We start from the raw sequence: 60,948 nt of genomic DNA on the forward strand, positions 1-60,948 counted from the left end.
ACATATGAAAAGACCGGTTTTTTTCCTTGAAGAGCGAGACAGAGACGGATATGGATACGGAGAGGCCAAGTTGTAGACGGAGAGAGAGAGAATGATAGAATGCTTTTAGACTCTATGATGGAGTCCTCACACAACTCAACAACATCTATAGCTTCTTTTTAACCGCCCAACCTTTTTTATTATTATAGCCTTCCACTTGGTCACTTATCCGGAACCATGAACTCTCTCTTCTCTTTTAATTTGTCCTTGTTTGTTGCTTTTCCTCTCCTTTCCTTTTCTCCGCTTTTTCCATGGCATCCATTAGGGGAGAAACCCGTGCAAGCTTTTTGTTTTTAGCTCATCCGAGTTCTTTTATAATTTGCATCTTTTAAGTGGCATCTTATCAATAAATCTAGGATTGGGCCCCCGAAAGGCCATCATTTGTTTCTATGAAAAGCCTAAGTATTCAGACATTTGTTCTCTTACATGACCCATTGCTCATGGATGTAATAACCAATACAACGCACATGGGCCCCGAGTTCCTCTAATGGCATCTTATAAATGAATCTAGGATTGGCCCCTTAAAAAAGTTGATGATTTTTGCTTTGTTTTTAGTAAAAGACCTAGCAAATGCAAGCAAGTTTGATTCCCCCCACATGGTGCAGCCCCAATGTTGGTGATGCTTGAGGATGTCATATGTTATAAGAATGCACATGCGGCCCCCAAAGTCATTCGATGTAATAAATATATCGTTAGGTCACTCTTGCTCATGATGGGAGCAACTTGTTATGATGACGTTTCCAATGCATATTCAATGCCTTTAGCAAGTGTAAGTCCTTTCATACTCTGCTCGTAAGACTTAACACATCAGATCTCATCACAAGATAAAAGGTCATGATCCACTTGCCATGGATTATTGAGTAGTGCACATGTTAAATTTTGGCTTTGTAATCTTATGCGATGTTCTCAAGCATCCTCGACGAATGTTACAATATAATATTATGTCGCCTTTTTACATACATATGCCTCCCATCTCTTTATTTGTGAAGAGATCCAATTTTGGTTTAAGAGTAATCCAAGAATGGTTATATCACCACACATGTAGCTTGAAGAAACCAAAAAAGTTACCGAGATTAAAATAGCTCCAACCTTGCAAAACGATCAAAAATCACCCACTATGAATAATATAGCACAAATCACTAAGCATTGAGCTCACTTTAAAAACGCAATCACGATATAATTTGTTTACCATCCATGCGTGTACATGTTGAAGTCTTCCTAGTTTCAATTGTGGGGTGAAAATGGCAAAATTTGAAGTAGAACCGAGATTAAAATCACTATTCACACATGCACACTTTCCCAATGTGTACTATCATGATTCATATCTACATTAGTCTTATCCATTCTAGTTGTTCTTTGTCTTTCACTAGTGTGTATATGGCACCATTGAGGTAGCCACGGAATTGGGTCACCAACCATTGGTCTGAGTCATTATATGTCTTTCTATTTATGTATATTCTATTTAATAGCGAGGCATTTGTACATACATTCATACTCTTAGGGGTCAAGGGAATTTAAACCTCCTCATTGATTAAGGCAGACATTCTACCCAATAATTAAAAAGCCGAAATGAACTAGAGCGTGTCGTTGCGGAGCTTTAAAAGCTCTCGTAATGAAATCACAATAACTCACCGCGAGCAACACTATTCTTCTTCGGGGGGTTTAAATACACATACAGAAGGAGCACTTGGCGAGCCAAATGTGGGGTGGGGCCCCAACGGCTTTCGGGAATTCGAAATCTCGATGAGGCAATGAGAGCAATGGAGGGTTTCAAGAGGGAGAATATTAAAAGGTGAGACGGGTTCTTCAAAAAGCATGTGCATGTAATGTTTACTCTTTACTTGGTCCACAAGAGGGCAATGACAGATCATCATCAATGATCATCTCTCTCTCTCTTTACACATCCCATTATTATAACCAATTGTCTCACGGGCCAAATTTGGTCTTAGAAGACATTAATATATATAGTTTCTTTCTTTCCAGCTTGCTCTCCTTCACTTATCCTGCCCATGAGGACGAGCCCACCCCCCCCCCCCCCCCCCCCCCCGGGCACCATTAGATCGTGTCCGGATTCACGTGGCCAGCATTTCACTATAGTAGTATTTTATCGATCAATTGGTCCGATTTGTTTGCACACACATTCAAGGGTGCGTATCGCGTGTAACATTCATTCACACACACACACACACATATGAGAGTGTCTCTACTAGAGAACTTGCTTTTTGGCTAATGAAACAAGAAACCCAAAAGAAAGAAAAATAAAAAATAAAATAAAATAAAATAAAGAAAAAGTGGGGGAGGGGGAGGGGAAAAAACAAAGAAGTGTGACGACAATGCTGACATCACTCTCTGACTGATAATACAGAAATAATAATAATAATAAATAATCAATTTCAATATTTTCTTTTTCTTTTCTCAAAAACAAAAACACAAAAAGCAATAAATGGTAATAAAATTGCCGGTGCTGACGTGGCGGGCGACCGCGCCGCCGCCAGCATTTAATCGAGGCTGACGTGGCCACGGCACGTGCCCCCATTCAAAAAGAAAATAATAATAACAAATAAATTTAGTTTCGTATTTATTTTCGTTTCCTTTTTTCTTATCGTTCTTCCTCTCTGTCTCTCTCATTTTTTTTTTGTTTTATTTTTCCGCCTTCTTATTTTTTATTGGACGGTTTTGGGTGCGACTCGAACCACCGACCTTTCTCTCTCTCCTCTTCGTTCATAACAATGTTTTTTTTTTTCACTTTTTTTTTTGTTTTTTTTTTTGCTTTAAATTTTAATAAGACCATATATTCCCATGGTTTTGTTTCGGGGATCAGACTCATGTGTCATTTTTACATGACCCACAAAAGTGTTCATGTTTTCCGACAATTGCTCTTATATAACACTCGGACAATTCATATTGACCGACACATTAGCCGTCCTTTGATCTTATATGGCTCCCGTGTCCTAATATAACCTTTGTAAAAAGCATTGATGTCAGAAGTTTTATGTTTGACTCTTAAGCACCCACGAAGGGTACCCTCCTCCATAAGCACACAAATCCACCCATATCTTGGATTCTACTAGCTCCCAGACCACATCTTCGTTTAAAGATTATCAATTATTAGGCCACCAAATCACAAATGATTAATCTTATAAACTTTTGTGGCCCTCCACACCATATAACATTACATGTGATTGACATTTTTTTTTAATGAGCAAGCCATCGATATTCCCCGATTTCCTCAACCTCACTTCGTCACTTGCGTCTTTGTTATTAAAAGTATTATTCTTCATCCTTGGTGGCTGGTTCTAGAAAGTTGTGTGCAAGTTTTTCGATGCACATTTCGAACCCCATTCCTATGATTCTAAATCTCTATATTAACTTCCACTAATAAAGTGAGATATGAAACTCATTAAACAAGATAAGAAAAATGGCAATATGTCTGTCAAGAATGTCATGCTTAGAATTTTGAATGTATCACAAAGTTGAGAAAATCTTACTACTATGAGGATGTGAATGTGCATGACATGAACTAAGATTAACGTAGGATAATGTCTTTGACCGACAATTCATTGGTTAATTAGCAAAAGTTGAGAAATTCAATCTAATTTATAGATCATTAAGGATAGTCAATGGCAAATGGAGACCAATGGTAGATGGAGATCACAATCGGCAACGGTTCGATTCGGTTTTTGACAGTTGAAACCAAACCAAACCGTTTAAACCGTTAAGCCACGGTTTCACGGTTCAGTTTGGTTCAAACCGAACCGTTGCCGATTGTTAGATGGAGATCCACTCACATTGACATTAACTAGGCTAACATATAACATATAAATTATACATCAATCAATATTGGCAACCTAATGTCTAGGTAGCTTCTGAAAGGGAGTCCTACGCACTTGGTGGCCCATATAAAAAGGACCCTCTTGTACAAACAAAGCTATAATTTGGAAACAACACGTAACATGCATTGACAATAGAAGTAAGCAATCCATTAATTTGAGCCATCATGAAACTATATATGTGTGTATGTGACACTAAAAAACAATCTACATTCATAAACATATTATTCTTTCATAAAAGTATACACATAAACATATTTTGTTTAAACATGTGTGCATATCCCTATTTCATATTGATAAGTGTCTATTATTGTGAAAAATGTACAAGGTATACCACATTATTTCTAAACTAGAAATAATGTGAATCTAGCTTTTAGATGCATACTATGGTGATATATTGTGTAAAATATATCTAACTTCCATTTGTTAAAGGCACAATATGGAAGCATCACTTTTATATTACCACAAGAAATTAGATAATAAACCAATTTTGTATACACAACGATGTTATAGCTATAAAGATTGTGCTTTGTAATCTTACAGTTATGGGTTTCAGACTATAAACGACGGGCCTAATATTAACTTCCTCATAAAAGATATTCATGACTTTTTAGTCAGAGATCATGTATATGAACAGTTTGCTCACACTTTTCTCCTGAAAAAATATGTTTACGAATTAACTTTGCACAACCCGAAGTTTGAAAATGATGGCATTGCATTAAAAAGATGAGTATAAATGACAAACACTAAGGTTTCTTCCCTTTTCTGTTGAGCATAAACAAGATGATTATGTTAGAGAATAAATGGTACATATTGGTGGCATGATTTAAAGGGATCAGCTCACTCACTTTAGGTTGTATTCATGGGTGGCAAGCTTTGGAATTTAAATTGACATTTCAACTGCCGACTTTGTGCCAAACCTTTCCTGTTCTAAACAAAATGGTACAATATCGAAAGGCACTTTCAGTTATTTGGCTGTATTTTTTTGTCTTCATAAATTCTTCGTCAATGTGGACAACCAACTAAAGCTACATCCCGTACATTTATATAATCCCTATAGTTTTTACATGAAAAATATCTATATGAAAATGTATCAGGTTCTAAAATGTTGGAGAATGATCTAAAATCAACGTTTAGGTAGTATTATCGTACCCACAAACCTAGGAGAAAATATTCTAGCCAAGAGACAGCAAATGCACTATGTAAATTTTGGAGAAAGGGAAGACGTTAGATTAGAGGGCTTGAGCCATGAGGATCATCAACCTGAGAGACTGAGAAGAGAGAGATAACTAAATGTAACTTATGATTAATTATTGATCTATTCGTTCCATCGCGCACGACAATGAGAATTCTCTTATAGACATTTTTTCAACCAATTCCCCTTAATTCGTAAGGTTCACTTATGTAATATGATCTTGGATACAATAATGTGCTCATTGCCAACCAAGTTAGTATTTTAGAGGTGTGTTGATAGTAATGGTAACTCTTATAGCATTTATGTACATATTGTAAAAACCTATACAGCCATATGGCAAGATGATGTGCTATGGCTCATTCTCTTTCATATATGCTTCCGTCATTACTACTGAGCATAGATTTGAATGATTTAAGAAAGTCAGTCTTGCGCAAGGAACAAATATTGAAGTTAGCAAGCCCAAACATAATGGAGAAGGAAATACATGTATTGTTCAATCTTGCATTGCAACATGGCCTGTTCCAAGATTGGAGCACAATCTTGATCAAAACATAAAGGATATAAAAATATAAACAACTATGACAACCGATTTTTATTCTTTTATGGCAAAAGTTTTTTGGGATGTGTAATGGAAACAACATGGGTTGAAGAGAACCAAAGGGCATATGGACAAGAAAGTTTTGGAAAATATCATTTCACAAATCAATCATTATCTCACTCTTTGTGTTCTAAGGGAAGAAAGTTGTTGGAAAGATTAATGGCTATAGTGTTGCTTTTTAGACTTTAATAAAACATTTCATAAGGTGCCTCTCAAGCATATTTAGAAATCTATGGAAGAGGTACAAACTGAATACACACTTGTAGTTTCTCACATCCATAAGAAGGTGATATGTCATGTACATACATAGAAGATAGAATTCTAGAATCTTTCACTAGAACACGTTGGTGTTACGCAAGAACCTCCACTCCCACCCAAATTCTTTAGGTTGCATAGATAAATTTGACAAAAGTTGGTAAGTTTGTACAACAAGATAGTATTGAAGAGATTTCTGTTAGAAATGTTTTCATCATGCTTGTGTCACTACACATATAGTATGGTGCTCTTACCAAATGGCAAATACTTTTAGAATATATACAAAAGGATGCGAGTCTCATTTTCGTTCATAGTAAGTTGAGTACGATCAATATCTCTAAAATAAATGTAATGCTTAGAAAGGCATTCCATAAGGATAAACTATAGATTATGTATAATAAGGAGCCACCTGAGATTGTAAAAGCTTCAAATACCTTCGCCACCACCAAAGCATAGATGGAACAAATGTGCTACTCACCAATTGGATGTTCTCTCTCTCTCTCTCTCTCTCTCATTACGAATGGGACGCTATTCACCAATTGGTAATGAGATAAGGTTGGTCTCAATATAAGGCAAGAATGCCTATTGATCATAACCAACCTTATCTCATTACCAATATGAGTAGTAATAAAGCCCTCACACTACATCACACTAGATCTCACAACTTACAAGCTAGGTATTGAAGTTGAATCATGGTATCAAAATGTAACAAATTTGAAGGCATATACAACATGCAATGAAGGCATGGTAGAGGATAAATGTCACTTGCTCTTCGCATGCTCGGCATATAGCGCAGTTCGTTCAAGATATGATAAAATATTAAGACTTAAGTGCCATACTTAAGACACCACCTAGAAGGTTGAGCTCATATGTGTATGCTTGAGACATTGTGTTTCAATGTACGAATACCCCTTTTTAGGAAGGAGACACATATCAAGAACACAGTTACACATGTATACTCTAGTCCCATAGGTAAAAACTAACCTCTTTATGGATGATAAATTTTTTTCTAATTTCTAATTTCTAATTTTTCTTTGTGCAACACATCACAGAGTGAGTGAAAAAATGAAACACGTCTCTAGTGAATGCATCCCAACCAACCAAGTCATCTTCTCTCTTCGACACCACAGTTAATCGACTCAACTTTTACTTCAATTTTGATTCCTAACTTCTCAAAGGGACCAACTTAAACACATTGGTGACAATGTATTGTAAAACTTATTAGCTATAAAGGAAGAGAATCAATGCTAGCCTAGAACTTTATTTTGAAAAGGAAAGCAAATACAAATCGACATGAATGTGAAATTTTATTATTTCACAGTCATATAAGGATAGATCCTACACCTCAATCCTTTGGTGTAAGCATGGATCACCATCAATGGAACATGATGCCTAATAAGGACAAGAGAAAATATGGATGGAGAGCATTTATAAAAGACTTACATATATAAACCTGTAATGTTTGAATAACGTGCCAAAGAAACAAATTATACTAGATGTGCCTTGTATGAATTTATCTCTACCTATGTGTGTGTGTGTTGCATTTAATGTGCATTGCTAATTGCACATAAGTCCTATATATTGGCATAGGTACATCAAATGGCTTAATTTCTTACAATTTTCTGCTAAATATTATTACAAGATAGTTTTATATATGTTTTCTAGAATTTGTAGACATTAATCCTATACTGGTTCAATTTGTCATTATATTTCGTAAATATCTTAGTCATTTCATTTATATATTGATAGCTAGGTTGTTCCTTTCATTATACAATGTAGGTAGAAAAGGGTGTGAATAATCTTTGTAAGGTTCACTAGAAGTATGACTTGTATATAAAGATTAAGTTTTCTTGATCTTCACATTTGAGCTAAATTTTATAATAAGGTAGCTTATTAGGCGATCAATATAACAACGTTCTTATGAAATTTATTCTTATGCTTGTCATTTTGTTCTTAACATTAAGCTCACTACGTTTATTTGTTTGGTTTTGACTTCATGTCGGAGTTTGCAAAGGTTCACGTGTTGAGTATGTATTCTCAAAGTACGTTTGTGCACATGACAAGCGGATTCATTTGAATATAAATTAAGGAGGTTTCTCGAACCTTAATAAATCCTTGTTTGCAAAAAATAGCTAGTTATGTGAACCTATTCAAAAGATTTATCATGTATATCCTAAAATTTGATGGTCACACTATCTACATGTCATGGATCTTGTGTGAAGAATTAGTTGCAAACAAATTTTATGTTTGCCTTTGTTGTATAATCATTCCTTGTGTAGTTTGTGATCAAGGCAAGTGTAAATACCTAAATCCACAATGATCTAATGTCGATGTAGACGTCACATGCCATTGCGATGCTATGCCTACATGTAAACAATATTATTTTGCACGATCGTGGTTTAGTTTCTTTGAGAATTAAGAATGAACTTTACAAGCTATGAATAAAATCTATTTCTGGATTTCAAAGGTGAATATTTTCAAATAGATCAACAATAAGATATGGATGTTTATAGGTCTTTCTTCTATAAGCCACAATTCAAAATAATAACCCCAAAAAACTTTGGCATACAAACATGGAAAACAAAAGTTATGTCTAAATTAAATTTGTCCTTTTGGAAGTGGTTGGGCACTTATTTGAATATGAGGATAGCCATGATGATGGCACATAATGAGTTTCTATGATTGACCAGAAATACTCTTTGATGTCATTATAGGCGTGGGTAGGACGACATCTAGGTCAAGCTTATATGCAAGGTTGTGGTCGGGGAAGGACCAAAAGATTCATGACTACGGTCAGGTGATAGATACATCCAAATGAAGAACAGGTACAATTATCATAATGGGTCACAACTTAAAGAAAAAACCAAGTGTTGTAAAAGTTTATGTAAGTGAGGCCTACCAAGAGGTAATGCAAGGACGAAGGCAACAAAAACATGATAGCAAATGTCACGAAATGCATACTTACAGAAGGTGGGAGGTTTACATGCGACAAACAAACACACCCACAAAATACCAGATATGAAAAGACAAGTTTTCGATGGCAAGATACAAATACACATAAAAGGACTTGGCGTGTACGCAAATGAAAAGGCGATAATGGTCAAGGCTTTTTTGGTGTGAAGAGAAGATTTTGTGTAAAAGTGTGGTATGCAAAGATCGGTTTGGTTTGGGTGTCACTATTATCTACTCAAGATTCAATCATGTGTTTGCTTCATACGTAGAGATAGAGATGTGTATGCCCCACTACATGCACACATTGTCATTTCAATGTTGCTTTACAAAGAAAAGTTTCCGTATTGATTTTCTTCTCAATGAGTTCTTGTGATTTCATTGGCTTGAATTTTTGTTTTAGAATTGCATGTTATGGGAGATGGAAAACAAAAAAGTTTAAACTCTACGCAATCATTATTATTCATACAACACACAGAGACAAGCAAAAAAAAGTTGATGTCATATTTTGTCGGTGACAAAACCACATTATTTGTCAGAATGGTTGGCTCTAGGCTAATAACAAGTGATAAAAAGAAATGAAAAGAATGGTCGTCCATGTTGCGTGTTTTTCCTCTCTTTTTCTTTGTGTTTGTGACCTCATGGTCGGTAGGTACGCCTTCATCATTTCATTTATTTGTTTCCATGTAAAACTTACTACTCTTCATCCACATACATTTCTTCTCGTTGATTTTTTTAAACGTAGTTTGGACATATAATGCTAGTTTAGATTAATTAGTGCTATAATTATTATCTCTCTTGTATGATTACTTGAATTACACATCAAGCGATTGGACACTCTTGTCCGATGCATAATGCATTTGTGATAGGGCTCCAACAACCACACCTTGAAAATAAAACCCAATCCATGAAGACAAACATTGATTTTGTTTGTTCCAATCACCCGGTTGTAAATATAATCTTTTATACGTATATCATGAGAAGCTATAAGTTTAAAATGGGAAGAAAAGCAATTAGCTCAACAGTTTATGAACCTAAAAGTAGAAAAGTAAGGAATAATTTCAGGCTAAACTTTAAATAAACTTATACTCCAAACCATTCCAATAAAAGTTTATTATTAGAATAACGGAGTAGACTCTAGATCATTACAGCTTGTTGTACGCAATCTATAAAAGGATAAGATACAAGAATCAAACAATGTTAGTGTGCTAGTCAAAATACATACATCGATAGTTTTAAAAAATGACAAGTTGAGATAAAAAAGAATAAAGTGGAATCAAGTTCATAGAATCATCGATATGATGTATGATCATACTATATACGAAAAGGAAGGTCAAAGTGCGTTGTAATCTAAAACTTTCGAAGATAATTGTATATTTCATACCAAACTTTGATTCTATTGGTTTCAGTGGGCCAGGGCATAGTATGAACCATACGTACCATACGTGCATTTTTGCATTCGAGAATGTTACAATCATTTGAGTATGGTAAACACCTGCGAAGTATAGTAAATACCATACTTTTGTATTCATTATTTATTATAAGGTAAATTTTTTTAAGGTAAAAAGTGTAAAGAAAAACATAAGACTGTTTTGATAACATACGCATTCATTTGCATTCGTAAGAAAAAAAAAGTTTGCTAATGCATTCAAGTATATTACGTACTATGGGCAAGAGTGTTCTTTTACAAAACCATGTTTCATGTAAATAGCTTCAATGAAAGACGACAAACTTGGTTGAGAAGAGCCTAGGATTTTCTACTGTGAAGAATAAAAAAACTCCTATTTTATCTCTATTTAAACGACAGTTCCAATGAAAATGGATTCTAGTTCTATGTGAACTAGTTGTGCTGGCAAATCTTATGAAATTGTTTCAAGTACAACGACCCATTAAATAAATGTCAAACAAGAATGCCATTTTGTAAAGCTCCCAAATCTTGTAAAAGGAACTATCAATGACTTTTAACAATATTTCTACTTGAACATTTAACCAAATCTGCAATATTTCATCGTTTGCCATGTTCATAAAAGTTTAAACAATAGTCTATTTCTTTTTACTCCAAACGCCGACAACAACCTCCATGATCAAATTCCATCAATATAGTATTCAAATTGTCTTATTTTGATATATTAGATTGATATTTATCATGCCAACCTTAACCATTTGTAGCTTTTGCCAACCCAAAGTTGCATCCAAACACACGAAGTGAAGCCATTGCCCCTTTGGCACATATTGTTACATATGCATTTCACTTTGTTGAAATTCTAAACTTCAAATTTATAAACATGGTGGTGTACTAGTGAGGTTTGGACTTTCTAGTATCGATTAAGGTGGTGGAGTATATGTGTATAAATTGGTTTAAAGTTGCATTCATTAGAAAAAAGAATATATGTATAACTTTAGTTCGACATCATGCACACTAAAACATTTCTATTAAAGATCGCTTTATTATATTGATAGATAAATTGGTCAAAGAACCAAGGGTTTAGGGTAATTGTTAATAAAAACTGACTAAACAATCATTATATAAGCATATAGCACATTTGTGTGCAACATACATAAATAATAATAATTCAAGTAGGACATCTAAATCCAAATTGAGAAGCTAAATTTGGCATTCGGAATTATTCAAGAATGGTGGTGGAACTCTTCTTGGATCATTACATCCATATAAAGAGACTATGATGGTACAATAAGGATTGCATAAGCTCATCACAAAGTGCCTTTCAAAAGGGTTTCATCTTTCACTTGCTTATGGATTTGATCCTTTATCTACCCTACCTCTCCATATATTACAAAAATTGTATTTCTCTTATAATATCTAATTATTTCTCGGCATACCTGCATTTGATGAGTACGTGTTCTTAAGTTAGGATGTGAGTTTTTTTTCGTGAAAGTGAGCTTTTAACCCAAGTTCATCCATTTTTGACAGTGTTATTTTCATCGTCGTGACCTATTTATGACCTAACCCATCTCCAATTCATAACACCATATGATATATTTGATACATCCACAATCATCTAATTGCATATGCCCTTCCATCCCATAATCAACCACGTCATTCTCAATCATACCTTGCAAAACTTCATCCACATCCCAACGTTTTTTGCTCACATGCATAATCTTGAACCCACCAAACTCAAGTTTTTGTCGCCATATCATGTGCCATATGCTATATCATGCTAAAAATTGGTTGTCCCTATATTGTTGTCTCACTAGCACCACGTGACATTACATTGTCCCATATATTCCTTAATAGTACCTTGAGGCAATGGTATCGTTTTCAACCTTTACAATGTGGAAAGCTACTTTAAACAATACTATGACCCATATATTTCCCTTATACAAATGACATAATGTAGGCCTAAGGGTTGTGACAATTATAAATCAATGCTACCATAATTAGAACTAAGGTTAGTTATGTATCGTGAGTTAGGGCGTGACACCCGATAGACTGGTCGTGAATTTATGTATAGAAGGATTATTAATAAAGAGTTAGCTTTTAGAACGTTAAAGAGAACTACCTTAATGTTGTTTGACATTAATACATTATTGGTAATGTCAATGAATGGTCAATATACAAGATTTAAGGTGTCATGGATGATCATCTCCCCAAAAGAGCACATTTTCAAAAGCTCGTGTGCGATTTGAATAAGCTTGCAATCAAGCGTGAGAATCTCGCCATCATGTTTCTTTTTATCCTTTCTTTAGTTTCTTCTTGTAAACATGTCTTACACATTTGTTAGCTCATTAACTTAAAAAAAGACCATGCTATCGACTCCTCTTTATATTGTGCACCAACGTGTTAATTTCGATAAGTTGCCCTTTTTTTAATCTATACTAGGCTATAAATTGCACAAGGGCATCTCTCTTATTTTATAGGTAAACGTGTCTTGTTTCTTATACACAATATCTCCCTTACATATAACCTTCGTTTAATGTACTTTGAAAACATGCCACGCATATGCATCTCTTTTCCAAATGACATGGAATAATGATAATCATGTGACATCCATCGATTACACTACAAATATGCTAATATATGCATTTTTTAACCATTAAAAATACATATATAATGTACAAACCACATGTATTACACATGACAGAACACATGTTGTTTGGTGCCATCTAAACCATATAGACAAGTATACATATTTTTATGATTTTAAACTAACCATCTTTCTATAGCTTCTCCTTGTACAAACGCTCACGCATCATTTGTGATAGTGACAAACACGTTAATTATGGAAGATGGAAGTTGTATTTGCAATATAATACGAAAACCATTTTGGATGGATACTGGATATTTTTTATACACATCAAAATAGCCATATCTATATTGTCGAAAACAATATCTCTTTGGGTAGCTCTACCTTTGTGAATTGTGTAGTTGTCCAAGTGATTAGGGGAGGCATAACTAAGGGGCTTTTAATTGCACGACAAGAATTTAGAAAAAATTTATCGTCCATAAAGAGGCCAATTTTTTGACCTATCAAACTAGAGTATACACGTGTTCTTGATACATGTCCCCTTCCTAAAAGGTGTATTCATACATTGAAACACAAAGTCTTTATGTGTGAATACGACATACACAAATGAGCTCAACCTTTTGGGTGGTGTCTTAAGTATGGCACTCAAGTTATCACTCCCTCTTAATATGTCATCATATCTTGAACAAATTGCATTCTATGCTAAGCATGTGAAGAGCAAGTGAAGTTCATCCTCCACCACGCCTTCATAACATACTTTACATGCCTTCAAATTCATTACATTTTGATGCCATGATGCAACTTCGATACCTAACTTGTGAGATCGAGTGCGAAGTAATGTGACGGCTCTACGAGCATTACTACTCATATTGGTAATGAGATTAGGTTGGATACAATCAATAGGCATTATTGCCTTGTATTAAGACTGTAAAGAATCGGGTATGATTCTTGTGTAGCGGACGAGATGTGTGTTATGTGTATGTGTGAGAGGAATTAGAGGAGAGATGAGAGAACACAAGATAGGTAGAAAAAGGAATACTCACGAAGAAGGTGTATATTTCACAAGTACAATAAGCATTACAAAATGTAGCATAATAAGGAGTCACAGCCGACTTAGTATGAAGTATGAGGAGAGTGCTTTATATAGAGTCACCCTCTCTCTTCATTAACTTAGAACAACCAGTCTCTCTCTTGGGGAATATGAAGACTCATAGTCATGGGGAATATGTAACTCATTAGTTATGTGTCATAGAATATGATTCTATGAAACATAGTTAATGTGTAGAGAGTAGTGGTGTGACTCTTGACATATGAGTAATCATAGATTCTCAAAAGGTGTGTTCACACGTTGTGCTATGTTGAGCTTGATTCTCAACACACCCCCTCAAGCTCAACTTGGGTTGGTTCCTTTCGATTGATGTCTGCTTCGGTTGGTATCCGGTTCGGACGATCTCCAGTGTCCGCTTCGGCTCGTACCCGGTTCGGACAGTATCCCGTTCTCGCTTGTACTCCCCCTCAAGCTTGGCAAGTCAGGGATCGTCAATCCAAGGTCTGACATGAATTGCCGAAGCTTGTCGGCTCCTAAGGCTTTGGTGAAGATGTCAGTCGTCTGAAGATTCGTGTTCATGTGTTGAAGGTCGACATCTCCGGCATGTACGCGCTCTCGAATGAAGTGATAGTGCATTTCGATGTGTTTTGTGCGCTCGTGGAACACCGGGTTCCGAGCCAGATATATACTGCTCATATTGTTGCAGTAAATGGGAGTCAGATCCTTGATGGGGACGCCCAGATCCTTCAAAATCCTCTTGAGCCATACGGCTTCACATGCGGCTACGGTTGCACCCCTGTATTCGGCCTCCGTACTCGAAAGTGCGACGGTAGGCTACTTCTTACTACTCCAAGATATTGCTCCGCTACTGAGCGAGAAGACAAATCCAGAGGTCAATCGTCGATCAGCTTTGTAGCCTGCCCAGTCCGCGTCTGTGTACCCTTCGAGTCGTATTGGTGTGGCCGATGCATAGAGAACGTTGTAATCCATTGTGTCGCTCATGTATCGTAATACTTGCTTAGCGCAATCCAAGTGAATGTCACGTGGTTTTTGCATGAATTGGTTGAGGAGTCCGACTAGATAGCTAAGGTCGGGTCGAGTGATCGTGAGATAGATGAGGCTCCCGATCAGTTGACGATATTGGGTCGGCTCGCACTCGTCTGTGCCGAAGTCAACATCTAGTTGAGGTTTCGATCGAGAGGCGTAGCGACCGATTTGCACTCAGTCATCTGGGAACTTGTATAACAAGTTGAGAATGTAGTGCCGTTGAGAGATCATAATGTCGGCTGGAATCTGAATTACTTCGATGCCAAGGAAGTAATGGAGCTCCTTCATGTCCGTCATCTCAAATTTTCCGGAGAGGAGAGACTTGACCTTGTTGATGTCGACTAGACTTTTGTTGGGAGACAGGTCCCTCCGGATGGAAAGGGAGAAGAACAGTGCCGATGAAGAGGAGTACCCGGCTACGGAGAGCCGGATGGTGCAGACCCGGTGAGAACCGGATGAGGAGTACCCGGCTACGGAGAGCCGGATGGTACAGACCCGGTGAGAACCGGATGAGGAGTACCCGGCTACGGAGAGCCGGATGGTACAGACCCGGTGAGAACCGGATGAGGAGTACCCGGCTACGGAGGACCGGATGGTGCAGACCCGGTGAGAACCGGATGAGGAGTACCCGGCTACGGAGAGCCGGGTGGTGAAGACCCGGTGAGGAGTGCTCTCTGGATGAAGAGACATATTCGTAAATATGTCTCTGAGAGTCCATCGAGGTTATATTTGTAAATAGCCGAAAAGTCATATTAGTATAAATATGACTTAGGGCAAACCCTTTTTTGTGTGTGGTTGTCATTGTTGTTGGTGCAAGGAGAGAGAGAGAGCGTGTAACTATGTACAGAGAGAGAGAGAGAGAGAGAGAGAGAGAAAGAGGTCGTTGCCTCTGTTGTAACCGCTGTCAGGAATAGTACTAAGCAGAGATGGAATTAGTACTAAAGAAGAGCAATACTATTAGTACTAATAGGACGGGACTGTGTAAGACTCCCGAGAGAGAGAGAGAAAGAGAGAAGCGAAAGGAGAGATAGCGAGGATGAGAGAGAGAGAGAGAGATGATGATGACAGCCAATATCTTATGTGAAGGATAAGTACAAAATGGCTAAAAGGCTTAAGACTGGCGTTGAACCAATTTGGTTCAACATAATGCCTAGTGCCCTCTTTTATAGTGTTCTCAGGAATAATCCTGAAGCTTCTAGAATGTTCCAGAGAGATCTGGAATATACATCAATTTTCTATGATAAAACATAAATGAAAATAATATCCTACGTATTACAATTCATAGTCTAATGGTAAGATCTCGACCCATGTAGCATAAGGTCATGGGTTCGAGTCTTGCCATATCATGACACTATCTCCCCCTTAAAGACGACGAGTGGAACGAGTCGGCGCTGATTGCGGACCGGGTTTGTTCGGATACTTTCGGTGGAAATCAGCAAGAAGATTTTGAGCATTGGCAACATGCTCGACGGGTTCCCAAGTACGTTCGCTTGGACTATAACCGAGCCAATCGACAAAATAATAAAGTTTGTTGCGAACAAGTTTGGAATCGAGGATGGCAGCAACTTCATACTCTGGGTCGACGTCCAACTCCAGCGGGGGCGGCGGTGGTGTAACACGAGCGGGAATGGTGTTTGCTTTATAAGGTTCAAGAAGAGAACAATGGAAAACCGGATGTATCTAAAGCTGCGGAGGGAGATCAAGGCGGAATTTGACATCATTAACCTTACCCGTAATACGGAAAGGACCGAGTCGTCAATAATCCAACTTGTCGCACAGTCGAGTAATCTTGACGTGACGACGTAAGAGCCATACTCGATCTCCGATGGCAAAAGAGGAGGGAAGCCGATGACGATCCGCGTAAGTCTTCTACGTTTGTTGAGCATGACGAAGATGAGTCGAGAGATCTGTCTGGATCTTGCGTAGTCTCTCCAAATGATCCCCGGCACGAGGATTGGTAGGTAGCTCCGGGGTGTCGATTACCGACCAGCGAGGATGAGAACCGGTATAAGCGAAAAATGGGGAGACCCGAGTCGAGGAGTGAATAGCATTATTATACGCAAACTCCGCAAAGTGGAGAATCTCGGCCCAATCGTCCTATTGATAACTCAGGAAACACCGGAGATATTGCTCCAGTGTTTGGTTTGTTCGTTCCGCATGCCCGTCGGTCTGAGGATGGTAGTCGGAGGAGAGGTTGCAGGAGACCTTGAGCATCTTGAAGAGATGCTACCAAAATTTGGAGACAAATTGCGGTCCTCGGTCACTGATGATATTATTTGGGAGGCCATGATGCCGAAATACCTCACGCATAACAAGGGCGGCGGTTTCCTCGCTAGTGATGACTTTAGTACATGGCACAAAATGTGCCATCTTCGTATATCGATCGACGACGGTTAGGATAGCATCAAACCCCTTTGAAACCGGCTGATCTGTGATAAAATCAAGACAAATAGAGTGCCACGGTTTACTTGGAATCGGTAAGGGTTCCAACAAGCCATATGGATGGTGTCGTGGCATCTTTGCTCGGCAGCAAGCATCACAGGTCTGAACGTAGTCGTCGACAAAACGGGGCATGTGGGGCCACCAAAAAGATCGTTGCACTAGCTCCAACGTCTTAGTACTACCGAAATGTCCCGCCGTATGGGTGTCGTGACAATGCTGGACGATTTGAAGGCGACAGGAGCAATCGGGGACATATACGCGCTTTTTAAAGAATAACAAACCCTCATGATATTCGAATTGTTGGTAGTCAATACCTGGTTGTTGAGACTGAGAATAGGATGCCCGAGAAGTATCAATGTGCGTCAGGATGTCTTGAGCAAAACTATCCCTCTTCAAGGTTGCACGTATGTCATCGGTAATCCGTGAATCCATCGGGGTGTGAAAAATCCGCGTCGTGTGCAATCGTGTTGGTCCCAAGATTACTTGTTTTTTATTATCAAATGTTGCATCACCAGGACGAGGTGCAAGATATGACCACCGTGATAGTGCATCTGCTTTTCCTTGCTGCTTCCCCAGTCAATATGTGATTTTGAAGTCGAAACGCGTGAGGAATTGCGCCCACCGAGCTTGCCATCGATTTAGTACATGAGCGTTCTGAAAATAAGCAAGATTTTTATGATGGCTAAAGACAATGACCTGATGTGGAGAGCCCTCTAAGAAATGCCGCCATTGCACAAATGAATCCACGATGGCTAATAACTCTTTGTCATGTATTTCGTAGTTGATTTCTGCGACATCAAATTTGCGCGAATGGAAAGCCACCGGATGCAACTCTTCTTTATCTCCTTGTTGAGAAAGAATGTTACCGAGGGCGAAATCTGATGCGTCGGCCTCCATGATGAATGGTTTGCTTGTATCCACATGAGCTAGAATCGGTGCTGATGTAAAGGCTTTCTTAAGATGCCGAAAAGCCATATCTGCTTCGATGGACCAAAGAAATGCTTGGCCCTTCTTCGTAAGTTGTGTGAGAGGTAAAATAATCTTCGAGTAATCCTGTATAAACTTATGGTAGAAGTTAGCAAAACCTAGAAAACATTGTACATCTCGTACCGACCGTGGAATTTGACACTCTAGTATAGTTTGGATTTTAGCTGGATCCATGGCGATGCCTTGACACGGTCAAAGTCAAGGGGGAGGCCTACTTGCTTCTATTGCGGCAAGCCAGGAAACTTCCAAAAGAACTGTCGGCATTTCCGAAAAGACAAGGAAACCGACGGTACCGATTCGAAGCGGACCTCGGACCGGAACGGTAAAGACTGGAGGGGGCCGGACCGGAAGGGAACGATGGCAATCGCGGCAAGTGAAGAAGAGTTTATGCTCATCACCGAGGAGAGTGAGATAAACCTTGCCGGCGACGAGATGACCTGGGTGGTAGACTCCGGGGCGTCGTTTCACCTTACCCCGAACCGGAAATGCTTCTCATCCTACTCAGCCGGTGATCATGGCTGTGTCCGGATGGGGAATGAAGGTACATGCCGAATTGTCGGCATATGAGACGTGTGGCTGTCAACACCAATCGGATGCAAGTTGTTGCTGAAGGATGTCCGACACGTTCCGGAGGTTCGACTGAACCTGATATTAGCCTATCGGCTAGATGATGAAGGCTACACGGGTAGCATCCGGAACGGTGTCATGAAGTTCAGCAAAGGGAGCCTGATTGTGGCTCGGGCCCAGAAGGTAAACACGTTGTACCTCATGAATGCCCGGTTATGTCCCGAGGAAGTGAACGTGGCATCCGACACTGCCGGTGAGCTGTGGCACAAGAGGCTGTGTCATATCAGCGAGAAGGGGATGAAGAGGCTTGCAGACGACAACCTCATTCCAGTGAAGAACGTGCACTTGGAGAAGTGCACTGATTGTCTGGCCGGTAAGCAAAACTGGACCTCCTTCCGACCAAGGCCACCGATGAGACGTAATGCACCACTGGAGTTGGTGCATACGGATGTGTGTCAAGTAGACACGAAGTCACATGCCGGAGCGCAGTACTTCGTGACATTCATAGATGACCATAGCCGGAAGCTGTGGGCCACACCGTTGAAGACGAAGGATCAGGTGCTATCCGTCTTCAAAGAGCTCCACGTGAGAGTGGAAAGAGAAACCGGTCGGAAGCTGAAGGCGGTTCGAGCAGATAACGGAGAATACCGGGGGCAGTTCAAGGAGTACTGCCGCTCGAAGGGAATTCGGCTCGAATTTACCGTGCCGAAGACGCCGGAACTAAACGGGCTGGCCGAGAGGATGAACCGGACCATAATGGAGAGGGTCCGGAGTATGCTGGCGCATGCAAAACTACCCAAGAAGTTTTGGGCTGATGCACTGTCGACAGCGACATATGTGATAAACAGATCACCCTCAGTACCCTTGGACGGAGACACGCCATAGAGAGTCTAGACCGGTAAGGAAGTGTCCTACCGGCATCTAAAGGTATTCGGGTGTCTCGCGTACGTGCATGTAGCTAAGGACCGGAGAGGAAAGTTAGATCCAAAGACCCGGCCATGCATATTCCTCAGTTATGGTGACGATGAGTTCGGATACCGAGTGTGGGACCTGGTCGACAATAAGGTATTCCAGAGTCGAGATATTATCTTCATGGAGGACAAGACGCTCGTCGACTGGGAGTCGGAGAAGAAGATAATGAACTCCGAGTCGACCGGTAAGGATCGACTCTACAATGAACAGACCCAACCGGTAAGAGACCGGTTAGCACTCGAGGAGCCAACCGGTTACGGTGAGGATATCGAACCGGCAGAAGAAGAAGTAGAGGAAGCTGAAACCGGAACCGGCCAAGAGCCCGAATCAGATTCGGATGAAGAGCAAATAGAGGAGCCGGTTACCGAAGCCCAGAGACGGAGATATCCTCTAAGAGAGAGAAGGGCCCCCCGGAGATTTCCGGATGCAGAGCATGTGCTGCTAACCGATGAGGGGGAGCTAGAAAGCTTCGAAGAAGCGAAGGATGACACCCACAACCGCAAATGGTTAAGTGCCATGCAGGATGAGATGGATTCCCTGCATGAGAACCATACGTACGAACTGGTGGAGTTGCCGAAAGGAAAGAGGGCACTCCGAAACAAGTGGGTGTACAAGTTTGAAACCGGGAGATGCCGGCAACCCCCCGAGATACAAAGCAAGGATCGTGGTGAAGGGGTTTCAGCAGAAGAAGGGCGTGGACTTCGACGAGATATTTGCCCCGATAGTAAAGATGACCTCCATCCGGACGGTGCTGAGTATAGCGGCAAGCATGGACCTCGAGGTAGAGCAGCTAGACATGATAACGACATTCCTTCACGGTGACCTCGAAGAGGAGATCTACATGTAGCAACCGGAAGGATTCGTGGAGAAAGGGAAGGAGCACCTGGTTTGCCGATTGAAGAAGAGCCTCTACGGGTTGAAGCAGGCCCCCCGGAAATGGTACCGGAAGTTCGACTCCTTCATGACCGATCAAGGGTACCACAAGACGCAGGCCGATCACTGCGTGTTTGTGAAGAAGTTAGAAGGAGGCGACTTCCTGATACTCCTTCTATACGTGGACGACATGTTGATCGTCGGACGGGACCAAGTCAAAATACAGATGTTGAAGAAGGCCCTCAACCGGACCTTCTCAATGAAAGACTTGGGTCCGGCAAGACAGATGCTGGGGATGCATATTATCCGGAACCGGTCAGCGAAGCAATTATGGTTGTCACAGGAGAAGTACGTGACAAAGGTGCTTCACCGGTTCAACATGTCAGATGCGAAACCGGTCGGATCGACACTTCCGGCAAACTGCAGGTTATCCGGTAAGCAAAGCCCGAAGACGAAAGCAGAGAAGGTGGATATGATGAAGATTTCATATGCCTCTGCTGTCGGGAGCTTAATGTACGCAATGGTTTGTACCCGACCGGATATAGGATACGCAATCGGAGCGGTGAGCCGGTTTATGAGCAATCCCGGCAAGGAGCATTGGAACGCGGTCAAATGGATACTCCGGTACTTGAAGGACACTTCAAATATGTGTCTCCGATTCGGCTCCGGAAAACCTCAACTTGACGGTGTCGTGCCCTTCGGCTCCGGATCGTTGCGTGAGTCGGGTGGGAACCGCCGAGGTTTTTGACTAGGAGGAAGAGGAATACAACTTAAGGCTAGTTATGAATAGTGGAAAGAGAAGTAAGATAGCAATCTCGTGAATCTCACGAGTTTAGTGTAATTAAAACAATATTTAGATTATAAGAGCAATTAGATGGCAAAATTCGTGAATCCCACGAATATATTAGATTGATCAAAAACTTGTATATTAATCAACAACCATATACATATTTTTCTCCTCCTTATATAAAGATGGAAGAGGCTAAGCATGGCTTCATGCTTTTTCACCTAAAGTGCCCATGCACACTAAATGTGCATGTGATGCTTTGTCATTTCCTAAATATAGGGCTCATACACGCTAGATGTGCATGAGTCACTTTTAATGTCACGTGTAAATAAAATATTCACACTCTAAAGAATACATGATTTTTACCTTTTAATAAAGGTATGTGTAAATAAAGGTCTTATACGTATTAAATCTATATTTATAACACTAAAGATAAATTATTACAATGGTAAAGTTGGGGTTTATCTACGTGGAGGTGCATGGTTTGAATCTTGCCCTATGCACGTGATAAATTCTTTTGATATATTATTTATTTATTTATATGTATCTAAAATCGGATATATTATTTTATGGTTTTCACGTAGTGTGTGGAATACACTACGACAACGGTTACACCGATTCCGACATGTCGGCTGATGTGGATACCAGCCGGTCTACATCCGGGTACGTAATGACATATGCAGGGGGAGCTGTTTCGTGGCAGTCAAGGCTGCAAAAGACGGTTGCATTGTCAACCACGGAGTCGGAGTACATGGCGGCTGTGGAAGCCGACAAGGAAATATTATGGATGAAGGACTTCATCGGAGAGCTCGGTATCCGGCAAGATGAATACCGACTCTATTGCGACAGTCAAAGTGCCATCCACCTTGCTAAGAATGCGGCCTACCATTCCCGGACGAAGCATATCCAGCGAAGGTATCACTGGATCCGGGAAAGAGTAAATGACCAGGAGTTCGCACTGATGAAGATCCACACGGCCGAGAACGGGTCAGATATGCTGACCAAAGCGCTGATACCCGACAAGCTGGAGGCATGCCGGAAGAGAATCGGACTAGTAAGACACCCCATGCCGGAGTGAAGGGGGAGTTTGTTGGGAGACAGGTCCCTCCGAATGGAAAGGGAGAAGAACAATGCCGATGAAGAGGAGTACCCGGCTACGGAGAGCCGGATGGTGCAGACCCGGTGAGAACCGGATGAGGAGTACCCGGCTACGGAGAGTCAGATGGTACAGACCCGGTGAGAACCGGATGAGGAGTACCCGGCTACGGAGAACCGGATGGTACAAACCCGGTGAGAACCGGATGAGGAGTACCCGACTACGGAGGACCGGATGGTGCAGACCCGGTGAGAACCGGATGAGGAGTACCCGGCTACGGAGAGCCGGGTGGTGAAGACCCGGTGAGGAGTGCTCTCTGGATGAAGAGACATATTCGTAAATATGTCTCTGAGAGTCCATCGTGGCTATATTTGTAAATAGCCGAAAAGTCATATTAGTATAAATATGACTTAGGGCAAACCCTTTTTTGTGTGTGGTTGTCATTGTTGTTGGTGCAAGGAGAGAGAGAGAGCGCGTAACTGTGTACAGAGAGAGAGAGAGAGAAAGAAAGAGGTCGTTGCCTCTGTTGTAACCGCCGCTTGTGGCGAGGATCGTGAGCACGAGGTCGTTGCCTCCGTGAACTCACTGTTGTACATTCTAACATAGTGATAGTTTGCAGCCTGTGGGCTGCCGTGGTTTTTCCCTTAGTTTGGGTTTTCCACGTAAACATCCTGCGTACTCGTCTCTTCTTCGTGTCATTCATTAATTCCCGTTTTCTGTGTACGATTCTAAGCTCGGTTGTGGCAAAGTGTTGCGTATAGGGAGCGTGCAGTTCCCGACAACTTTCACCTCTAATGACCAGATCAACCACATATAGGATGATGACAATTAGGCTTCTAGAACCGTGTCATACGTAGAGGGAGTTGTCGGATTTCGACATTCGAAAGCCGATTTGATGAAGATAGTGCGTAATCTTCAAATGCCAAGCACGGGGTGCTTGCTTAAGGCCGTAGAGTGGCTTCTTGAGTCGGCACATGGCTTTCGGATGAATGCGCGATTCGAAGCCAAGAGGTTGTACCATGTACACCTCTTCTAATTTGCCTTGGAGGAAAGCGTTCTTGACGTCCATCTAGTGGAGGTGCCACCCTTTCGCCGCTGCAAGTGCAATTACGGTCTGCACCGTCGTCATCTTTGCCACCAGGGCAAAGGTTTCTTTATAGTCGACTCCGTGTATTTGTGCGTATCCTTTTGCTACAGGTCGAGCTTTGTAACAGTTTATGGAGCCGTCAACATTATACTTCACCTTGTAGATCCATCTGTAGCCAATTGCCTTCTTGTGTGGTGAGTGGGGAACTAGATCCCATGTGTCGTTCTTGCGTAATGCACGCATCTCCTCATTCATTGCTTCGATCCATCGCGGGTCCTTCGCGGCTTTAGAAAAGGTTTTTGGCTCCCATACTATTGCCACCTTCATCATAAATGCGTAATGGTACGCCATGTACTCATCATAGCCGAATCGGCTTACGAGGTTCTTTTCACGGGTGGATCGGCGGAGCTTCTCGTTTGCGGACTCTAAGGCTTTCTCCAGTCCATTTGTCCAGATGTTAAACCCTTCGAACTCACTATCGAGGGAGTGAGTTGATTCGATGCCGTCGAAATGATCGTCTTCATACTCCGGCATTTTGGCCTTCCCTTTGTCTAGCTTTGGAATCGGTCGAGATGTGCTTTGATCGCTCGGAAGCTCTTGTGGTCCGCTCAGTCGGGTCGTGATCGGACTTTCTTCGAACATGTGTGTAAGCCGATCTTCGGCTTCTATCTCTATTTCGGCGGAATCCGGATCGAGCAGAATTGAAGTCGAAGTTGTCTTTGGTGCATACCAAGATGCGAACTCGTCGAAAGTGATGTCTCGACTTACTCGAGATTTTCGAGTTGAGGGGTTATAGCACTTGTACCCCTTTTGCTCCAGTGAGTATCCTATGAGGATACATTTCTTCGACTTTGGGTCGAGCTTTTGTCGCTTTCGTCGGGGATGTGCACATACACAATGAAGCCGAATATCTGAACATGTGATAGATCCAGCTTCTTTCCGAAAAACTTCTTGTGCGGCGTGAGTTCATGCACGCCGGATGTCGTACACTAATTCATGACGGTCATGTTAGCTGCTTTTCGTTAAGCATAGCTCGTGCCACTTCTGAGGATGTGTCGATTCTTGTGTTCAGCTACTCCGTTCTGTTGTGGCGTATGTCGACACGAAAATTCTCGTCGAATCCCTTCTTTTCGAAAATACCCCGTAAACTCATCCAAGAAATATTCTTTGCCTCCATCCGATCGAAGGCACCGTACGTATCGACTCGTCGCTTTTTCGACTCCACTCTTGAATTTTTGGAAGTGTTCGAACACTTCGCTCTTTTGCCGCATCGGGTAGATCCAAGTGTGCCTAGAAAAGTCGTCGATAAAGGTCACGTAGTATCAACATCCGCCGAATGTCTCCGTTTGAGCTGGTCCCCATACATCGGAATGATTTACGTCGAGTACGGCTTTGCTTACATTCCTCTCCTTTGGAAATGGATGCCGATGTTGCTTGCCGAATTGGCAACCCGCACATACGCCTTCAATCTCTCTCTCTTTGAAGGTCGGGAGTCCAATGACGACTCCTTTCGATTGCATTGCCTTGAGCTTTTGAAGGTTGATATGGCCAATCCACTTGTGTCATAACTCTATGTCGGACTCGGCTTTCGTGCCTTTTGCGAACATGACGGATTTCATCTCGTGCGAGTCGAGAATGAACATTCGACCCTCCCTCCATCCGCGCATGATGAGTCAGCCCTCTTTTTCGATGAAGCAACCACCTTGATTAAATCAAACTTGCATTCCTTGCTCTACAATTTGGCTGATGGAGACCAAATTCTTCGTAATGGTTGGTACATGCAAGACATTTTTAATGTAATTTTGCTTACCTTCTTTTTCGAATGGAACATTGCCGATGTGTCGAATCGGATGCATAGTGTCATCTCCGGTTTCGACATAGTCGGGTCAGTCCGGCTCTCGAAGTTCTCGGAACCATTCTTGATGCGACGTCATATGGTTCTAGGCATCGGAATCGACGAACCATACGTCTTCCGGATTGGAGGCACTAGTAGAAGTAGAGGCCGACATAGAATTCGCTCTATGTCTCATTACGAATAATCCACCGTAGTCGTCGTACTCGGAGTCGGCGGCGTAATTGGTGAGTTGTCAACTAGTGGAAGCCGACTCACACATCTTCTTTTGACACTCTTCTTCGCGGTGGCCGATTTTGCCGCAATATCTGCATTCGATTGAGGTTTGTCGGCTTGAACCGGAATGGTGGCTCCCCCTTTCTTCTGAAGGTTCCTTGATGACCTCCATCTTGTTGCCGTAATTGAGAGTTGTTTTCGTAAATCGGGCCTCGTCTGCCTCGTCCTTCGCCGAATCGGCCTCTTCTTACACGGTCGCGTCCTCTTCCTCCGTCTAAATGCGTGTAGAGCATGTGGCCTTCCGAGGCGTTGCTCCTTGTTCGAACATGATTCTCTTCGACCAACAACATGGATTGAAGATCAAAGAAGGAGGGCAGATTCTCCCGTGCTAGTACGACGGTCCGCATCGTGCCGAACCGTGGTGCAAGGCCGCTGAGTCATATTTGCACCATTTCGTCATCCTCCACATTGACGCTTATCGAGCCGAGTGCATCACAAAGCTCCTTGATCTTCAAGGTGTAGCTTGTAATGGACATATCCTGTTGTTGGATGTTGTTCAAATTTTGGCGGAGTTGAAGCTTTCTCGCGGTCGTGTTGGCGGTGAAAATCTTTCGTAGATTCTCCCACGCTTCCTTCGGCGTCTCGGCTTCTCGAATGTAGCCGAGCATGTGGTCGTGAACACATGTCACCAAGCAATATATCACTCGTCTTGCCACTTGCTCCCAAGTTGCATAATCAACGTCTTTCGGGTCAAGTCAGTTTTCTTGTGCTCCCTTGATGTAACTCCAATTGCCTTGGCCGACAAGGTATTGATGCATCTTGTACTCCCAAGATGCAAAGTTATTGCGATCCAACTTCTCGCTAGGGAGAGCTCTCCCCATTTGAGTGTTCATTGTCGATTAAGCTTCCTTTCTTCTTTTCCTTCTCTCTCGAACACAAGCTATGTAGTGGTACTACAATAGCGATGAGTCGGTTCTTCTTGAACGTCGGTGTAGAGCACAACACATGATCACGATGAGGCGAGTGGGCTAGATCGAGCTACCAAATCGCTCTAATACCATGCAAAGAATCGGGTATGATTCTTGTGTAGCGGAAGAGATGTGTGTTATGTGTATGTGTGAGAGGAATTAGAGGAGAGATGAGAGAACACAAGATAGGTAGAAAAAGGAATACTCAAGAAGAAGGTGTATATTTCACAAGTAGAATAAGCATTACAAAATGTAGCATAATAAGGAGTCACAACCGACTTAGTATGAAGTATGAGGAGGGTGCTTTATATAGAGTCACCCTCTCTCTTCATTAACTTAGAACAACCAGTCTCTCTCTTGGGGAATGTGAAGACTCATAGTCATGGGGAATATGTAACTCATTAGTTATGTGTCATAGAATATGATTCTATGACACATAGTTAATGTGTGGAGAGTAGTGGTTAATGTGTAGAGAGTTAATGTAGAGTATGGGAGTAGTTAATGTGTAGAGAGTTAATGTTGCAACCTTATTCACCAATTCTTCTAATTCATCAATACATAAGCCAAAGAGTGTGGGAGATAGTGGACATCCTTGCTTGACCCCCATGTTACTTAAAAAGTGCTTTGAGAATCCACTATCCATTTTTAGTTGACATTTAACTTGTTCATATAGGCGTGTATCAGCTACTCTGTACTCTAATGGCACGTCAATCTCTACCATTCTATTCCAAAGCTCACTTTGTGGTACGGTATCAAAAGCTTTCTTGAAATCAACAAAACAACAGTAAAGTGTTTTTCTTTGTAGTCAATTGTCTTCCATGATTACTCTCAATGTGATCAAAGGATCCACAATGGAGTGTTTTGGTCTAAATCTTGCTTGCCCAAGTACTCTTTTATTGAAACATTCAACCCATGTGCTTATCTTTTGCTCCATAATAGCTATATAATTTAGCAATAGTTGAGCTCACCATTATTGTATGATAATTTGACACTTGATTCTTATCTCTAACTTTAAATATTGGTTTAATCCAATTCATACGCCAATAATTTGGATAACCTTGTTTTATAGCTTGCTCTATAATTGTCAATATCCAATGACAAGTATGTGGCCTTGTTCATTTTAAAAGCTCACTTGATACATAGGTTACATCTGTTGCTTTCCACACACCATCTTCTTTATTCCGTTATTGACATCATCAATATCGATACATGTATTGCATAGTGTTTCAATGTTCTCAACCATAGGAGCCACACCTTTATGCATATAAAGTCTTTCTACATATTCTAGCATCTCTTCATTTGTAAAGTGACTATTCACATCTTCTTTCTTACCCCCCATGCTAATTTTGGTTTGAGCTTAAAAAAGTTTTTCTTTTTCATCTCTTGCATTTGGAAATATCTTCTTTTCTTTCTCCTCACTGTCTTCTTATATAAGTGCCATGCAACAATCCTTTCATTTTCCCCTTCTATAAACTTAAACTATTTGAGATACATCTTACATTCATCATCGGACCAAGAATTACATGGAACACTAGACATCTTATGCCCACCAACATGCCTCTTAGAAGTATTGATATCCGACCTTAAGGATGATATCCTTCAAATGTTGTCAATTCTCTTTAACATTGTTGCTTAGAGAAAATTGTAGCAAATGGTTCTCCACTTCATTTGCATATATCTTAGCTTTTTCGTAGCAAGGTCGAATGATACATCTCTTTTCCTCTTTCAGTCCATGACATCTATTGATGAAATGTGGAATTGCAAGCTATACGTACAATATTATGGCTTATGGTCTGCGTTTGGAGTTAGAGAACCAACTTTAAACACATTCACCAAGGATAGATCACATACCGGATATATATATATATATATATATAGAGAGAGAGAGAGAGAGAGAGAGAGAGAGAGAGAGAGAGAGATGAGATGCACAAATGGTGTAGCTCAGTCCGTAAGGTTGCCCAATGGAGATCAGGTGGTCATGGGTTCAACCCCCTACATTCCACAATGGCATCTAGTGAAATAAGAGATATCACTCTGTGGAGTAATAGAGAGGTGAGGAAATTGGGTGGTTTCGAACCCAAGATGTAGTGTAAACAACTTACCGCCATGTCGTAAGCTAATTACGATAAAAGTGAGAGAGGTATAAAGATTTTACCCTACATATGGATGTAGCTCAATTGGTAAGGTTGCCAAATGGAGACTAGGTGGTCATGGGTTCAACCCCTACATTCCACAGTGGCATTTAGTGAAATAAGGGATATATCTATGGAGTAAATAGACAAGTGAGAAAATTGGGTTTCGAACCCAAGATGTCGTGCTAATAGTGTAAATGACTTACCACTAGGGTAAGCTAATTACAATAAAAACAAAACCCAAGATGTCGTGGTAATAGTGTAAATGACTTACCACTAGGGTAAGCTAATTACGATAAAAAAATACATATGACATATGGAACCAACAGTGAAACAAATTCATTATGGTATGCGTGGAATTGAGTAGTGAATCTCAATGTTCAAGAATTTTACTAATCAACATTTTATAAAGAGTGCACCTAATTATTGCAAGAGGAATGTGTAGGGAGTGTACCATATTGAGTCTTGACGATTTATGAGAAGCAAACTTGAATGTGGTCAAATGCTACACATTGCATCCCAATTTCCAAACCATTTTTTCATAGATTGCATCCATCTAGAACCAAAAAATTGCTTTGGTGTGTATTTTGAATATCTTTACTTGCTTTCCATGTAATCCTAAGTTGAACTGAGGTTTTTTTAAACCTTAACCATGTATTTGAAGACACTTTCCATGGCCATGATTTCAATGAGAAGTCATTTGGCCTCAAGTAGTATATGTATGGCATTTTGTGGCTTGACTTGAAAAAATAAAATCGTAACAAAGAGCTTTTGGACATTTCCGCTTTTTTTACCATCTAATGTTGCAAGATGAAGTTTACTTAATCAAGCATTGGATAATGGGTTTGACTTTTGTGTTTACTTTTTTATTTTAGCATGAGATCATGCACTCTAGTAGTAAGAATGTCATTTTTTTGAGTATGAGATTGTAACATTTATTCAAATTGAAAACAATACCATTATTGAATCAAAGTCAATGCTAATAAAATACTTGTGTAAACTTAAAATCAATGCTATTAAAATATTTGGACAAACCTTTAACTAACCACAATGGTGATGGGCTTCATCATGTTCTAATCTTGGTGAAACACTACTCGCATATTTTGGCATTTGACATTGGGATTGGACAAAATGCTCACCTATAAAGAAGTTAGAATGAAGAACACTCTCATGTAACAAAGATGGATTTCGAACGTTTTATTGCTAAGCACATGTTGCATTAACAATCTTTATAGGCTCAAAATGTACTTTTCACTTGAGCTATTACAAAGATGGTTCTTGATCTCATATTGTGAAACAATCCTTGTCAATTTCATAACAAACAATGTATCATGATCAGTTGCTACATTCACATTGCTAAAAGAAATCAATCTAATTCTAAAATGAACAAATAAAGTGAGATGCAATTAAAACTCATTAAACAATAGGATTTGTTTCCTTTTCTAAATTCAAATGATTATTTATATTGGTTTTGATCATGAATCAAGATTTTTTTCATAATATATAACAATTTGACTTTCAAAGTGTCTTCAACAAGAGGTTGTCCAGTGCTTCCAGCAATGGTTTTTTGCAAGTCAACATTCATCTTCTTATGCCAATATTGAAGAATATCACCCATTTGGAGCAAAGTTGTGCCATTGACTTTTAAGCATATTCCTCTACCTTATAATGACTTAGGCCCAAAGAGAGTACATTGGGAGGAAAGTTTGATGTGAAGACTTTTGAGTAGGATAAGTGTAAGTCAACTTAGGGAAAGAACTAGGCATGCACTAAATAAAAAAAATGAGATTAATAATTTGATTCATCAAGAGGTTTCAGCAAGAACTCATCAAGCACAATAGTACAATTGAGATCAAGCCTCTAATGGGCGAAGGATAGGTGAATATAACCAATCTTGCTTTCTCTCTTTTCAATAAATGATACGTAAGGACTCTAAAACAACCATGAAAACATACACTATTGTAACTTACGATGATCTTCTTTGACATATATGACCATTTAATCTTCTAGCTTTGTTTTAACACCACTAAGGAAATATATTGTTTCCGTCATTAGTAGTTCAATATGCACATGCATTATACATCGTTTTTTAATGAAAAACTTGCATTCTGAATTAGGACACCAAACACATGCATATGCTCATGATTCCATGATACATGCTGAAGGATTTACCAAAACATAATTTGATGAATTCTATCTTTCTATTGTGTGAACAAATTTCCAATGTTATTTGGATGCATGCTCATACTACCACACCTACATGCACATACAGCTTGTGGGTGCACTTGCTTAGAAAAAACTGCTAGGAAAAGGAATGAAAGCAGTTTTACAAACTATACATCGATAACCCAATTACAAATTACACTAGACAACACCTCATAAACATCCAAGGAAATCAACATTCACACAACTTACCCAATCCAAACATGTCAAGTGAGGCAACAAAAAATAAACATCCTATTACTATTATCTCATTGTTTCATCTTTAATTATCTCACTACTCTCTCTCTCTCTCTCTCTCTCTCTCTTCCTATCTCATTGTTTCATCTTTAGAACAAGCTTTATTGCAAAACCTACTTATTTCCAAAAGTACAAGCCTTTATATTAGTTTAATATCACAAATGATAGAGCGCCTTTTTTAAAAGACTTCCATTGGGAGTATCAATATACAAATTTACAATCAATGTATGGAATATTTTTGTTCACAATTGCAAACTTGATTATCTAGTAAGTAATGAATGACACATTTGAGATTTGCAATGGAAGAAAACTAGTATACAAACATGCGATGAACTATTTAAGTAAAATGTACCTAAGGAAAGAGGGGGTCTAATTTTTTCGTGATAGATATTGTTGCTGGACCATCTATTGCCATTAGAATTCATACTACGTTGTTTATCAGCCAATCCAGTTTATGGTTTCCATAATCATTTTTGGGGGACACAACAAACCCAATCTTGTCCCTTTGGACAATGTCATCATTTCACAGTTGAATTTTATAAGTGCCACACCCTTGTTGGCTATTCAGGCCCCTTTGGTTCACTTGACCCTACTCTCTCTTTGAGTTTTCACATGCAATCTCGCCTCGAATTCACATCTAGGGCATGGAGGGTCATGTGTGTGCACAAGAGCCGTGGCATGTTCAAGACATTCGGCATGGAAAATGTGACCACATTCAAGGACACTAACCACTGGTAATTCTTTGCTTCTCGAGATCCTCGGAAAGTGTGAAGGTGACTTCCAAGATGTCACTTTCAAGCATAGACCACACTTATGAGGTTCCCTATGAGAGATAGGGTAATGGTACTCTTGGCGCATCGCCTCCATACAAAGCTTGAAGGAAAAATCTTCATTCTTGTGACTTATACGATCCACAAAAGCATCCGTCTTTGAAGATATGTCCATATTGGACCATCTCGAGCTTCTAGGAAGTGACATCTCCAAGAGGTCAGCAAAAGAATGCATGTTATAGGAGTGTTCTGTCGAAGTGCTATCGCTAACACCACTACTTGCCAAACCAAGCGGGGGCTCGATAAGCCTGCCTTCCTTCGACTTGAAGCGACCCATTGTGGACCTCTTAGAGATTGATCCGATCGACCCAAATGAAATTGATCGTTCTGACTCCTGTTGTTGACATGAAAAGAGATTGTTCTTGTCATATCCTGAGTCAACACATGTGGCATAGCTAAAGAAAGTTGAATCAATGTTATATAGTAGGGGAAAATAAAAAAATTGCCCCTAAGTTGTTACATATTTACCATTACACCCATAAGCTTTCAAACTTTTACTAGAATACACTTGTAGCACTAGACAGTGTACTCATGAGGGGTATTCTCGCAGGTTTGAAATCTTACGGGGATTCTAGTAAAGATCCACCAAGTTAAGGAATATTTTGATACTTTTCCCTGTATAAAGTATTATAGGACATGAAAAGCATAGACCAAAGAAAATTAAATCACCATCCTAACAAACCTGACGTGAAAATGTTCCAAACTTTTGTAAGCTTTGGTCTGTTTAAAAACCAATCACAACCAGATAATATAGATCAGTCAAAAGTGAAATGGTTAAATTGATTATCTTAAAACACACATCCCAGGTTCTTGAAACTACTTTGTTGTTCTTTACATAAGTGAGTGCATAGCCTTCTTAATGTAAAAACCCTAAATCATCATATGCCTGACCAATACAAAAAAAAACTTGTAGAAAGCTGGATTGTGAAGTTCACCATTTTTTTGATAAATTATCCATATACAATAATAGTAAAGGGTATGCAGCCATAGCAGAGAGTAAAGCACTAGTGGACAACCCTGGCATACCGAGTTATCTAGGGACTAAGCATGTATGAATTTTCTGTTAGACATATATGAGGACTCATTGTTTTGATAGAGGAAATAAACAACTTTTAAAACTTTTTTTACTCCAAGTTCAGTCGTGTATTTTTTGCATATTCTATACCAATCTATGCATTTTCAGTGTTGTCTGTTATGTGTGTGTGTGGGATAATGCCGTACTGCTGTAAATGAATTGTACATAAGCCATCTGTCATTGAGTGCACAACTAGTTTAACGAATAGTCAGTGAACTACTGCATATACGTAATCAGAAGTCAATCCCCTACATATTCACACATGGTCCTTTCGAGGACGAGTTTCAATAGTCCTTTCCATGAACTTCGTTATGTTCCCGAATATCGAGTGCCACTTATGAGGTAAAGAATGGCAGATTTTTAAATCTTCCCAAATTTGGAGATGAAATTCAGCAGCTATAGACCATCCAGCCAAGTGCCTTCCATTTACCTAATTCATGTATGGTGGCTTGCAATTCATTTTTAAGAAAAATCAGCTTCCAGCCCATGTGTTCATTGCGGACTAAGAATAGGTGATATATATGTGAGAAATTCTTATCTAGCTACTCTAGATTGTGAATTGATCGAAGGAGAGGAAGCAGGGTTCATGAAGAAATGCTTGACACATTCTTGTTCCAACTCTGCTTTGGTGGATGTCCGCCAAGTATTCGTCATTTTTAATTTTTTATGATAAAAGAGATTTGAAAAGAACTGCGTGCAAAGCAAACTTTGTCAAGACTTGATACATCTCTAGCATATATATAGATCATGTTGATCGATTTTGACTTTGGAGACACCGAAAAGTCCTTCATTAGCACATGTCAAGTGACATTCATCTTACAGTTATTGTAGTCTATACAGTTAGCTTTGGCAAGATGTATTGTATTCCTATGCTCGTGAGTATACCACATACCGTGATCATCTATGACAACTTGCATCCACATTTTAAACCTGTGCCAGGAAATGTTGATCGATTTTGACTTTGGAGACACCGAAAAGTCCTTCATTAGCACATGTCAAGTGACATTCATCTTACAGTTATTGTAGTCTATACAGTTAGCTTTGGCAAGATGTATTGTATTCCTATGCTCGTGAGTATACCACATACCGTGATCATCTATGACAACTTGCATCCACATTTTAAACCTGTGCCAGGAAATATTTGGATTGTGATCAATTTTGCAGGTGTATAGAGGCAATTAGTGTGCAAACCATTTGTTGGAAGTGATCATGTGACAGGTAACTTTTAGTAACTTTGGGTTTTCGTCCACAAAGGTTGATTGCCAACATGCAAGCCATATAAATACAGATAGAAATATGTAGAGGTACATCCATTTCCACATCTACCTACAGAGATATACATCCACATATTATAGATACACATAGACATTCACATATACATAAGCATATGATTAGACCATGATTATCAACCATTTGAGTTAAAAAATTTATAAAGTACTAGAGATAAAGAAAAGTAAGACATACCTGAATGCATAATCTCGCGATCCGAGACCTCATTTGATGTCAAGGAAGGGCAGTAGTGTGAAAAATGGAAGCTGTCTGACATGGTAGGACTATTGTCCACTCCCTCATATTGAAATTCATGATGTTTATTATCATTTTGTTGAGAAGAAACAATCAATCCAACAAAGTCATTACCACTACTACTGTTGCTTCTGTAGCGTCTGTTGCTAGAGGAGCGAGAAGACCTATTCTGTTGAAGAGGATGAGGTATGACGGAGGTCTCATGATTATCTTCATCACCATCCATGGAAGCTCCACATTCATATGGTTTTCGTCTTCGCCTTCGTCTTCTTCTTCTTCCCCAATCTTGTTGAAATGACAGAGATTTTGATGGGTCCCGAGACCCTTTCATCACACCACACACGGAACCCATATAAATCCCCTGTTTTGACGTATATATTTGTTAAAAAACACTAAATTTTGCCATGTATGGACAGATATATACAGGTAGGAACCTTAAGTTTTTCCTTCCTCTGACACATACATATAAGTAGAAACCCTAATTGTTGCCTTGCCTTGCAACATAAATAGGTCGAAACCCTGAATTTTGCTCTGTTTTGGCATATTCCTATATAGGGGCCCTAAATTGGGCCCTGTTTTGACATATATGTATATACAGGTAGAAACCCTAATGCTCGTACAGCATCGATCAATGTTTGCGTATAAACCTCCTAACTATCTATCTACACACACATAAATATATAACTACTGGATTCTCTGATCGTTCTTTGATTTCTAGCTCTGCATCAGAGCCAGGGGAAAATTTGAGCTTTAAACAGATGGCAGGATTTAGGGTTATTTTCACTGTCAGATTTGGAGGCTAATGAAAATGGAACCCTAATCTTCTTCTTCTTCTTCTTCTTCTTCTTAAGAGCTTTGCATTATTGTTGAAGAAGCTTAAATGTTTGTATGAATAATAAAATTGGTGCAGGCTCCATGTTGACTTCTTGTTATCTTTATAACTGATATGTGTCGTGGTGATGCCGCGTGTATGCTGATGTGGCATGTCCCGTGCATCGGGATATGACATGTGTCATTGCTGATGTGGCATGTGCCATGAATCGTGATGTGACACGTGTCATTGCTGATGTGGCGTATATGTGTCGTGATGTGCCGTGTCACTCCATGTTGACTTCTAGTTATCTTTAACCAGTGGGCATGTGTCGTGATCTGACATGTGACATGTGTCTGCGAACGCTGATGCGGCATGTGACATGTGTGGTGCAAAGTTCAAATGTTGATGTGGCATGTGTCGTGATGTGACATGCCTCCTGCGTCGTGTGCCCGTAACATTGTATGTTGTTCATCGGAAGAGAAAGGACGGAGAATAAAAGGTCGAGTTTATCACAATCCTTGGGATTCTGTTCTGGTCGAAGTTTTCATCCAAAGACAAATGATTTAGAGAAAGAAAAAGATTACAAGGGGGAAAAAAAAAAGGAGTTTCGGTGTCTGTTCGGCTTTGTTTAACAGGCACGTATGTGTATCCGTAGAATTGAATGAACTATTCGTACTATAATAAAAGAAAATATGAACGTAAGATGGACTGTCAAATGCCATGTAGTTAGAACTTTTTGGACGTGAAGACATGAACAAGTGAAGGACCGAAAATGGGTAGGAGAGCATGGCTCAAAACGGTAAGAGCTAGCCTCTAGTAACTGAAAATGATCAAAGGCTTGAAACTCCTCAAAGGTGATTGAATGAAAAAGGTAGACCCGCCTTATATGTAGGTGACACGGCAAGAATGGAATATGTATATTAAATATTAATGGTTGGCATAAATCTTCTTGAAGTTAGGCACCTATGAAAGGATAAGGACAAGTGCATGCACTTATGTTAAATCTCAATGGTTGACATACATATTGCTGAAGCCAGGCCGATGCAATGATAAGGACAAGTGCATGCTCAAAAGAAAACACAATGGTGCATATTAAGAAGATAGGATTTTATTTTTATTTGAGAAGAAATCTTTTGAAATCTATAATATGAGCAAGAGAGCTCATTGTTGGGGATCAGAAGCTTTTTTATCCCCTCGACTCTTTTTTACTTTAAATTCTTCTTGCAAGTCCGATAACATATCAAGTTCAAGAGACTAGCATTCTTTGCCCTATAAGGATTAGATCGTGTTGGGAATAGAATACAATTATGATCCTTAACTACTAATCAATATCTATGGTTATACTTAATTATAGGTTAATCAATTATAGGAAAGATTAACCCCTATTTATGATTAATCAACAAGATATAGATATGATATTCTTAGCATATATATATATATATATATATATAGAGAGAGAGAGAGAGAGAGAATAAAAGGTTCACTCTTAACGATGAGAACGCTAGACTCATTAATGGCAAATTGCTAACAAAGATAACACAAACAACAAAACAACAATGGTGACAATAAAATTTGAAGGTGGTTATTTCTCACTTGCGTAGACTCTACATAGTTTGGGGAACTTACAAGGTGCTCTCATCACTAGCTTCTAGCAATAATTATAATCCCGACAGTGATGCCAAAGATGTAACATCTTTTAGTATCCTTCTTGAATTCGCTTCTCACTCGGGTTTTCTTTTGAGAACCATGACCTCAAGATCCATGTGTAGGGATGTAGCACCATCTACCTTATTGTTGGCAAGATTGACTACAATGAGTGTCAAGTCACTCTCAAGCTACTTATACCTAGATAGTAGACTAACTACTACAACAAACTTTAATCCTAATATATGACATAATCATTTTCATGAGGTTAATTAAACACTTAAATTCATGTGAGACTTCACCATGACTCAAGCGCTCGAATGAAGAGCGATAAAGGGAGAAATCAACAATTAGGCTCCAGTTCCAATCCATGTTAATATAATTAGAAGTTATGAAGATACAAAGCTTAGGCTTATAACATATAATTAGGTAGATGTGTGTGTGAGAGAGAGGCTTGGGCCTTCCGCGATGAAAGGTTTATAATTTCACCTTTATAATTATTCCTTAATTAATAACAACTATGTCCTTTCACACTTGGGAGGGTATAAAGGACGCTTATAAATGTTACCTCTACAGCCCATTACAATGTTAGGCTCTTTCTCTAGTACTTCTATAAAGAGTGTTTAGTGTGTCCTTAGATCATAGCATCGGATGTGACATGCTTAGAGGATATTTAACAACTATGAACAATTGGTTGATTACACTAGTGATGCTTTTTTTGTTTGGAACATCAACCGTCAATGGTTTTCAAATTTTGTTCCATGTCTTTGACTCCAAGTTTGTGTGGTTACGTTCTTAATATTTGGTGAATTAGGAGATTTATTCTCCTTGTTATCATACTATGGAAACTATAGAGAACATTATCAACACTCCTAATAAAACCATGGACTTCCCATTGCCACTACCTAGAAAAGTCTACCTTTAGTACTCTAGCTAGCTCCTAGCTTAACATCACATCGTTGTCATCCAAGAGGAATGTGTGACAACCATCGATTACAATGTAATGCTCAAATCCTAATCCATCTAGAGAAAAGTTTTATTTTTCTCAATTGAGTTTTCCCACTATGAAATACATCATCATCATGACAATATTTCCTCGTGTTCTAATTGATTAATGACATAGAAAAGAATAACTAATAAAAGAGTATGAATGCATATGGTATTGCCGAAAAGCGATCAAGTAAATGATTGTTGATTTTTATTGCCACCCATTTTGATGTACAAAGATGATTTCCCATTTCACATACAAGTGATTATTATAGAATAGTGGAACAGATGTTTCAATAGAACACATTCTTGGCATTTATCTAGAAAGGTAGAGTATGCATTATCTAAGTGCAAAATCTTGTTTGTCGGAAGTACTATAATTAGAAGCTCCTTTGTGCAACTTGTTTTTCAATGGCCATGAATTGTGTGGCATTCTATGTCATTGGAAAGAAGTCATAATTGAGCTTCAATGCCTCATACACATAGAACTCATATACACCACCAACTAGTTTCGTGGGTGCCATGCAACATATGTTCTCGAAGAATGATTGGGTGCACTCTTGATTATGATCAAGCCATAAGTCTTACGTGAACCTGATTCTCTATCTTAATCAATCATGATCAGGCCATAAGCCTTACGTGAACTCGATTCCCTACCTATATCGGTTGTGATCAAGCCATAAGCCTTACGTGAACCTGATTCTCTACCTTTATTGGTCGTGATGAAGCCTTTAGCCTTACGGAAATGATCAAGCCATTAGCCTTACATGAATGCGGTCCTAAATTTATCAGTCGGAATGGCCACACGCCACACGCCACACACACACACACACACACACACATATGTACATATATGTTTCGAAAGAGACGTGTCTACGACTTGGTTCGAATGAGGCCAACAATATCAACTATTTACAAATGTAGGCTCTTTCCCCACACATGGCCTAAACATAACACAGTGTAGGCTCTTTTTCGTAAACGGTTTGGTTTAAATGGCTTCATAATTTTTAAACGGTTTGGTTTCAAGGCCAAGAAACCGAACTGAGCCGAGCCGAAACCGAAACCGGGCCCATTTCTATGTACACCACCACACTTAGTTAAAGGCCAGGTCTAAGAGGAGGAAGACCACCTAAAAACAGAGTAACTTTTGAAGCTCTTGGCAATAGCTATGGCTATGGCTATGGCTCAGCTTGTTGCTGTAATGGGGTTTGAGCTAAAAGCTCAGCATCTGCAGCAGCCATGGTGGAGAAGGAGGAGGTCTCATTCTACAACCGACAAGAGATATAATGTCTTCATCCAATGCTCTTCCAGTGAGTACATACATTATCTATCTCTATCTCTCTCTATCTATATATGTGATATTTAGCCAGAGAGAGAAATAGAGGGGTATTTTTTCTGTGCAGAAGATGTTCTATTCATTCTTGTTTCTGATGTTTATAAACACATGATCCTGATCACCCCCAAAGTTCTTGGATTTTGTTTATAAGAATAGCCTTCCTTTACCTTTGATCTCAGATAGATATGGAGGTAGTAGTGGTAGCCCTAAGACAGGATCTGTGGGCTCCCAAAGGCTCAAAGAAGGAGCTCTTCCTGGCACCTATTGGAATAGCAAGTAAGCCTGTGTTTATTTTCCATGTTTTTATAAACACACACACACACACACATCTATATCCCTCTGTATTTGTGAATTTTTTCAGATGGAAATTTGTTGTTTTTTTTATGTATTTCGATGAGATATACATATGATAAGAGACAAAATTTTCTGTTGTATCGCGTTTCTAGTGTAGAAAATTTGTATAGTATAGTGAGAGTGGCATTCTCTTTAGATCATTATGTGGCACATATTCATTGGCTCCAGACGAAAACTGAATCAGCATTGTTGACACAAGTGGTATTTGCTCATTGGCTCATCCAGAGGAAAAATTTGAAAGGCAGTAGTGGCGCATATTCATTGGCTCCAGAAAAGAAAATTGGTTGTCTTTAGCATATTGAAGGACAGATTTGTTGATTCGAGAAATTGGAATAATGGGGTATGTACACAGATTCATATAATATACATATCGATACACATGAATCAACAGAAATGGGCTGGTTTCCATTGACGCCCATTCCTTTAAACATTAGCAATCTAAATAGAAAAGGGTACCGTTTGAAAGGGTTACAGAAAAAGTGCGTTTTGTTCATGAGAAAATCTGCAAGATAAGGGTAATTATTCCATATACCAATGGCACATGATATTTATTCTAGGGCACTTGAGATTTTCCTATTGATTTTTGTCATATCTTTTACTAGAGAATCATGGTTGCTCCATTTTTGGATGTAGTGCAGAGCTTGGAGGTGATGTCAGAGTAGCGTTCAACAAAGGAACTGAAACGGTAACAAAATTTCAGTCACATTTTTAAGCTCAAAACAGATGGGAGATTAACTACACCAAAGTGCCTCATATGTTGTTATTCCTGAATCCTAACAAGAGTCTCCTTTAATCAGCTCTCTAATGATTCGATTGCATTCTGGCTTTGTGCAGGTGATTGAAGCCGCGAGAGTTGGGGAGAATCTGTTGCGTGTAGCGGAGCGATGTGGAGCTATGGTTCCAAATCCTGTAAGGATGCGTATATTTTCATATGGAAAAAAACTCCAAAATACTTCCTAAGCTTGTCATTATTCTCGCAAATGCTGGCGAGTTTCCGGTATTTCCCCAAAGGAGCTTCATGAAACCCTCTGAAAGAGAGGATGAATCAACCAAAATAAGCGTGTAACATGATTGCTCTTTCAGAGGGTTTGACCAAGCCGGCATTTTTGGGGGTGGGCGGAATGATTTGGATCCCGTATCTCTCTAATGATTTAAACCTTGGTCATGCTATTAGGACTTCTGCTTTGAAGGGTCTTGTTGTCATTGTGAGATGGAGGTTGTTGGAGGAGCATCTGAGGTTCTCTTTTTTTGCTTCATTTAAAAAAAAAATTCTACCTGATAATTAGTTCTTTTCTTTAAAAAGTTCCAAGAAAACTATTTGTTTTTCCTTGGTGAATTTGTTTAGGTTAGCTCAGATGCAAGCAATAAGAAGATTGAGGAGCTTGTGAGAGGTTGTATTTGCCCTGTAAGTTCATATATACATGCATATATACATACATAGCTTGCATTCATGCATGCATATATACATACCCACCTTACAGACATACCTTGCATTCATGCATGCATACATACATATAAGATTTTATTGATTGATTTATTTCCACAATTCAAGTAGATTCCTTATTTGAGTTTTTATATTAAATTATACATAGATGTTTGTTTTTTTTTCCCATTATTCAATATTTTGAATAATACACACACATGCATATGCTCTACATTTTCAAGCTTTACACATTTTACTTAAGTTTTTGAGGATTTTGTTTTAACTATATGTTTAAAGTGATCTTCTTTCAAGTTTTGTTTACATTTTCTTTTTCATGAAGTCAATACGGCAAAGCCCTCCCAAGGATTGTTGATGTTGATGTTTTGTGTCTCTTGTTTGGCCTCCTTGGCTCTTTCTAGCCTCTGAAAAAACCTTAATATAACTTTTCTTTCCTTCCCTGTATATGTATTATTTATTAGGTTCCTATGAGGGAAGGATGTGTACAAGTTAATATGATCAATGAAGAGGATGTGTGGGGCGATCAAGTTCTCTAACTTCCATTTCCATGGTCAACTCAGAAATTTTCTCTAACTTCCATTTCCACGGTCTTCAACTCAGAAAATTCTTCCCCTTTTTCTTAACAAGAACAATCTGGATGTTAAAAAAATATATCAAGATGTCATCACTTCTATTGTATCAAATGCAATTTGGCCAAGGTGATCATTTGTAAGAGAAAGAGAGTGTATACTACAAACTCATATGCATATACATCGTGCATACATATTATACTTTGGGATGCATTGATTGATGCCTTGTGCTCAATTATAGGCTTTCTCTCTCTTTGGAGGGATTATGGTTTGGTAAAGAGTCATTACCTAACCCTTATGTTTATTTGTAATGAAAGCTAAAGCTGTTTATTGGCTTATTGTAGTATTAACAATAATAAAGATTAGTATCTGTTAATAACATCCAAAAGACCAATATTCTATAAATGATGCGGAGATATGCATGCTGAGGAGGAACCATTACGGTTCTAAACTAACAGAAATGCAAATACAGATTATTGTGAAGTTTAGACAGAACTTTGATAAGATGAAACTGATTACATTCAAGGACTAGGTGATTTTCATTTCCAACTCTATTGCGGTATAAATAATGTGTATAACATGCGTACTGAGGTTGAAGCAAGAAGTTTTGAATTAAGAGAGATACAGATTATTGTGGGATTTAGGTAGAAGTTACATGAACAAAGATCAAAATGCTTACATTCAAGAAGATTAAGTGATTTTTATTTACATCTATTTTGTAGAACACATCCTTGGTACTAGTAGGAGATTAGGCAATTATTGTCAACAAAAGATGATGACTTGAAGAATAGGAGCCTAGGTTGAAGAAGGTTTTCAAGAATATCAATCCTAGTCAAAGAAGATTACAAACCCATTTAGAATATTATGAAGATTAAGAGGTCATCCCCTTGTAGAAGATGATGATGAACGAGGAGAAATGAAGAAGATTTTTCGACTAGCTTTCCTCTAATGCCTATGCATGATAGATTCTTTTTCCTCTCGTTTAAGCTTAAATGTGCATATGGAACCTAAACATATGGGTAAAACAAGTAGACATTCCTCATATCCCAAACTTTGGGTAGGATTTTCCCTTGTTTGTATTTCAACAACCTACAAGCAAGTCACTTTAGGCGTGTTTGATTGATGGTATGTTATTAAGCAAGTATAGGAAAATGCAAGGGGCCGATTATAGGAGGGTTTGAGAGAGAGGTACAAGTCATAAACCTCTAATTGTTCCTAGAGAATATTAGATACAAAATTTATTGAATTTCTCCATTGTGTAAGGTTTCCCTTGAATGCAAGATATGCAAAATTTCCACTCTTTTTAAACGCTCCTACAAGACCAATATTATGAGTGTTGATGAAAGTACTAATGACGAGAATGATGTTAACATCAATTATTATTTCACTCACTTTAATTCCACAATTTTAAGTGGGTTGGACATCGTGGATATTCCACAATATCCAACCCACCAAAAATTGCGGAATTAAGACATCAACCAAAGTTGGTCTTTGCTCTTGCATGTCATCTAGATTAGATGTCTACTCAATTGTTTTTTGGAAGAATTTTTCAAAAGTCCTTGTATGGGGCCGTATTTCACTTGACAACTTGAAGTGTGCCTACGATAAACTCTTCATAGAAGTACTAACAATGGTGGCTTGGTGCGTAGAGCTTCAAACAACAATGTAGCCAAACACTGATGATTTATTAACTCTAGTAGCCATACAAGGCAAACCCTCGAAACTAATTGTGATTTTTGGGTGTTAGCCAAGTTTATGGTTATTTATGTGATCAACATCTCAAGCAATTTGAAAGGCTTGGTGGTAGTGCAAAAGCTTTGAGTCGAGAAACTATCACACTATAACCACAAACATTCATATGTGAAGTGTATGTCCATGTGCCAAAGTGGTGCCAGAAGTTGGATTCATAGTTGACAAAATTTGTTATTCTCGGATATGGGCTTGCTAGGTTTGGCTATTGGATGTTTAGGTGGTGTCATTGTCAGAAACTTCAAATACAAGTTAGAGCTCATTGAATGATAGACAAGAGTCAACCTACATTGAAAAGATCGACCACCTTGAGCCATTAAGCCAAGTGGATGAGATAATTTAAGCCTAGAGATCACCCAGGGATCAAATGAATTGGGGTGATCATATTTGATAGAAGAAACGTTTAACTCAAAGAGTGAACAAGTGGATCATATCAAATCACTAACGGCCATAAAGGGCATTAGTAGATCCTCGAGGATAGGTGTATCATGTAGCATAATCAAGAAACACTAAAGAGATCAAGGAAATGATACTTCGAGTTTCAAATAGGAACCACCACTTTGACAAATACTTTCGGGGTAAACATGCCAATAAGTTTGTACCAAGCGAAGACCACTTGATGCTCATAGATAATGGGGAGACCATATGTTACAAAGAGACAATGGAGTTTGAAGATATTGAAATGAAGGCTATCCATGAAGAGCACGATGGAATTGATTCACATATCAACTTTAGGAAGTCCCGCCTCCAACCCTAAACTTCCTCTATCGAATTGGTGTCCTTTTCATCACCCAACACATCAATCTAACCAAAGACCATCATCCTCGCCATCCACTTGCACCCAATCCACAACACATTTACATTTACATTCACCTCCACCTAACCCTCCCCCCTTCATTCACCCCTATCTGTCCTTCTCCACCTCCCCCTACTTTTGTGATTCACACATTTCTCTGAAGATCTTCATCCTCAACATCCATTTTCACCCCATCATCCCCCTCTCCTCACATCCTATGTCCCACTTCACTTATTGTTCTCTCTTCCATCCCCATTGCTCCTCGTTCCCCACCCCCTATTTCTAAAAACTCCATCAAACTTGAGTAGCCCTCCTCCACATTGTCATCCTTAGCACAACGAGAGTGTGGTATCAAGGTAATATCTATAAACATTTTGTACCCTCCAAAGTGTGAAAGAGACATAATTGTACTGTTGATGAATAAGGAACAACTATAAATCTTTTGTAAAGGTTCTTCCTCAATTTATATATCTCCCTATAGTTAAAGCTTAAGTATATAATAGAGAGGTGAGTAAAAAGAAGAAGAAATTAAGTCCCATAGGTCATATTTGACCTCCGAAGACAATAATATAATCTCTCTCTCTCTCTCTCTCTCTACTTCATCGTGAAATTCGTGAAAGCTATGATGATATATTAAGAGGGGCCGACGACTTGAGTATCATAGTAAAGAGAACACCTAGAAGGTTGAGCTCATAGTTGTATGCTTTATTCGTAAACTGAGACTTGGTGCTTCAAAGTATGAATATCCCTTCTTAGGAGGGAGACACGCATCAAGATAATTTTTGCACTTTCGGTCCTATGGTTTCAATATTGGCCTCTCTATGGATGCTAAAAAAATCTATCTATCTATCTAAAGCTATAAGCCTAGGCCCTAACCTTTGTATCATCATCAAATTATAATGTCCCCAAACTTGAATAAATGGAAGTGAAGTCATGTTGGATACAAGGTATCATGATTATCATTGAGCTATAATAGCTTAGTCGTAATCATGATACCTTGTATCCTCTATCAAGCACATAAGTTATGGTTAAGCCTCACATGAATTATGTGTTTCATTAACCTTGTGTAAGTGATTAAGTCATAGAGTAGGATTAAAGTTTCATTTCGTAGTTAGCCTACACATAGTAGCTTGAAGAGTGAATGCCACTCACTCTTGCTTGCCTTGACAACAAATGGTACTTCCACGCACATTGACCTCGAGCTGGTTCTCAAAAAAAGCACATGAGTAAGAAAGAAGTAGCTTTTGGTAATGACGCCAAAAAAGCACTACAATAGCTCAATCATAATCATGATACCTTGTATCTAATATGCGGTCTATTGTTTTCTAGAGGTAATCAAGAATTTTCTACTAGGGTCAAGATTAGTTAGAGAAATTTGAGCTTCAGAGCCAATAATATAATTCATAAGATTACTGTGAGATTGTAGAAAGTAGCGTGCGGAAGCAGGTATGAAGACAAAACAGAGGAAGGAAACACAGGTTTAATGGAGAGCTTGAGCTTACACGGTATACGCAGGAGAGACAGAGAGAGAGAACACAAAAAACTATATTTCACAATAATACTCAATCTCTGTACATAAGACGTGCTCAGTGAGCACTTTTATACAAGTCCTAAAAGGACTGACCGAAGTACTGACAGTACTTCAATGCTCATCAAGAGCCCCTACACTAACTCCCAAATATATTCCTCACGGAATATCTTTCCTAACGACCTCCCGGTTTACGCACTCGGCCTAACCGATTGGTCCCAACCGATCCGGTCCTCGGCTTCTTCAGCCGATCCGGCCGATGTTGAGCTTGTCTCTCAACAGAGATGTATAATTTCCTTACCAACCAACCGAAAAGGAGGAATTTCTAGACTAGGGGTTAAATATATAAATTTTTAGGAAGAATTGGAAGAGTTGAAGGAGTTAATCCTACACGAGGAGTAATATAGACAATCATCAAAGGGTTGGAAGATGCCAAGATATAGTTTCGATGAAATCTTCAAAAGCATGACGGTTGCTACACTAGGGCTATGCTCGTCGATCATTTTAGTTTGATACAAACCCATGACAATTTCATTTTATCATCATCATCATCTTCTTCTTCTTCATCTTATCCTCATCTTGGTTTGAAAAGTTGTGCTATTCCTCATCCTACCCCATACTGATTATCATCGACCAACTTGACAGTCTCACGATGGTTTGAACTCGGCTCACATAACCACTCGTTTCTTCATATTCTTCTTCTTGTCCTTATCCTCATCCTAGTTATGGTCCTTTGTGCTAGTCTTGGTCCTACCCCATACAATCTTATTGTCCATCGATCGTCTCACGGGCACTCTGAACCCCAACTCACATAACAACTTGTAACAGTGGGTGGAGAGAGTTCGACCCTAGCATGGCAGAGCTTTCGTGTGTGTACTTTGCGTGACGCGATTTCCGATCGGGGGCAGGATGGAGGAGTCAGAAGGCATCATCTCGGAGCCCCCGACCGGCCGACTTCCAGACATCTGCTCGGGTGTGAACACCCCCCCCTCGTGAGTGAGAGCAAATGAGGAGAACCAAAAATATAATCTCTTCCAAACTTTAGCCAAAACCTTAAGCCTATCAAAAAACAAAACAAAAAACCCTTAACAAAAAAACTAGTGCAAAGGAGGGGGGGCCAGAAATATAAATTCTTCCAAAATTTAACCAAAACCTAAGCCCCTCTCAAAAAAAGACCTTAACAAAAAACTAGTGCTGAGAATTTACTCAGGCTTTTTTCTGACTCTAGGGTTTCCATCCTTTTTCTAGGGTTTTCAAGCTCCCATGGCGAGCTTCAGATCAGTCGCAGCCGGCGCTGCTCCCGCAGACGACGACCTCCCCTCCGACGATGAAGATGAATATGGCGATGGCAGCAGCGACAGCGGTGACGAACCCTCAGAGATTCTCCAGTCCCACCCCCGCCCTAACGCCGTCTACAACTCCATCGCCATCCATGAGAAGCTCGAAGAGATCGGATGGCCTGAAGACCTCGATTGGCTCCACTCCCTCTCTGTTTCCTTTGACACCAATGATGCAGAGATCGACGTGAACGATGACCTCGCTCGAGAGATGGCTTTCTACACTCAAGCTCTCGAAGGAACTCGCGAAGCTTTCATGAAGCTCCAATCTCTCGGCATTCCTTTTCTGAGACCTGTCGACTATTACGCGGAGATGGTGAAGAGCGATGTCCATATGCTGAAGGTGAAAGAGTCGCTTCTGTCTCAGCAGAAGCAGATGGAAGAGATAGAAGAGAGAAGGAAAGCTCGAGAATCCAAGAGGTTCTCTAAAGAAGTGCAGGCAGAGAAGATAAAGGAGAGAGCCAAGGAGAAGAAAGAGAGTATCGAGTCTGTGAAGAAATGGAGGAAGATGAGGCAAGATAAAGGATTTGAAGGTGAGGAAGACGCGTTCCCTGTGGATTTTGATGATGGGGATGGAAACGTTCGGAAACCTGCCTTCAACAAGAGGAAAAGGAATGACTCGGAGGGAAGAGGTAATGGAAATCTTGATCCAAATAGCAGAAGTCCAAAGAGACAATTTGGAGCTTCAGTAAGAGGAAAAGGAAGGGAATTTGGAAATGGAAAGCTCGAGTCCAATAGCAAGAACCCTAACAAGAGTTCATTTGGGGATTCAGGAAGAGGAAATGGAAAAGAGTTCAATAAAGGAAAGCTCGACTCCAATAGTAGAAGTCCTAACAAGAGATCCTTCGGAGCTTCAGGAAGAGGGAATGGAATATCTTTTGATCAGGACGGAGGAGGTAAGAAAAGAAGTAATACTAATGCTGCACCTTGGGATAGATCTGGTGGGAAAGGGAAGAAAACAGTAGGTAAAGGTAGTAAGGTCTCAAAGAACAGAAAAGCTCGAGATTCCAAGTATGGCCATGGTGGAAGGAAGAGTATGAAGAAAGCCAACACTGCAGAGTCTTCTGCAGGATTTTTCGGATCAAAAGGAAGCAAAGGGAAAAGGAAATAGTATTGCTTTTTTTATACATGCTTTAATGAAATCTCGTTATCTTCATCTTCTTCTTCATTTTAAATGAGGTAAGAGATGGATGTAAGAAAAGAAAGCTCATTTTTGCAGGTTTTATTGTCTGCTACCAGTTTTGTTTGAGAGATTTCTAGTTCTTTTCTTACAATTGATAGCATGTGTTTTGTTCTTATTTCAAATCAAATCACAAAATTTAAGGGCTTCCACAATGACTGTGTTCTGAGATATTGGAATTGTGGGGTTTGAAAATGTGATGCTTTATTGAATTCTGTTAAATTCTCGGTAGTATTTTCATTCATGACTGCATATAGATTGTTTCCTCTCGACTGTTTGTTTAGTTCATCACTTGTGTTATGTGTGATACTCTCATGTGTATGTATGTACATTGATCGTCTGTATATAACTAATAACTAAAAGGATCATTTGAAAGAATGGACTAAGCATATTTATAATTCCTGTTGTGTTACATCCACAGGACCAATGATTAGTAAGGGTAGGAATTATGTAAATCTATTGGGAAGTTACAATTGAGTAGAAGAAATATCTTGACTGGTTAGAAGTTTGTTTTTTGGTATTGAAGATCATAAAAGAGTGTACTATTGGAGTGTTAAGTAGGGCTATGATGATGATATTTCTCGATGCTGAGGTACAAATACACATCACAAGTGTGTTTTTTGCATGCTGATCAATGTGCAAAACTGAGCCCTTTAGCTACTTATTTTCAATAGCCTTGTGATTAGTACATGCATTTAGGTGATGCGCTGCTACTTTGTTATGTTGAGAGTCTGTTTGGTTTTATGTGATTTATACTCTGATGGATATATGTTTTAACAGTGTTTAGAAGGAAGCATTACAAAGGAGTGCTTCATGATGACAGTATAAAGTCTCCATGATAACCCATTTGTCTAGATAAAAGCAGTAGATATGAAAAACTGTTGGCAGTGGTCCAAGTCTATTCTGGATACACTCTGTGAGAATAGACAACATTGTTTAGCAATTTTGACGGAACAGAGGCCCACATGAAAGATCTTGTTTATAACTAATTGGATGGACCTGAGCCTCAAACAAAAAACTTTGTTTAGCCATTTTGATGGAACAGAGGCTCACATGAAAGATCTTGTTTATAACCAATTTGATGGACCCGAACCTCAAACAAAAAACTTTGTTTAGCCATTTTGATGGAACAGAGGCTCACATGAAAGATCTTGTTTATAACCAATTTGATGGACCTGAGCCTCAAACAAAAAACTTTGTTTAGCCATTTTGATGGAACAGAGGCTCACATGGAAGATCTTGTTTATTCTGGATACACTCTGTGAGAATAGACAACATTGTTTAGCAATTTTGACGGAACAGAGGCCCACATGAAAGATCTTGTTTATAACTAATTGGATGGACCCGAGCCTCAAACAAAAAACTTTGTTTAGCAATTTTGACGGAACAGAGGCCCACATGAAAGATCTTGTTTATAACTAATTGGATGGACCCGAGCCTCAAACAAAAAACTTTGTTTAGCCATTTTGATGGAACAGAGGCTCACATGAAAGATCTTGTTTATAACCAATTTGATGGACCCGAACCTCAAACAAAAAACTTTGTTTAGCCATTTTGATGGAACAGAGGCTCACATGGAAGATCTTGTTTATAACCAATTTGATAAACCTGAGCCTAAAACAAAGTTTTTTGTTTTAGCCATTTTGATGGAACAGAACTGGAATTGAAAAACATTGTTTAGCCATTTGGGTGGAACAGAGCTTGAAAGGAAAGTTGGGGGGGAGTGTGTCGAAGATACTGGAATCCCTAAAAACAAATCCTCATGACCATTAGGCCAATTGTTGGGTCAACTAATGCAAAAGCCATAGACAAAGGTAATCCGATACTAGTGTGATAATTTGGCTTCGTAGGTCATCCTCATATGTCACAATTGCTATGATTGAAGCTATTCAACACTGAATAGAACTATGTTAAGGCCCTCCCTGTCAATTCTATGAGGCATTAGTTAACTTCTAATTTAGGTTATTTTTGTGAGAGAGGTGAGTTTATGCTAAGTGAGTAAAGTGGCTTGAGAGTGATTGACAAAACTCTTACCCAATCCACAATCATTAGGGTATATGGCAGTCCAGATCCTTTGGCTCACGTTGCACAATACCAGTGTAGGGGTACAACTACACCTATCCAAAGTCATGCATATGGTGGAGAACACCTTGAGTCTACCATGTATAAGGGTGGGATGGTCAAATGGTCATTTTTGTTTGAGTGAGTGCAGAATGAGCGAAGACTGTTGATAGTATTTTGGAGTGGTGCATTTGGTTCAACAACACCATCACAACTCATATGTATTGCAATAGGTAATAAATCCCTATTACCAAATCTCTTATGAAAGAGATGATAACTAGAGGTTGAGAGAGAAATGGCTCTCTGCGACTATCTCTTGAGAACTAAGCTAATATAATAACAATTGGCAACGGTTCGGTTTGAGAGGGTCCAAACCGTTTAATTTTTTTGAAACCTAAACTGAACCGAACCGCAAACCGTTAAACCAAACAAACATTTTTCAAACTATAAAAACCACGGTTTCGGTTTTCAACATAAGTCAAATTTTAAATTTATAATATTTCATTTTCTAAAATTTTTAAAATTTTTAAGATGTTCTTAAAATGTGAAAATAAAGTCTAAAAATGAAAAGATTGCTTAAAAACAATTTAAAATTTTTTTTAGAATTGTTTAAAAAATTTTACAATTTTTTTTAAAAAGAAATAAGAAATAAGAAATAAAAAATTGTTAAACCGTTTAAACCGCGGGTTTTTGCTGATGAAACTGAACCGAATTGTTTTAAAAAACCCAAACCTGAACTGAACCGAACCATTGAAGCTGTTAAAACTGCGGTTTCGCGGTTTGGTTCGGTTCAAACCGAACCGTTGCTTGTTACTTGCTAACTACAACCACCACCGTCTCTTCATCGACAATAGTTCATGTATAATTGGCGGCACTTCTTCATCGACAAGGATTCATATATAATTGGTGACATTTCTTCATCACAAAGGGTTTGTAGATAATTGGTGAGGGAGGGAAAATAACATTGTATGCCCTTTCCACTTAAATTATCACGAATGGCCCATAAATGGGCTTTACACACTCTCTGTCCCATCTTTAAGAATGCTTTTGCCAAGTTGCCCCTTTGCTAAGAGACAAATACCCCTTCACATACACCTACTTATCTATCCCATAGTTAAATTATAGAATTACATGATTTCTTTATATGTCCCTCATTTAGATGGCTAACATACCATACTATGTTTAATTTTGTACTTACTATACAAACCTCATAACTTTTCTTTGCGATCATTGGCACCCATTGTTTCCTCCTATAAAAATCGGCGCCAACATATTTTCCACGATAAAAAGAGTAGAAATGATAACAATGGCCTTTCGAAGCAAGATGGAGTAAAGAATAAAGCACCTACTTTTTACATACAACTTGCTCACCGAATGGGGCTAGTTTTCGTCAAAGACTTCTGGAAGTCAACAATTACTCATACACTCGTCACAAAGCAACAATAGGACATTAATTCCATTGATGCAAATTCCACATATTGAACTCAACTTGTCTCCCACATCATTATCAATCAAATCAAACCAAACGATGGCATGATATTTTTCAAACGAATCTACAAATCCATGGAAATTTCCAAGAAAATGACAAAGAAGAATTACTCTAAAAAGTGTCAAGAATGGCCATCATTACTCTATGAGTGGCCTAGAAAGGTGAGAACGTGCCTTTTCAAACGTCCACTCATATATGAACATATATCTCACAAGGAATAGAATTTACTACATAAATACATGGCGAGCAATCGTGTGCAATGACTGCAATTTGAGAACCGTAGACATATAAGGTCAAAGCATACAAATTTTCAACATCTCAAATATTTCAAAAAGAGTCTAAGACACTTGCTTTGTGTGTGTGTGTGTGTGTGTGTTTGTGCCGTTGGGAGGGTGAAAAGGAAAGGATTGAAACCATGTGGTCCTAGGACATTAACAACATATCTTGAAACTTTTGTTCAATTAAGAACCATAAACAAAGCATGCAGTTGCAAAGGGTGCGAAAGACTAATATTTTCGACATGCAAACATCAATGAGGAAAGTTATAGCAACGAGTTCATTTCTTCTTCATTTTTTGTTTGCATGGGGGATGCCTTGCATGACATTTGGAATGGGGGCGAGTCAACAACAGATACATAAAAGCAACACGAACGACGGAGTTTAAAGTATGTGTAGATTACATATATGACATATACATAGGATTCGAGATGGAGGACCGACCATCAACAGACACGTACGTGCCTTTGTGTTTTACAAAATTACGAGGATGCTCCCCCTTGAAAGAGAAGAAGTTTTGGTCTTCATGAAGGAGGGAAGAGAAGTTGTGGCTTTGCATGAGCAAACTAATGTTGTTTTCTGGTATAAAGTTGCGTGAGGTCGAGAAATGTCATCATGTAAAAGGCCAATGTTAAGAGAGGCAAGCCGACCGGTCAAATGGACCCCCCCATGTAAGAGACAAAAGTTGAGGTCTGAGAGACCAATCTCCCGGCCAAGCCCCCAATTGGATGGATCAATCCGAGTTTTGACCCAACTCCTGGCCAAGCCCCCAATTGGATGTATCAACCCGATGCATATGCATATCAATGCCTCTACCTGCCTTTTGCCTGTCTGTCTTTGCACCCAAAAGAAGAAGAAGAAGAAGAAAAAAAACCCTAACTTTTTAAGCACGTGTGCAAATAGAAAACGGCGGCAATTTGAGCACGTGCGCAAATGGAAGAAAGGGGGCTCATTTTTAAGCACGTGTCAAAAAAGGGAAGAGTGAACGCGTTTTCCCCTCTCTCTCTCTGTCTCTGTGTGTCTCTCTAGACTCTCTCTCTCTTCTTTTTTGTAAACTCTCTCTCTCTTCTTTTTTGTAAACTCTCTCTCTGTCTCTGTGTGTGTGTGTCTCTCTCTCTCTAAACTCTCTCTTTGTCTATGTGTGTGTGTCTCTCTCTTTCTTTCTCTCTCTGCGTATGTGCGTGTCTCTCTCTCTCTCTCTCTGTCTCTTCGTGTGTGCGTGTCTCTCTCTCTAGACTCTCTCTGTCTCTATCTCTGTGTGTGTGTGTGTGTCTCCACTCTCTCTCTCTCTCTCTCTCTCTAGACTCTCTCTCTGCCTCTGTCTGCCGCATCTCTGATGTGTTGTGGTCTCTTTGTCTGTGCCTTTTAATCCATCGATCGCCATAGCCCTTCTTCTTATATCTATCTATCTATCTCTCTGTTCTTTGCTCTGTTTTCTGCCCTCACTTCTCAGTCTCTCTGGTTCCTGCTCTCTCTCTCTCTCTCTCACCTCTGTTTTTTCTTGGCTCTGATCTGCCCCCCCTCCTCTGTTGGTCTAGGGTTTTTTGTTTTTGCTTCATTCTGTTGGTCTAGCTAACCCTTTTGCTCCCTGATCCCTTTCCTTTCCTCCTCTTTCTTTCTTCATGGCTCAGCACAGCACAGATCCCTCTCAGCTCCCCTCAACAGACTCCATGAAGAAAAGCTCTTCTTGCTTCTCAGAGAAGCAGGGTAGCAGCAGCAGCAGTAGCCTTGAACCCAACACCACTACTAGTGTGGCCTCGGATTTGAGTGCCATATCCTTGCCACATGCCATGGAAACTACTACCACCGACATCTCTGCCCATCCCTCCTCTATTTCAGCATCTCTGTCTGTTCTGCGCTCCGATCCTGATGTGTCACAGCAAAACCCTAGCACACAACCCTGCACTGTGCCGTGCCATCATCATCACCATCACCATCACCATCACCATCACCATCACCATCCTCCTCATTCTGTTCATGTCGGTGCTTCTGGATCATCATCCACCACCGACACTGCATCGCCATCAAATCGGTGTTCATGCCATGCCAGCCCCGCGGCGTGGTCATGGTTATCCTCCACTTCAGCAGAGATTATGGAGATCCAGAACATTCCCGCACTCTCGCTAGTAGCTGAACCAGAATTAGATGCCCTTCGCCCCAACACGAATCGTCCGAGCCCTCCTATACCCGGAGTTTACACTAGTCTCTCTCCCTTCGGAGAAGAGCAAGGAAAGAATCCACAAGGAATGGTGATGGCAAGACAGAGATCATGTGAGGCGTGTCGCAAGCGAGTAGGCCTCGTCGGTGGATTCAAGTGCAAGTGTGGAGGGTTATTCTGTGGTATGCATAGGTATTCGGATCGGCACAAGTGTACCTTCGACTACAAGGCAGCTGGAAGAGAAGCCATAGCTAAAGAGAATCCTCGGGTGGAGGCCATCAAGCTGGTGAAGATTTGATCTCTCATCCTTTTCTTTCAAATCTTCTTCATCCTGCCTCGTAAGAGTGATAAAATCTTGTATATGGTGGAATGTAATTTGATCCATCCTTTATGTTTGGTGCATCATATATGTAGTTGATGCCACTAAAGAGATTTAAATTCTCATATATATTGTAAAGCCTTACAGTTAAGTTTAGGGTTTAGGGTTTAGAGTTTTGCTCCTTCTGTACTTTGCATCATATTATTATATGAATGGAAGTTATAGAGATTATATCCGTTATCATGTTTTCCACATGATGCTAGCCCTTCTGGTTTAAGAAGGATGGCACAACATGAATTATATTGTCATTCATTATTTTGTGGCGGATTTTGCCCTCCTCTTTAACACCATGGTTACTGCATAAATGGGAACCTTGATAATAGATTCGTGAAGTTTGACACAAACTATATCTCTAATAAACCTTCAGGGTTTTCCTTTCCATTCATGACTTAGTTAGTTAACACAAATAACCAGTTTTTTTACAAATGACAGTAAATCCGTGAGTATTTTAAACAAAACCAACCACGACTTGAGTTCCTTTGTTTACCCATTAACAACTAATCCCCCCTATATACAGTGATCCACAGACCACGCGGTATCAAAAGCTATATTAGATATGTATAAGAAGACCCTGTTTTTGAGTCATTGGGTCATCCGTGTGAGCATATATCAAAAATATATTGCATACATTCATTGGAGAAAAATGAAGCAAAAACGGTGTCTAGTAGTGGGTTGTTTCTTTAGAGAGCACCTTTTGAGAAAAACAGATATTTCATTCTAGACTTGATCCTGCAATTTCGAGTCACTTGACTGCCTTTTTGTAGGGCTATCCAGATAAAGAAAAATCCTTTTGACCTTGTCAAACGATGTATAAAATATTAAACTTAAAAGTGATCTATGTTAACTAACATCCCTTTTCAGCTTTCACCTGGTGCATTAAACTAGATGTCAGATCACTTGTAATAGATATTGGGCATTACTATAAGGAATCTAAGAACCCCAAGAAATCTAGCGTTTCAGTCCTACATCATACCAATGGGGAAAAAAATCCTCAATCCACGTAGGCATAACCTTACCTCCATACTTTAACATATCCACATGCTTGGAATTCCTCTCTCTTCTTTCATTGGTCAAATTCTGATATAGTATACACTAATTTTTGTGCACTAAATCTCATATCAAGACATACCTTTGGAACTCGCATCAGATTATTTATGCTAATTGCTAAATGTAGAGATGGTTACTAAAATAGGATTACCTCACTACTCTCTAAGAACAATATGTGAATGAAGGCTCCAATCAATGAATAACATTATTCAAAGTTAGTTAAAATTTCAGAAACTGAGCAGGGGTTCAGTAAGTTATCAATAATACAATTACAAAACCCTTAGACGAATGGTGTGTTTGATGTTGCATCACCAAAAATGAAATGCTATTAAAATGGGGTGATGAAGGAATGATTTTACATATACTTTTTTAATTAAATCAGTTCAAGTAATGTCTGTAGTGGGCACACAATCTTGTCATAGAAACTTCCAAGAAACTTTAGTCTTCTACAATACCCAACTCTGTCTTGAATACATCAACCTTTTCTGAACATACAAGCATCACAAGCCGGAATTGTTTCAAGCCCCGAGTCTGGTAGCACAAATAAGCAGAATCGAAGTCAGTTTACCATCCAATTACAGTCAAATCAATGTAGGCTTAGCTATCATGCGATTCCAGTTCAACCAAAATCAGCTAATTATGCGCAGCTTAACATTCCAATTCCTATCCCCAGTACAACAATACTGCAGGATTATAAGAGCTGTACCTCATGTGTAGCGACTGCCTCGGAGGTAACAGGAAACATGCAAGACCAATCACTCAGCTGCAACACATGACATCCAAAAAGAGGTGAAAGACTAAGTTTCTTAGAAACACTGTATACACACTTGATATTTCATAGAAATAGAGCTATGATGTGAACATTTGTCGGGTGCTTTGCTTGCCTTGTGAAATATTTCATCCTCTGGCTTGATGTATATAAGATCCCCACCATTGCTTTCCTCATTTTCCTTCCCTACTTTTTGTTTATGTCCCTGTAGCAACACTGTGATGATCTATTATACCTTTATAAGACTAGAATAGTATCATCATGTTATAAAATGGGCTGCCTACCACAAGTGCAAATGTATATATTGAATACTAACATGATGACATACCTCTAATGCACCTGTAGTTTCTGGGCAAAGAGTGAGTGCCCAGGTGAGCCTAGTATCTTCTTTGATTGGTATCATACACTTTTTCTAGATTTCTAAACATCTGAATGTTTTGAAAGAGTTTCTGGCCTTCCAGGCCCAACTTTAAACATATCTAAAGTCACCAATTTCTAAATTCAGAAATAATTATCATCTACCAAGGTATATACATGTATATACATGTATGCTTACCTTTTTTCCTTTTTTCGGTATTTGCCGAAAGAAACGGGTCATAATTAAATAGTGCTTGAACTTGAAGGAATCCTGCAGTACTTTTGTTGGCTGAAAGCAAATAATGGTTTAGGAAATATGCACAACATCAACTAACCAAGAAGCAGACAGTTAATCTCCATATATTCTGCAATGACTTTTTAACCTCATCTTCTGTAGCCCACATAATCTCCTCAAATAGTCCCTTATATAATGGGGGTGCCAATTCCTCTGGAATGTTAATAAGCCTTTCACTAACCAGAAGGGCAACATTACTTGCTTCTTCTTCAAGTACAACCTCAATCTTAGCTGCATCAGAATTTTCACTGCAGTTGCTTTTCAAATATTGAAAAATGTTCTGCATAAAGGCTTTATCCTGAAAAACCATTTAAGACACCAACAAGGATCCTCAGAGACCATGAGGGTATAATAAGAACGAATCGGCTCTCAAATTATGATAAAAAAATGTTCTCTACTATACAATTGGCAACGGTTTGGTTTGAACCAAACCGAACTGCGAAACCACGGTTTAACGGCTTAACGGCTTAACGGTTTCAACGGTTCAGTTCGGTTTCATCAGTAAAAAACCGCAGTTTAAAAGGTTTAACGGGTTTTTTTTTTTAATTTTTAAAAATTGTTTTTAAACAATCTTTTCATTTTTAGACCTTATTTTCACATTGTAGGAACATCTTAAATTTTTTTTTAAATGAAACATTATAAATTTTAAAAAATTAAAATTTGACCTATGTTGAAAACCGAAACCGAACCACGAAACCGCGGTTCTTACTGTTTAATGGTTTAACGGTTTGAAACATGTTTAACAGTTTCACGGTTTGGTTCAGGTTTCAAAAAAATTAAACAGTTCGGTTTGGACCCTCTCAAACCGGGCTGAACCATTGCTGATTGTTAACTATAGAGTGAAATTTATTCTCTTTCAGCTCTATAGAAATCCAGAAGATATAAAACAAGCTTACCTACTACTACTCAGCCTCCTTGCACACTAGTAAATCATGACTGCAAGTACCATTAATACTTCATTTCCAACTACAAACACTATTAGCTTCAGAAATACTTGCATTAATAAACTCATGGAGTGCCATCAAGAGGTAATAACGAAGACCAACCTCACAATGAGTACTTTAAAGATCAATATCAATCTCAAGTGATGATGAACATACATACACATGCAAAATAAATACATGTTAGCTGTTACAAACACGTTGGCACATCCTCTACTACATGCATAACCTATCTCATGATTAGTTATGGTTATGTTAGGTAGGTAAGCATTATTTCCTAAAGGAAAGAGAGTATGAATTTAATTACAATTCTATGTCATGAGATAATTATTAGATGTGTTATCACTTGACTGTTTCAAATGAAGTAGACAAGTGTGTGACACACCAAGGCCTAAGGTTTTTGATAATACAAGAAAGCTACCTACCTTCTTATGAAGGGAGGCTTGACCTATGTTGCAACTATGTGTCTACAAGAATGCCAGAACTCAATAATAGACGAAGGTGAGCAAGGAGAGTTTAGGTGTCTACAACATCTTCTTGCTACACAATACTACGATGAATCCTCATCATGACTAATTGACATTTCTTAACCTGATGCAGGTGTATCAGGTGACACCAGAGTAGCAGGGCTCTTGAAGCTGTAATTATATTTTTTGAGCTTGCAATAACCAACATAATTACTTGAGGCACCATAAGCACATACATAAGCATAGACCAGCTTGCAGGTTGTGGTCACACAATACCTTGCTATTATAAGGTGCAAATTCTTGTTCTCAGAACCACTCCGAAATAGGCTGAAAATTGATGATACAAAACAATCTATAATTACATAAGACATCATTGACAAGTGCAAAAACCACAACCAGCACCAAATTATATGCTACTTCAACGAAAGAAAACAAAAATGCATCATGCACGAGAGCAAAGAAACTGGACAGTATCAGTATACCTAATCCCTAGTTGACTCTCATCTTATCACTCATTTAATCTGGGATATGGCTTTGCAAAGAATTTTAGAGTGATGATGGGCACCTTATATCTTCCCATGTTAAGAGCAGTGATAACACCGATGGGGCTTTCATCTTCACCTGTCTTAATGACTGATCCAACTGTGGTCTGAGACAAAATGGTGTCTACAAACCCACCTATATCCCATGAACTGTCGTCCAAATAGGATCTCACCAGTGCTTTCACTCCATGGAAATCCTCAGGTTTAGGGTCAAAGAACTCAAAATCCACATTCACAATCCCCTACACAAAAGAAAATACATCCAACTTTCAAATCATAGAAATGTAGTATAAAAAGAAAACTATAAAACCCTAGAAAACAAGCAGCATTTACAATGAAGAAAACATTCAAAAACCAGATGTGCCTACAACATTCAAACCCTGGAAACGCAGCAGTGTATGAAGAGAATAATCCAGAAAACCCTAGAAAAGCAGCTACGCATGATGAAGTAAACGTGCAAACCCTATAAACGCAGTACATGGAGAGAACATTTCAAACCCCAGAAAAGCAAACTATAGCAAACCCTGCTATGAAGAGGCATCGTTAAGGAAGAACCTCAGAATCTTCATCATCTTCCTCATCGCCTTCAGAATCTTCTCCTCTGCCATTTTCTGCTTTCTGAAGCTTCTTTGGGGAGGATGGTTCTGCTGGGGTTTTCCGTTTCGGAAGAGGCATGAGTAGAGCCCGAAACCCTAAGTGCTGCCGGTCCAGGAACCCAAAAACGTACGTGCAAACCCGAACTGAGCAGCCCACAACCCCAAACTGAGCTTCCTGCAGCCCTACACTTAGCTGCCTGCAACTCTAACCCTAACCCTAATACGCTGGATGTGAATGAATATAATATGTAGGGAGCCCTAAAACCCTAAACTGAGCTTCCTGAACCCCAACACTTAGCTGCCTGCAACTCTAACCCTAAATCCTAACCCTAACCCTAACCCTAAAACTCAGGATGTGAATGAATATAATATGTAGGGCGCCCTAAAACCCTGAAGAGAGCAGAGCTTCTTCTTTATGGGATTTGGTATTGTTTCATATGTATGTACATCAATCACAATGTATTTGTTATTTACCCCAAGTAAAGTGTTGTCACTTCCTAAGACTCGGGTCGCCATACCATAAGATCTCGACACAAGTTTTATGAAGAAAGTTTGTGCTCCGTGACCCGATAGCCCGACTCACTTTCGATCCCTTTTACTCTCTCTCTCTCTCTCTCTCTCTCTCTCTCTCGTATATAATGGCTTTCATTATGAAAGAAAAAATAGTAACTTACAACAAAGTATGGTTAGAACCCTTCTAGAGATCTAAATAGTATGCATAGAACCCTTCTAGGGATCTAAATACTAATATTACGAGTCACGACTACAATCTCAATCCCACCCTAGACACCAATCCAATGGCAAAGAATATGATGATATGTGACCTTGCAGAATTCTCTCTCTCTCTCTCTCTCTCTCTCTCTCTTCATGGTTGAGATTTCATGACTTCTTTAGCACTGCCAATTGCCATTACTTCCAATGGGTGTCACAATGGAGTATGGTCACCCACTAACTACAGGGAGTTGTGGAACATGTTGAATTGTTGCTACACTAGATGACCACTCCACCGAAGACAGAA

At 39.4% G+C, this 60,948-nt stretch overlaps 5 protein-coding genes across 7 annotated transcripts; 3 read left to right on the forward strand and 2 right to left on the reverse strand.

Annotated features, from left to right (window-relative positions):
* Positions 1-31,506: 31,506 nt before the first annotated feature.
* On the reverse strand, positions 31,507-35,453 carry LOC147857413 (uncharacterized). Its single transcript, XM_087328701.1, has 3 exons — positions 34,759-35,453; positions 32,902-32,939; positions 31,507-32,553 (listed from the first exon to the last, which is right to left on the reverse strand). Exons 1-3 carry the CDS (start codon positions 35,168-35,170, stop codon positions 31,969-31,971), a joined length of 1,035 nt encoding a protein of 344 aa, XP_087184827.1. The 5' UTR covers positions 35,171-35,453; the 3' UTR covers positions 31,507-31,968.
* A 3,947-nt stretch (positions 35,454-39,400) lies between these two features.
* LOC147857414 (uncharacterized) lies at positions 39,401-42,296 on the forward strand. Of its 3 annotated transcripts, XM_087328112.1 has the most exons (8): positions 39,401-39,573; positions 39,779-39,875; positions 40,587-40,638; positions 40,788-40,862; positions 41,128-41,190; positions 41,299-41,358; positions 41,856-41,930; positions 41,969-42,296. In XM_087328112.1, exons 1-7 carry the CDS (start codon positions 39,432-39,434, stop codon positions 41,928-41,930), a joined length of 564 nt encoding a protein of 187 aa, XP_087184238.1. In that variant the 5' UTR covers positions 39,401-39,431; the 3' UTR covers positions 41,969-42,296. The 3 variants fall into 3 exon arrangements, with proteins under 3 accessions (XP_087184238.1, XP_087184241.1, XP_087184239.1); XM_087328115.1 differs by having other exon boundaries at positions 40,592-40,638; positions 41,856-42,296; XM_087328113.1 differs by lacking the exon at positions 41,128-41,190 and having other exon boundaries at positions 41,856-42,296.
* A 4,943-nt stretch (positions 42,297-47,239) lies between these two features.
* Positions 47,240-48,784, forward strand: LOC147857415 (uncharacterized). Its single transcript, XM_087328747.1, has one exon. It carries the CDS (start codon positions 47,300-47,302, stop codon positions 48,482-48,484), a length of 1,185 nt encoding a protein of 394 aa, XP_087184873.1. The 5' UTR covers positions 47,240-47,299; the 3' UTR covers positions 48,485-48,784.
* Positions 48,785-53,734: 4,950 nt separating this feature from the next.
* Positions 53,735-55,087, forward strand: LOC147857416 (uncharacterized). The gene has a single exon (XM_087328183.1). It carries the CDS (start codon positions 54,002-54,004, stop codon positions 54,833-54,835), a length of 834 nt encoding a protein of 277 aa, XP_087184309.1. The 5' UTR covers positions 53,735-54,001; the 3' UTR covers positions 54,836-55,087.
* A 1,068-nt stretch (positions 55,088-56,155) lies between these two features.
* On the reverse strand, positions 56,156-60,248 carry LOC147857417 (protein BCCIP homolog). Its single transcript, XM_087328885.1, has 7 exons — positions 59,890-60,248; positions 59,358-59,576; positions 57,473-57,682; positions 57,289-57,378; positions 56,848-56,937; positions 56,670-56,726; positions 56,156-56,494 (listed from the first exon to the last, which is right to left on the reverse strand). The coding sequence occupies exons 1-7, from the start codon at positions 60,007-60,009 to the stop codon at positions 56,402-56,404; spliced, it is 879 nt and encodes a 292-aa protein (XP_087185011.1). The 5' UTR covers positions 60,010-60,248; the 3' UTR covers positions 56,156-56,401.
* Positions 60,249-60,948: the final 700 nt, after the last annotated feature.

The sequence above is a fragment of the Azolla caroliniana genome, unplaced genomic scaffold, assembly GCF_043228905.1.
Source record: "Azolla caroliniana isolate FFs.n. ecotype wild unplaced genomic scaffold, voAzoCaro1.0.p SCAF_12, whole genome shotgun sequence".
Taxonomy (NCBI): domain Eukaryota; kingdom Viridiplantae; phylum Streptophyta; class Polypodiopsida; order Salviniales; family Salviniaceae; genus Azolla; species Azolla caroliniana.

Excerpts from the sequence above, each read along its gene's own strand:
- LOC147857413 (XM_087328701.1), bottom strand. The coding sequence starts at position 35,170 with ATGGGTTCCGTGTGTGGTGTGATGAAAGGGTCTCGGGACCCATCAAAA. Across the intron at positions 32,940-34,758 it reads TCGCGAGATTATGCATTCAG|ACCAAAGCTTACAAAAGTTT; the intron begins GTATGTCTTACT and ends GTTTTTAAACAG. Across the intron at positions 32,554-32,901 it reads TTGGAACATTTTCACGTCAG|GAGTCAGAACGATCAATTTC; the intron begins GTTTGTTAGGAT and ends TGTCAACAACAG.
- LOC147857414 (XM_087328112.1), top strand. The coding sequence starts at position 39,432 with ATGGCTATGGCTATGGCTCAGCTTGTTGCTGTAATGGGGTTTGAGCTA. Across the intron at positions 39,876-40,586 it reads GGCACCTATTGGAATAGCAA|TGCAGAGCTTGGAGGTGATG; the intron begins GTAAGCCTGTGT and ends TTTTGGATGTAG. Across the intron at positions 41,191-41,298 it reads TTGTTGGAGGAGCATCTGAG|GTTAGCTCAGATGCAAGCAA; the intron begins GTTCTCTTTTTT and ends GAATTTGTTTAG.
- LOC147857415 (XM_087328747.1), top strand. The coding sequence starts at position 47,300 with ATGGCGAGCTTCAGATCAGTCGCAGCCGGCGCTGCTCCCGCAGACGAC.
- LOC147857416 (XM_087328183.1), top strand. The coding sequence starts at position 54,002 with ATGGCTCAGCACAGCACAGATCCCTCTCAGCTCCCCTCAACAGACTCC.
- LOC147857417 (XM_087328885.1), bottom strand. The coding sequence starts at position 60,009 with ATGCCTCTTCCGAAACGGAAAACCCCAGCAGAACCATCCTCCCCAAAG. Across the intron at positions 59,577-59,889 it reads AAGATGATGAAGATTCTGAG|GGGATTGTGAATGTGGATTT; the intron begins GTTCTTCCTTAA and ends TCTTTTGTGTAG. Across the intron at positions 56,495-56,669 it reads AGGCAGTCGCTACACATGAG|ACTCGGGGCTTGAAACAATT; the intron begins GTACAGCTCTTA and ends TTGTGCTACCAG.